General features: G+C 40.5%; 2 protein-coding genes and 1 long non-coding RNA gene across 6 annotated transcripts in view; 1 reads left to right on the top strand and 2 right to left on the bottom strand.

Annotated features, from left to right (window-relative positions):
* LOC117998894 overlaps positions 1-9,455 on the bottom strand; it is a 161,127-nt gene extending 151,672 nt beyond the window's left edge. For both annotated transcript variants that reach the window (XR_004676122.1, XR_004676121.1), the window contains exon 1: positions 9,177-9,455. This is a non-coding gene — a long non-coding RNA (uncharacterized LOC117998894). The remainder of the gene's footprint in view (positions 1-9,176) is intronic.
* A 156-nt stretch (positions 9,456-9,611) lies between these two features.
* On the top strand, positions 9,612-26,814 carry NUDT4 (nudix hydrolase 4). 3 transcript variants are annotated; one of them, XM_034987849.1, is made up of 6 exons: positions 9,612-9,849; positions 9,963-10,121; positions 20,153-20,263; positions 21,487-21,531; positions 23,635-23,722; positions 24,014-26,814. In XM_034987849.1, the coding sequence occupies exons 2-6, from the start codon at positions 10,023-10,025 to the stop codon at positions 24,214-24,216; spliced, it is 546 nt and encodes a 181-aa protein (XP_034843740.1). In that variant the 5' UTR covers positions 9,612-9,849; positions 9,963-10,022; the 3' UTR covers positions 24,217-26,814. The 3 variants fall into 3 exon arrangements, with proteins under 3 accessions (XP_034843740.1, XP_034843738.1, XP_034843739.1); XM_034987847.1 differs by having other exon boundaries at positions 9,612-10,121; positions 23,638-23,722; XM_034987848.1 differs by lacking the exons at positions 9,612-9,849; positions 9,963-10,121 and adding an exon at positions 18,337-18,943.
* A 6,473-nt stretch (positions 26,815-33,287) lies between these two features.
* Positions 33,288-71,442, bottom strand: UBE2N (ubiquitin conjugating enzyme E2 N). The gene is made up of 4 exons (XM_034987846.1): positions 71,299-71,442; positions 35,205-35,451; positions 34,875-35,015; positions 33,288-34,020 (listed from the first exon to the last, which is right to left on the bottom strand). The coding sequence occupies exons 1-4, from the start codon at positions 71,326-71,328 to the stop codon at positions 33,980-33,982; spliced, it is 459 nt and encodes a 152-aa protein (XP_034843737.1). The 5' UTR covers positions 71,329-71,442; the 3' UTR covers positions 33,288-33,979.
* Between the last annotated feature and the right edge of the window lie 647 nt (positions 71,443-72,089).

Below are 72,089 nucleotides of genomic sequence, written 5' to 3'. Positions count from 1 at the left end.
GCAGTTTCCAAGAGCCCTCAACTAGTCTGAATGTGGTTACAATTTAGCACTTGACCACATTGAGTTTAACTCTTTATTCTAGACTGGACTTGTATTGTTTCATGTTTCCTGAAAAGACTGATATCTTGAGGTTAAGAACTCTGTCTTCTATTTCTTTTGTATCCTCCACAGTGCCTGCCACAATGTTTATATTGAGTTTAAAGATGGGGTGCCTGGCTGGCTGAGATGGTGGAGCATGCCACTCAGTCTTGGGGTTATGAGTTTGGGCCCCATGTTGGGTGTGGAGATTGCTTAAAAATAAAATCTTTTAAAAAAGAAAGAAAGGAGGGGCGCCTGGGTGGCTCAGTCGTTAAGCGTCTGCCTTCGGCTCAGGTCATGATCCCAGGGTCCTGGGATCAAGCCCCGCATTGGGCTCCCTGCTCAGCGGGAAGCCTGCTTCTCCCTCTCCCACTCCCCCTGCTTGTGTTCCCTCTCTTGCTGTCTCTCTCTCTGTCAAATAAATAAAATCTTAAAAAAAAAAAAAAAGAAAGAAAGAAAGGAAGGAAGAAAGGAAGAAAGAAAGAGAAAGAAACTTCACCCAATGTTCCATGAGAACCAATCCTACTAACCATCCAATCTTTGAAATAAATTGTTCTCAATCTCTAAATGTGAAACTAAATGTTAATATTATTATTTTGTGGAACATCTTGACCCTATAATAATCTGCATTTGTATTATACGGTTGCAATTATTATTATTATTATGAAAAACAATGTTTTTATGCTTGTTCTCTGGATATTTTAAGGCTTCAGACATAATTTTATAAATGTGGTGAATAGGAGTAAGTAATAGAAAGCACAAAAGTCCAGCATCTCTGAATCTCTAGTAGATTTTTGTTTTTTAAAATATTTTTTTAATTTTATTTATTTGTCAGAGAGAGAGAACACAAGCAGGGGGAGCAGCAGAGGGAGAGGGAGAAGCAGGCTCCCCGTTGAGCAAGGAGCCCAATGTGGGACTCGATCCCAGGACCCTGGGACAATAATCTGAGCCGGAGGCAGACACTTAACTGACTGAACCACTCAGGCTTCCCCTTTTTTTTTTTTTTTAATTTTTTTTAAAGATTTTATTTATTTATTTGAGAGAGAGAGAGAATGAGAAAGAGAGAGAGCATGAGAGGGGGAGGGTCAGAGGGAGAAGCAGACTCCTTGCTGAACAGGGAGTTTGATGCGGAACTCAATCCCGGGACTCCAGGATCATGACCTGAGCTGAAGGCAGTGGCTTAACCGACTGAGCCACCCAGGCGCCCCTCTAGTAGATTTTTTTTTTTAAGATTTATTTATTTAAGAGAGAGAGCATGTGTGCGTGGGGGGGAGGGGAGCCAAGAGACTCTCAAGCCAACTCCCTGCTGAGCATGCGTGGAGGGGGCATGGGGCTCTATCTCACAACCCTGAGAACATGACCTGAGCCAAAATTAAGAGTCAGATGCTTAACCAACTGAGCCACCCAGGCACCCCTCTAGTAGATTGTTTATAAGGGTGTGGAAAGACCCCTTAGAAAGGAGAATTGGAGGCATCATAGAGCTCTCTGGGAGCTTAGACACATTAACTCATACCAGAATACAGCATTGTTACTGGGAAACTTCTTGCCTCAGCCAAGTCTAAAATTAATTCCTTTTCAAGCAACAGGTATTTACTAAAACTGCTTTTGTTGTATTCTTTCTGTTCCTCTTTCCTGGTTCCAGACAGTTTCTGCCCCTACACCTGGATTCTGATTTATAAACTATGACCAGCTCATGACTATAATATCTTATTCTTGAACCCTGCACCTGGATTGTTGACAGTGTTACCTCATTCCAACTTTGCCTCTTTCTTTCTTTCTTTTTTTTTAAGATTTTATTTGACAGAGAGAGACACAGCGAGAGAGGGAACACAAGCAGGGGGAGTGGGAGAGGGAGAAGCAGGCTCCCCGCTGATCAGGGAGCCCAACACGGGGCTGGAGCCCAACGCGGGGCTGGAGCCCAACGCGGGGCTCAATCCCAGGACCCTGGGATCATGACCTGAGCCGAAGGCAGACGTTTAACAACTGAGCCACCAGGCGCCCCTGCCTCTAACTTTCTAACAACAGATCCAGACTCCTCTTGTCCTTGTCTGGTGAGTCCATTTCATGTAGGAGTTCTTAATCCTTTTGAGGAGCCCCTTGAAAATGTATGAAAGTTATGAACTTATCCACTCCAAAAAAAGAAAAAAAAATGTACATATATACACAAACACACAAAGATTTGCATTCAATTTCAAGAGGTTCACGAACCTATAGAGGCCACTTTTAAGGGGCTTCTGCTGATAGTAACCTATAGTGTAAAAAAAAACAAAACCAAAAATAACCCACAAAACAATGCAATCTATATAATCTAGGATAAATCTTTATACCCACCAATGAATAACTTCCTTTCAACTTTTAGATAGAAGGGAGAAAGATAAACTCAGCTATCCAGAACCAAATTAATAAACTGATACGGTTCTTTCTAATCCTGATTAGCTAAGTTTCTAAACAGTCACAAAAGTTTAAAGACCTCCCCTGTTTCAGTCATTACAAACAGATGTAATTCATTCTTGGTGGAGTTTGAGAAAAGCTAGTGCTTGTCTTTATCACTTCCAAGATTTTTCTTCTAAAAAATCATCAAAGTAATATATGTACATTGAAGAAATGCTGGAAAGTGAGGAAAAGCTACATAAGAGTTTTAAATCACCTCCAATCCTAGCACTAAAGATACCCAATTGTCAATATTTTAATGGACAAATTTCCAGTCTTTTTTAATTCATATTTTTTAGATTGCCAGAATACCTTTCCTTCAAATTCTCCTTCAAGTTCAAATTCTCCTTTTATATAAGAACCTGTTGTACATTCAAAGACTTAGTTCAATCTTTAGGGGTGCAAGAAACTTCTAGATTACCTAAGACATGCCCCAGGTCTATACATTTCTGTGCTCTGACTACAAATTCACCAGCCACCTTCTTCATCTATACACAGCATGGACTGTAGCTGAAGGCAAGGTATCTATCAGATTGCTCTTGTGTCTTCTGGTTATTAGCTCTGCCATCAATGCTTGTAATTGTGATGATAATTACAGTTTTGAAATTCCGCTGCTTGAGTTGAACACTTGGCTCTACCTTCTAGTTTTGTGAACTGGACAAGTTATATAACTCATCTTGCCTCAGTATTCTCATTGTAAAATGGCATGTTGGTGGAGAATAAACGAGTTAATATCTATAAAGTATGAGGACACGGGGTGTCACCAAAGAAGCACTGAGGAGATGCTATCATTATTATTCTTTATATATTGTTGTTATCCTTTCCCATGATGTTTCCTGGTTTGTCAGCTCTGCTCTCTCCCTGTTGGTCCAGCCACCTAGTCCACTGTACCCTAGCAAATTCTCCCTATTCTTAAATGATTTTGCCTCGGAGTTTTTCAAGTACATTCCTTTATTCAGTTGCTACTTTTTGAGAATGACTATGTGCAGGCCCTACAATTGGCCTTAGATATAGCAGAGGCCTCTGCCCTCAACTGTTTGGAATCTCCTGGGAGCAACAGATAAAAAAATAAAATGAAAAGAGTATTTATAATACCGAGTAATGAGTGTGACCATGGATGAAGTACAGGGGACAGAAACAGGGACTGCAACCAGACTTTGCAGGAGAAGGGAAATTATGCCTCCTAAAGGAAGGGTCTCTAAATGGAGTCCTGAAGCAGGAGTTAGGCAAAGAGGGGTGAGAGCCAGAGAGAAAGGTTATGTTTGAAAAATAAGGGATTTGACTATGAGCTCTAAGATCCCTTCCAGCTCAAAAACTATAGGACTCTGCTGTCTACCTGATATGGAAATCCACCTGACCCTTCCCACTATGTCCATCACTGGCCTAAGTCCCTGCCAAATGTGATTTTAGTTGGAGGGAGAAAAAGGGATAGTTTTGGAAAAAGCATAAGCTCCCATTAATGCTCAGTAAAGCAGCCACACTTTTTTCACTGATATATACAATTGATGTTTCTCAATATTATGTCAAATGCTATAAAAACTGTGCTTCTAAAGTCTCCTCTCCCAACCAAATCACCAGCTCTAACTCCCACCTAAAGAGAAATTCTACAGTTCTTTGTGTAGCTACTTGCTATAGACTGAATGTTTGTGTTGCTTTAAAATTCATCTGTTGATATCCAAACCCCAATGTGATGGTATTAGAAAGTGGGCCTTTAGGAGATTATTAAGTCACAAGGGCAGAGCCCGCATGAATGGGATTAGTGCCCTTACAAGAAACTACGGGGTGCTCCCTCGCCCTTTCCACCTTGTGAGGACACAAGGAACCAGAAAGCATCTATGAATGAGGAAGTGAGTTCTCAGCACATGCTGAATCTGCCAGCATCTTGATCTTGGACTTTCCAATCTCCAAAACTGTGAGAAATAAATGTCAGGTTCTGAGGACTGAGTTGATCATATTCCTCAGTTAGGGTAAATATATATAATTTTATATATATAGCCCCAAACCAAAACAAACAAAAATCAAGGACAGATTTAAAAATCATCATAAATAGCCAGAGAGAGAGAGAGAGAGAAAGAAAGAGAGAGAGGAGACAGAGGGAAACGAAGAGAAATTGATTGTATTTGCATTTTCTATACAGGAATATGATACATGATATAGTAACTATGCCAGAAGAAGAAATCAGCAACATATATCTACGGATTGCCTCATAGCCTATAACTGAGCTAAAGTATCACTGGATCACCTGGATTTCGGCCCTCCTAGGGCTTGTAGTCTAGTTCTGAGAATGAAATTCTGTTTCACCACACAAGGATGAATGCTGATAAATCAATCACTATTAAATTTTCACACAGAAATAACCATTAAATTTTTTTCAATTCATGAAATAATATTGGTCACAACTTTTTGCACAGGTGAGTAATTTTTATGTCCTATTTCTCTATTTTATATTTTATAAAAACATTGCATAACTTGCAAACTGCACTTTTGGTTATTCTAATCATTCTAGAATCTAATACTTATATCATGAGTGTGTACAGCTTCTTTCTAACAGAGATTCATTTCCATGCCCCATGAAATATAAAACATTTCTCCTCCTTTCGGTTTCCTTCCTCTCCTCCATTTTCCTAATGGCTTACAACCTCAACAACAATCAGCTCATGGCCCCTCTAGTTTCCTCCACACTCCCAACCCATCTTCCCTGCTCCAACAACCCAGATTATTTTGAAGGAAATCGCAGACATCATATCACTTCAGCTCTGAGTATTTTAGTATATATCTCTAAGCGGTAAGGAGTTCTCTTTTCAAACATCATAGCCCCTCAAAATAACAACAGTTGCTTAATATCATAAACCAGAGTTCACATCCCCTAATTGCCCTATGTCTTTTTTCTTGTTTATTTTTCATTTGTTTTAATCTATATCAAAACAAGGTCGATACATTACAATTGAGTAACATGTCTCTTATGGGCAAACATTCTTTTTTTTTGCTTTTCTCCTCAAATGAAAATAGCAGAATTGTTATGTAGCAAAAAGAAGCAATTCTGAATGAAGCAGGAGTTTAAAATGCTGTCCTGAAGAAGGTGGTGAAAATGTCTAGTCACTGTCTTTGCTGAGGAGATAAGCACTTGGCATACCTTTCCCTGAATGATAAAGAAGGAAAGTGGGAGCTGTGCTTCCCGGTAAACATTTTTATTACCCACCTAGAACTGCACGTAAACATGATGCATGTGAAACAAAGTGCTCTGCAGTTAATAGGAATTGAGGAAATAGAAAATGAGTTGAAAATCTGAAAATCATTCTTTACTTCAATGAAAGAGAAGCTTATAAACAGGCAAACCAGTCTCTTTTAAAGTCTTGCTAATGCTGCTTGCATTAATCCTTTTTAGGATTTTTAATCCTAAGGCTTAGTTTATTGCTTATTCCATTCTAATCTGTGCCTTTTGTAAAAGAAACAAAATCACTTTAGATGACATGAAATTGGGGGCGCCTGGGTGGCTCAGTCAGTTAAGCGTCTGCCTTCGGCTCAGGTCATGATCCCAGGGTCCTGGGATCGAGCCCCACATCGGGCTCCCTGCTCAGTGGGAAGCCTGCTTCTCCCTCTCCCGCTCCCCCTGCTTGTGTTCCCTCTCTCGCTGTCTCTCTGTCAAATAAATAAATAAAATCTTTAAAAAAAAAAAAAAAGTCTAGATGACATGAAATTGTAATCAAGACTTCCACTTCCATTTTGCACTAGAAGAGCTTCTCTTACCATCTTACCTTAAACAAAGCTTCTTTTTCATTTTAAAATGGAAAGAAATCCCAGTGTCAGAACATAACACATACAAAATAATTATCATGTAATAAAAGAGGCAAGACAAGCTTACAGTGATACAGTGCAGGAGTTAAGAATATTGGCTGCAAAGAGAGAAAGGCCATCCCTGTTTCTTTGCCTGTAAAATGGGGACGATAAATAGTAGCTGTCTCATAATAACTGCTGTTGGGATTATTCAAATATGATCATGACAAACACCCAGCAGTGAGTAACATTCAGTAATGACTAGCTATTATTATCATTGGAAAGACATAGGAAGGGATGATTTGTCATGATCAGTTTTACCTTGAGAGATAGAACTTACTTCACGGTAACGTTGTGAGTCAATTACAAGGGAAGGCCGCAAGCTCCCTGCACGGCACCCCTATTGCACTGCCTCCCATAAAAAGACCCCAGGAAAAGAAGCACCCTGGAGAGAGAATGTTAGTTCTCCTCTCTGATGGCTCCAAGTATTTGAAAATAGTACAGGAAATGGCTCCGCGTGTAATAAGTTCCAGGTAAGACAACACTGTGCTTAGTGCACTAAACAGATTAACCTGAAATTGGACTCTGATCCCCAAGGAAACCGGCCGGTGTAGCCCAGTCCTTACTGGCCCTGCAGAGGAAAAACAACTCATGTCTATCTCAACTGTGATCTGGCTGGATATGATCTAAGCTTTGAACGGTGCCTAAGCGCATTTCAGATGCATAATACCTGTTAGACAATACTAAGCAGGGAGCTTTGGGCTGGGGTGTGCACCCTACTACTGAGGATCTGACATAGGAAAATGAAGATCCAGCATTGTAATTCGGCCTTTCTCTAGTCTATCATTTTTAGTCAAAAATTTCCTTTTCTCTTAGGTGTTTCTCAAATAATTGCAAAAACTAACTCAATAAATAAACTAACGAAAAAGTAGGGGGTGGTTATTTATAGAATAGCATTCTTCCGTTCAAATCATTTGTTGCAAAATTCCTTTTAAAACCCTTCCCTCACAACTCACAGCCCTTTCCAAGCACCTGGCCCTCTGCGTTATTCCTCTACTCCCTGAGGAAACATAGGAGGAGGATAGATCTCCAAAGAAAATGTCCTTATTAATAATATCCTATGTTTAAATGCTTTATAGTCTTAAAGCACCCTCAGATTCACTGTGGTCTTGTGCAAGATGGTATAAATGATATTATATCTATTTGACAGGTGAGAAAAGTTACATTTAGTGATTGGTGCAGGTGAGACCTGAACTCAAGATCTTTTCAACCATATGCAACGGTCTGGAACCTGAAGCAAGCGGCCCCATGCTCATGCTCGCCAGTTTTCTGTGCCAGTTTTTCCTCCCTTCAGTGAGTCTTTTCCAGCCATCTTCCTCTTTCCTCCTCAGTTAATTCTGATTCATGCCTCACCTCATGTAATTACTAAATGGGAAAGATTTGAGTAGATCAACATCCAATCAACTAATATTCACTGAACACAAAAGAGAAGCTAGACCTTTAAAGCAGAGGGAAACTTAATGTTCTTTATCATTTAAAAAGACCATGGTGAGATTAATCATTTTATCAATTTGAACCAATTATCTTAAAATAATATTTGCATATTAGCCAAAATGGAGCCCCTAGCTACATGTGTTCGGTTCCTGTTTATAAATCGGGAAATAAACTTCAGGCAGCTTCTGTAAGAACGCTAAGGCTTGGAAAATGTCCCTGCACGGACTTGATAAGCTTTCCAATTGTGCCATGGTAAAATCTCATTTCTTAAATCACTTATTCAACGTTAACTCATTGTACAAACTTGCATCTGCCTGGCCCTGGAGATAAGAAGATGATGAAGTTAGATGCAGCGGTCATGAACCTGGAGGTCAGAATCTAGAACAGGAAGACCAGTGCCCTACTCTGGACTCTCCAAGGGACCCCAGGCTGGGAATAGTCAGGCCTCACAGCCCTCTGGGCCAAAGGTGGAACCCAGCTACCCCCAGCCCCTCTGCAGCCACATGGGCCTTTACTCATTTCTCCTTGCTCCTTCTCCCACTGGACTCTACATATGTCCCAGTTCCCTCGGCCTTGAAAGTGCACCAGGCTCTTGGTGGCCTTAGCTCCCCCTCCTCTGGCCCTTGACCAAAACCTTGACCTCCTGCCTCAGGAAGCCTTTCCTGACTTGCAGGTCTGGTCATATCTCCCTGGGAAACCCTCCACCACCTTCAACCTTATCACATTTGTAGTTTTACATGTACTTGTGTGATTGTTTGATATCTGACTATATCTGCTCTCAGGTGCCTAAGATCCTGGAAGGGCAGGGGCTGGTTTTAGATGCCAGTGTCTGGCACACAGTAGGCCCTCTAGGAATGAAAACCGAATAGTCATACGCGCCTGGAACTAAGTAGCCTGGGCTCTGTGGAGGGGGCAGGATAGTTGGGTTGGCTTCCTTAACACCGGGGGCCTCCTGGCTCCAACCTTAAAACGTGGGTGACACTCTGAAATGGAAAGATTGTTCGTCCCAAGTCCCCAGGAGACTTGAAACTCCCAGACAGCAGAAATCCTATTCTATTTAGGGTGTGGCTCCAGTACCGAGCTGTGCCTGTTGCTTAGCATGAAATGCAAGCGCAAAACACTTCGTAAATATTAGCCATTGCCAGTATTCATGAATACATTCCGGAGCGCGGGACAAAGTGGAAGATGCTACCCATAGCTTCAAAGAAATATTCAAGCTCGAACGGACTCTTGAGAGAACAAACGACCCCCTAACCAAAGACTTAAAAAAAAAAAAAAAAAGGAAATGTGCCTTCTCTCTTTCCTCTGGAAAACAAACAAAACCCCTGAAACCCTCCAAACGAACCCTCTTAACCAACGTCTTCCCCCTTCTAGGCCTTCACCCTCTCGTCTCCCCGCACCTCACGGGCGAATTCGGGACGTCAGTCACTGCGGAGACTGCCATCGCTGCGATGCCTCCAGGCATTTCCTGACCGGGGTGCAACTTTTTGTGAGGATGTACGTAGTTGGACCTCCTCGCCTGGAGACGATATTTAAGGTCTCCACGGGGCAGGTAGCGGTGTTTATAAACAGCGAGGGAGGGGTCTTTGCCTCTTCCTACTCACGGGTATTTTGGCGGGCTACCGCCAGCCCGCGCCCGGACGCAGCCCCAGCCCCTCAGGCTCCGAGGAACCCACGCGGCCGCGCGGCCGAGACCCCGCCCCCCGCCGCCCCTCCCCCGCCGCAACGGTCCCGGCACGCAGGCGCAGGGGCGCGCGCAGGGCGGGGCGCGCGGAGGCGGGGCTGCGCGGGCCCACTTAAATATAGGGGCGGTGGGGGCGGCGCGAAGCCGCTGCGGCGCTGCTGCCTAGACGCCGCGAGTTCTCTCAACTGTCTCCTTGTGGCGCGAGCCTCGAGTCTCGCTCTTTCCCCGGCGGCGACGGCGACGGCGTTGCCGGCAGCAGCAGCAGGAGGGAGCGGAGGCGAGCGGGCGGCGGGCTCCATGGAGAGCGGCGGACGCCCGGGCAGAGGCGGTGTTTGCTCTCCGGCACCCGGGCTGCAGTGACCGGCGCTTGCGCCCTGCCCCACGTCGAAGCGGCCGCCGGCCCCGGGACTGACCGGCCTCGCTGCCACTCCCCGCGCCGCCGCCTCGCCTCCCGGCGCCTCTGTGCCCCGACTCGCCCGCGCCCCGACTCCCCGGCGGGGTGGCGGCGGCCGGGTCCCCGCGGCGGCGGCCGGAGCAGCAGCGGCAGCAAGAGCCCGCCTCTATGATGAAGTTCAAGCCCAACCAGACGCGGACCTATGACCGCGAGGGCTTCAAGAAGCGGGCGGCGTGCCTGTGCTTCCGGAGCGAGCAGGAGGACGAGGTGAGGGCCTCCAGCGCGCTCTGTGCCCTCCGCGGCGGGGGCGCCGGAGCAGGCCGGGGGAGCGGGGGGCCGGGGCCGGCCGGGGTGGGGGTCCTTGCCCTTCCCCCTCCTCGCCCGACCCTTCTTCTGGCCCCGGGCTGGGAGGGATTAGTTAGCCCCCTCCTCCTTTCCTTCCCTCCCTCCTTCCTTCCTTCCTCCTTCCTTCCTTCTTCCTTCTTTCCTCCTTCCTTCCTTCCTTCCTTTCTCTGGGTTGACAGAGGAGACAAAGGGGCTGGCCCAGCCCTATGTTCTGCTGGGCGGTCGTGAGGACCTGAGGCCGAGACGCCTCCCGGCCCGCGGGAAGGTCCTGGGCCATATAGGTCGCTTCTGGCGGGAGTCACCATCTTAACACGCGAATTGAGTGTAAAGCCAGATAAACCTCGAGTGCTAACAGAGGCGGCAGAAATGGCGTGAGTGTTGCAGCCCAAGCTCTAATGCCTCTGCCTCTGTTATATTTTCCTTCCACGTTACAGCAGTTTGCGTTTTCGCTTTAAACCTAGGGATGTTTGTGGAATAGCCAAACAGACGCCGTGCTTTAAAATAAAACCCCATTCGGTCTGGTTTTTTAAAATCCCACTTTTAAGTGGACCCTTTAACTCGCAAGCACTTGGCATGATTATATTTGATATATATATTTTTTAAATGGCCGCCTCTTTTAAAGTTTTCTGACAGCAGAAAGATGGCTAGTGAAAAATGTGGAATAACGCCAGAGGGAGAAGATGGTTAGAGGTCGGCAAAGTTGCCATTTTCAGACCGTAATCTCTAGCTCTCAGCATATTTATCAAGGCTTCTTTACTTTGCTGTGTTTGGTTTGACATCTGGAGAGGAGCAGCCTTTCTTGTTCTAAGAGTAAGCAGTCCATCTTCTGTAATTCACCCTCCTGCGTTGGGTTGATATGAGGCCCTTGAGGTTTTCCTGGAGAGCAGTTTTTCCTTATTTGTTACATTTATTTAATTTAAAACTGGTTCACTGTTTTAAATTTGCTTAAGGCAATAATAGTTGATTGGTAACCATGAAAATCTTTCATAAAGCATTGCCACTCCTAAAATCATTAGACAGGGAAAAAATTAACAGAGTTCTTCCATAACCAACTGTGTCCAATAAAATACCAGGCTAAAGCTGGAGACGGGAAATGTAATGGCTTCCTTATTGCTAATCTGTGTAGTTAGGATGAGTATGACATAGTGTACACTCGGTAGCATAGTTCTTATTATGCTAACAAAAATCAAAGTGCTTCAAAATGGTGCTCTTCAAACTCTGGTTTTGCCTTTATTTTTTGAAAAGAAACCAAGCCTTTTATGTTGATCAGTCCTCAGTTGGGGGCCTTTAAGTGTTAAAACCTAAATTTTCTTGAGTTTTCCGAAGAAACAGGTCTGCGTCTATGACTGGGCTCACTTTGGAGAGCTAGGAAGTGGAAGGGGAAAGATGTTGTAACATTCACAGAGTAAACAGTCAACCAGCCTTAAGTATATTCTATTTTTAAAAAGATTAGAAAATCGTTGAGGGAAGGGCCATTTTAGGAAAAAACAAGCTTTCAATACAAAAGAATAGCCCAAAGTGATCAAGCTAGGTCAGGGATCTTGTCTGATTGGCTCACTATTGTGTAATCACATTCTTAGTTGAGTGCTTTCCTGAAAACCTGAGTTTGTTACATTTCATCCTCTTAGTGCTGGTTTATAGGTGAGGAGACAGTTGCAGATCATAAGTACTTTTCCCCAAATGACATAATTAGGAAGCGGTAGATTGAGAATTCAGGATCCAGTCCCTGCTCCTGATGCTGGGCTCTTGGCACAGGGCTCCTTAGCAATTGGGTGCACGCTATTTGCTGAATGAGAGATTTTGTGAGGCTGAGCTTGGAAGCCTTTCTGGAAGTGATGACTTTGAAGTCTTGCCATAACCTGAACTTGGAATTCAGGCTTTGTTAAAAAAAAAAAAAAAACGTTCCCAGGAGAAAATACAGGAAATGGGAAGAAATTGAAATGATCTGTATTGTGTGAATGGTAAAGCGAAGCCTGAAGAGAGCTTCAGAAATCACCGTAGTAGATCAATGAATTAACGTTTGTGCTTGGGAGTTGTTCCTACTGTAATAAATGCTAAATTCCTAGCCTCTAGTTGAGTCAAGAGACTACTGCCATTAGATAAAATGAAGTAAGGAGCAAGCTCTGGAGTATTAGAGAAATCTGTTACGTAAAACTGGGTAAATCTGGTACAGTGCAGACTGAGAAACCAAGTCAGAATATGTTCTAAGGGAAGGCTCTAGAATTCTCTAAGTAAAATGCACAGCCAACCTTAATGTGTGGTTAATTCATTTCTGTAGTTGTGTATATTTGGGGCTCTTTCTATTATATGATAGTTACAAAGTAAACCCTATTAGCTTTCCTGGACATCTTGCTGTTTTGCTATGAATTTATTCCCACTCTGTTTAAATTATATTGGTAGCCTTCCAAGGATAGGATACAAAACAGCCTGAATCCACCTCTTTAGCTAAAAGGTGAGAATTTTCACCCCTACTGGGTTAACAATACCTAGGTCCTGGTTGGGAGATTTAAATGTATGCCTTATTTTAGGGTGAAATGTTTATAGAGTGTCAATTGAAATAAAATAGTAATTGCTGTTTGACCACAAAAAGTTACGCAGTGTTCCAGTATGGTTCTCCTCGTACTGAAGGAGTTAGTAGCCCATAGTTGAGAACAGGTTATTTTAGGAAAGAAGGTTGTCCTAACAGCACAGTCTTTTTTGGGGGGTGTTTTTATATTTGCCTGTTTTATCGTCCCTGTGAGGTAAATAATAAGAATTAGCATTTGTACAGGAAGAAATTAGGCAGCAGACATAATTTGTCCCAAGGTCAAAGAAGCTGGCAAATAATTTTGACCCCAGGTGCTTTATTTCTAAATCTCCTGTTCATTTGATCCTCTCTAGCTAGTTTTTTCTGTAGGGAACCACCCTTAGTTTTGGCAGTTGGGCTTCCTCACAAGCCCACAAATAAGCATCCCATAGAGTAGCTGGGATATTGTGCTTGTACAGAGGAGGAGGATAATACATTCACAGAAGGTAACCAAAAATAGGTTCTTTTGAACATATTGCATATATGATAGTTTGAACAGGACTGTAGAGATGAAAAGTGTCAACTCCTAAGAAACATACTCTGTAGCGGGAAGATAGACAAATGACTGATATAAAGGGAAATAAAAATAAGGGAAAAGTACCATCACGTGCTCCAGGGTTAAGATCCACTGGAGCTGGATTTCAGTCAGAGAGAGAGGAAGGACCAAGTATCACAAACAGCAAAACTTGGGGCTGTGGTTTAGTTGAGCCGCAGCTTAGGATAGCATAGGACAGATAATGGTTGAAAAAGAGCACCTTAACTATTAGGCTAAGGAGTTGCTAGGCAAGAAAGGAACACTTAGTTTTGAAATGGGAACATTTACATTTTAAATGTATTCAAGCTTGAGGATGATCTGGCAGCAAAATAGGATAGAGTGCTAAAAAGAGAAATAGAAATGACTTGATTCTGGGTGGAATCCAGGCACAGTTGTGAGAAACACTAACAAAACAGTCTTAAAGACTGCCCCCCTACTCTTCCATTTGGATTTACTGCCCTACTTAACTTTTTATTATTATTATTATTATTTATTTGACAGAAAGACACAGTGAGAGAGGGAACACAAGCAGGGGGAGTGGGAGAGGGAGAGGCAGGCTTCCCGCTGAGCAGGGAGCCCGATGCGGGGCTCGATCCCAGGACCTGGGATCATGACCTGAGCCGAAGGCAGACGCTTAACGACTGAGCCACCCAGGCACCCTAACCGCCCTACTTAACTTTTAAGCTCCTTGAGCCAGGGACTGCATTCTACAGTCTGCTAAATGCCCAAAGTGTATTAACTAAATGTCTGAATTTTACAAAATCATGCACTAAAAGTAAGCCTTGGGAGGGAAAGCAGAGTCCTAAAAAGACTTGGTAGGGAAAGCAGAACTCTAAAACCAGAGCCCTAATAAAAACAATCTTAATAAGAAATATTAGTACAGGTAAATCTCTCCTAACATTTGTACGCTTGGGATCAATAGGCAGTCTGCCTTTTCAGATGTATACTCTGGGGCTTATACTTCTGTAGAAGTCCTTTTAGATTTAAGTCCTTGAAGATACTTGCTTCAAATGGAGACCACTTTTATGAAAGTTAACTATCCAAAGGCAGCCTTTTCTAAACATAGGGAAATGTCCTCTATGCCTGCAGCTCTCCCAGACCTAAAGTGATTCTTTGGCCACTCAGCCACTTCCTTCAAGGGAAGGCATTTTTGTACAGTTTGCATCTGTTTCAGGCTCTTGGTATATATCACTAAGGCTTTCTGTAATGTGTGAAAGTAAGCTTACCCATAGCTTCAAAACACTGACATGCTAGAAGAAAATGTCATCAGCCCAACTTAGCATTCATCTATCTATCAGTCCCATACAGATGGTCCCTGACTTCAGTGGTTCAACTTGTGGTTTTTCGACTTTATGATGGTGCAAAAGTGATACACACTCAGTAGAACCTGTACCTCAGATTTTGAATTTTGATCTTTTTCCAAGCTAGCAATAATCTAATATGGGTTAAGCACATTTTCCCAAAATGAGCTGTTATTTCTGATGCTCCTATAGCACTGTGCCTCTGTAGTCCAAAAAGTAGTACTAATTTGTTTAGTAATAACAGTAGGTAGCTGGTTAATGGATACAATAATCATTGTTACAACTTAAATCTTTTAAAATGTGTGCACACTGGGTGTTCCTAATATGCTGCTTGCTGGCCTAATTTTGGCTAAATGCCTATAATACAGTTACTATGGTAGAGGTAGTTTAACCATTCACGCATCCTAGTTCATGATAATGTGGGAAGAAAGAACAAAAACTCCAGTACAGCTTCTAATAGCTATAATTCACAAAATAAAACTCTTCATTCTTCAATTTAGGAATCACTTGAGAGGTTCTCTAGATAGCTCCCCCCCCCCCCCCCCCGCCAAAGTAGTCATTTGTAGTGACTAGTTGTTGCCAGAAGCAGGCTGTGACCAAGAACAGTTATAAGGGTAAAAGCTGAAACACGAAGGACATTTGGGGGCCACTTGGTGTATATAGGACTAAGAATTTCAAGTACCTCCATCTTCTGAAGGCATCACTGCATCACGTAAACCTTGAACAGCATTTTTTTGTTGTTGTTTACAAGCTCTTACACACCCCCAGTGAGGACGACTTACTTAGGTGATATAGAGTATAGAATCTATACTGTAGATTACTCCGATTCATAGACAAACCTTTGTCCAGGAAGACTCAGGGCTGGTTCCAAGTAGACCATTATCACTATACTGTTGCTACTTAAAGTGAGAAGTACTTATATTCCAAATGCTTAAAACATTAAGTGTCTAAGAAAAAGACAAGTGTGAGAAATGGCTTAACAGTGATAAGTGAATGGTGTTGTATTCTGATGATTATTCAGTACATGGAAGGAGGGGTTGGGGTTTGATAGTGTAGTAGCAGGAATGCTTATATGAAGGTGGGCAGGTTGAATCAAGGAAATGTCTTCACTTTTCACTACTCTTAACAGCACTGGCTTTGAGGTTGAGTTTGATTCAAGTCTCATTCTGCAGCCTGGTGGGTTGGCTAACCTCCTTTTTATAAATCTTCCTTTGGTCTCAGCTCTGGCTTACCTGGAAGGTTGAATGTCTCCTTTCATCTCTGTCACCTTGTCACTAATGTGGCAGACTGTCACCTTGTTGGATACACAAAATGTAATATGCCTAGAAAGGTATTTGAAAAGGAGGAATTTAAAACGTATGAACAACCAGGTATGGATTTGTCAGCTACTGGTATATCCTCTTACTGAGATTTTATAACTTCTGTTACTTCAGTAATAATATTTTTAGAGCATTAGGAAGCAGGCTAAAGCTATATTACAGATCTAGTAGATTGGGGATGTTGTAGAAATGTGAGATGGCTTTTTTTTTTTTTTTTGAGGATATTAAATAATTTGTGATGGGGTTCTATATGCTTAGATTCTTCTAGCATGTAGGAGGGATTTTAATTCATCTTTGTCTCTACTTAATGCTATTCAGATTCATTTCTTCTACCCTGGTAGATAATCACCACCACCACTCTCCCCTACATAACACAACAAACATACAAATGTGGCCTTGACTTCATTTGAACTCTGAATGAAGTACTCTAGATGAGTAGGCAAATATTTAATGAAACATACTGGTTTCCAAATCTGTTTCATCAGTGAAGACTCATTATCAAATCTTTTAAAGCTAGTAGTTTAGATGCTGGTCATCTCTATACTGCAGATACTAATTACTTGTTTATTAAATGTATCATATTTTAGAAAGATACATTTGAAGTTGATGGTTTGATCAATAAAATTTAATCATTTTGGAATGTCAAGGGACTCTTGCGTGTTAAGTTTTCAGATTCTACCTAAATCATTTGTCCAAAACTATACACTTGTTTTCATATGTTTCTAAAAAATAATTTATGAAGCATACAGGGATTCCATGTCACTGACTTTTGGAAGATAAATTTACTCATATGTGAATGATGTCCTTAGATTGCAGATTAAAGATTTGGATTTAATTGGAAGCATAAGTGTTAGTTCAGAAAAGCAGACAGACTCTACTAATGGGTTTTCAACATTATTAACCTTATGTAATTTATCTCTTAAAGACTATCTTGGGACAAATGGGAATTATCATTGACCTAGATACATGACACTGAGTTTCATTTTTTTCCAGGACTCAAACATTAAGAATATCAGTGGCTTTGAAACTCCCTGTTTACTAAATAAGGATGTACTTTTCCAGTAGCTACTGTACTTTTCCCTGCAGTGTCCTGTCCCATTAGGAAGGTAATCAAGGAAGTTGCTTAAGGAGCACAGAATTGGGTAGTAAGAATTTCAACCAGGCAATAAAAACTAGATTATCTGTAACCCACACCTAGTAATCAGGAAAAGAGGCCTCCAGCTCTGCAGTCAGAAACAGAAGTTGTGGTTTACTTTTCCCTTGATGCAAGATGTGTATGCTTTTATACCTGAAGCATTTTTGTTTTAACTTAAAAACATGTATTTGCCAGTCTCGATATAGCCCAAAGCCTTGGAATACCATAGATCCTCCGAAAGCCTCCTTTTTGAATAAAATAAAAAGTGAAATCTGATTTGCAGTTTCACTTTGTTTAAAGAATTTGAACCTTGAAGACTCTTGAAGGCTCTTTCTGAATTTTTAAATTTCCTTTTTCCAGTCTTTTATAGTAGTCTCATCCGTATTTAATTTGATAGAGGTTTTTAATAACCCACCTTTAATTAATTTTTGCAGTCTTTTTGATAATTCCTTTCTGCTCTCATTTCATCATTAACTCTCAGTAATTATAAAACAAATACAAGTGGCAAAATTTGGGGGGAAAGCCTAATTCTTGGTAAGCTGATTCAACTCCCCTAGTGGGAAAGCCGAATAGCTAGTAAGGGCCAACAGCGAGTGCCTAGGCCAGGACTTAAGGTATTTAATTCTCAGTAACACTCAACACCCCTAACAAGGATGGGCGCTTGCTTTTACAGAGGACGACACTGGTGCACTGAAAGGTAGATGAGCAGCCTTCATTGTGTGCATCCAGTAGTGAAACACACCTTGGTTGTGATCTGTACAGTTGCAAAACATCTTCAGGTTCAAACCAGTGTTTTCTAATTCTTACTAGATTTGCTGATTCTGGCTCTTTAGTTTCTAATTTTGATATGTAAGCCCTGTTTGCTAATATTTAATAAAGCTTAAATGTAAACCTGTCTTACATTTCATTTTACCAAAATGGCTATATTTTGACGTAGTGATACCTTCAATGTCAGCCATTAAAATATTTTTTATTTTTTATTTTTTTTTAAGGTTTTATTTATTTATTTATGAGAGACAGAGAGAGAGAGAGAGAGAGAAGCAGGCTCCCAAGGAGCAGGGAGCCCGATGCGGGACTCGATCCCAGGACCCTGGGATCATGACCTGAGCCGAAGGCAGACGCTTAACCATCTGAGCCACCCAGGCGCCCAGCCATTAAAATATTTTTTAAAGGATTTTATTTATTTATTTGACAGAGAGAGCATAAGCAGGGGGAGAAGCAGGCTCCCCGCTGACCTGGGGCTCTGTCCCAGGACGCCGGGATCATGATCTGAGCCGAAGACAGCCGCTTAACTGACTGAGCCACCCAGGCGCCCCAGCCATTAAATATTTTAACTAATATTGTATCAGCTATTAATTTACAGTGCTTCCTCTGGATTTGCACTGTTTTGCCGGTTATTCATTTGAAGGAATAAAGCCAGTAGAAGCAATAGAGTCCTATCCAGATCAAGAATGAGAGAAATAATGCTCAGACCCCTTGAACATTGATGGATCACCACTTTGCAATGATGGTGTGTCCATAGACCACAGTTTGCTGCTTAGTTTTCAAATTGAGGGGATATGTGCCTGGATAGGTGTTCCTTATCTTCCAGCTCAATATTTTAGAGGTTTTGAGGGAAGGTGGGAGTTGCTGAACTATTTTACTTTCAGCCTGGAACTTTCCAGTTGGGGAAGGTTGAGTTCTGGCGGCCTCCTCCGTGGGAGGCGAATCCTGTGCTGGCTGTGAACTCTCAAGGCCAGCGGCTGCTTTGGCAGGAGGGAGGGGGCTGGGCAGCTCGAACTACGGGCACGCCGGGCAGAAAAGCAGTGCACATGTCCGGGATTAAACTTCGCTCTGAATTGATTGATCTGGTGAGAATGGCTTACGTTGGTGAAGGCAGTATACTAAGGTAATTTTGTAAACACTTTTGTTCACGTTGGTTAAGGCACCTGTTACTTCACAAACATCGTTTGGTTATTTATCACAGCCTTTGTTGTTTTAGCTTGGGTGAATTTTAACCTACTCTAGCCCACAAATTTTCATTTATAAGATATATAATTCTTGCTTCAGGCACTTAAAATAATGAACCTCTGGGATACTCTGATGATGTAGTTCTTTTTTTTTTTTTTTTTTAAGTGTTTGCATATTTCAAGGTTAATGCTAATCTTGATTGAGGTCTGCAGACTTCCTGTAAAGAGCCAGATAATATTTTAGGCTTTGTGGGCCACACCATCTCTGTCGCAGCTACCCAACTCTGCTGTCGTAGCATGAAAGCAGCCATAAACAACATGTAAAAAATGAATGAGTGTGGCTAGGTTCTCAGAAAATTTTATTTATGAACACTGGAATTTGAATTTCATATAATTAAAAATATAAAAACCATTTTTAGCTCACAGACGGTACAAAAAACAAGTAGTGCGCTCACTGTAGCTTGCCAACCCTCTTCTAGATCATAAGTTATAGCTGCCTGTTAATCAAAAGAAGTGACTTTTGTTCACTTATAATTGGTTTGGAATATGAAGGTACTTCTTTCCACCCAATCGTAAGTGTAAAAGTAACGGGAACTCTCCCTGCCGTGCATTGGCTTTACATGAATTTCCCTATTCCTTTCTCACAGTCTCGGTTACCTTTTAAGTATTCATACATTTGATAGGTGAGGGAACAGGGTGATGTGCCTGGGGTCACATACCCTTAAATTTGGGAGAATATTAAGATTCTATAACTGAAAAAACAGACATTACAACCACAAACCTAAGTGCATATAGCTCTGAGACTAGTAAACCGAGTCTCGGCCTCTGTCTTTTGTGAGTCTCCAAGAATTGGAGTTTCACGAAGTGAATCTGGTAGTTGAAGTGACTTCATTAGGTTCAGAATGGTGTAGTGATGTGAGCACAATATTGCTGAATTCTGAATTCCGAAAAGACGGTGTGTACAGAAGCTGTCGGCTGCTTGTTTGTCGTAGGATGTGCACCCCTCCTAATCTGAATGACCCTGAAAGGCGGGTTAACCTGGAAGGGCTTATGTTCCCAGGCCGGCGGGCGCGGGTTGAGGGTGTTGTCCGTCCGGGGCGCGGCACTCCGCGGGCAGCGGCCGTGCACGGTGGTGCTCCTTCTTGCAGGTGCTGCTCGTGAGCAGCAGCCGGTACCCGGACCAGTGGATTGTCCCTGGAGGAGGCATGGAGCCGGAGGAGGAACCCGGCGGCGCAGCCGTGAGGGAGGTTTATGAAGAGGTGAGATGAACCGTTGTGGCTTGTTTGCTCTCCTCTCAAACTCACTGTGCCTGTGCACTTGGAGGTTTTACAGTGTCGGGGGCTGGGGGGCGCTCAGGCTACGTGCACTCAGAAGACGGACAGGCAGGTCATGTGGGTGCTCGCTCTCTTGTCTGGTTCAACATTTTTAAGCAGGCAACTACAGCTAGCATTTTGCTAAGCAGATATTTTTTCTACCTGGTAAAATAGAGCTAAAAGCAATGTAGACATCCCCCAGAATTGTGTAACAGACAATAAGCCTGATCAGTGATGAGTACATAATATGGCGGCCTCGTGTCAGAGCGGTTAGTGATACACCTGGAATGCCCTGCAGGAATGCACAGAGACATCACTCATGCCCTGTAATTCTTTCTCAGATGAATAAGCAAATTGCCTTTATTTGTTTTGTCTTAAAGTTGAGGAAAACGGCACACACACACCCATGCACGAAAGCATAATGGCCTGCTTATCTTCTAACAGTTGCTTATAGATAGAACTTGCTTTTACTCAGAGGCAAAATAGCATAGATTTAAGTGCTATAAATTGAGCAGCAACTTAGGGTATAAATGGGAAGCAAATGCTAATGTTCTCACTGGGTCTTGGTGTGTAGTTACAAAGGTTTCATAGAGATGGGTCTTGAAGGATGAGCAGCTTCCTGATGGAGGAACACAAGTCGTAGATAGAGGAGACAGCGGGTACCAATGTGTTAGTTGTGGTGTGGATTTGAAGTTCCAGTCAGTCTGTTACAGTACTGGGTAAAAGTAATGAGGATTCTGCAGTCGAAGGGTAACATAGAGGAAAAAATTGTACCTCCTGAGCCATGTGGGGGAAAAAAGGGCAGAAAGACAGTCCTTTAAGAAGGGTAAACCCTTTATCAGTTCATATGGAAAAGTTCTGTTTTCATTCACGAAGTTTGTCCCAAATTGGTAGAAAGTCTAATTTTTGGTCAATCCCTGTCAGTTCTAATAAAATAAATGACAATCTGATCAGTCTGAACTTGCATATGGAATAAATTAAGCCATGTTTTATAGCAAACCACAGGTTGTGAATCTTGGCATAGCCAAAAAAAAAACTTTACAGGAGCAGGCTTGGTATAGGAGGGCCTATTGTGCTTAGATCCAAGGGTTGAAATAGCCAGAAAATAACTTCAATGTAAATTTTCTTAAGCAAAGGTAACAGTTTTACATTTCATCCTTTTTTAATAGGCTGGAGTCAAAGGAAAATTAGGCAGACTCCTGGGCATATTTGAGGTGAGTAACAAAAGTAATCCTTTCAAATAATAGAATTAACGATTCTTTCCTGACCAGCCAAATAATCTGGCAGCAACCTGAGCTAGACATTTCCTCTTAAAACTATCAGTAAGCAAGTAAGTTTATAAGGATTAGGAGGGAGGGAAGTAAAAGTTACTTTCATATGCCATCAGTTTTATACGTTATTACAGTAGTAATTATTTTTATATGACAATACAGTAGAGCTGATACAGAAAGACCTATCTCTTGGTTTACTGATACTGTTTAGTTGTAGACTTTTTAGGAGGTACAGTGTCCTCAGTATCACCTAAGGGTTTAGGACTCTTGTGGATACTGTCTGGAAATGGACCCTTTGCCTTTAGCACATAATGTTAGATGATACACAATAATGACTTTATTATCCCTACAGGACGGTATGAAGGTTAAAAAAAAACCCTGATACAAAGAATAGATGCTAAAAGCATAGAATTCTCTTTACATAATCTGTTATTACTGAAGGCAAAATGGAATTTGTGGAGAGGGAATTTGGAATTGGCAGGTATTCTATGGAAGGTAAGGATCATGAGACACAAGCTCTTCTCATCTTTTCATCCAGGAGTCAAAGATACTTAGATACATGGTGTATACCTGACACATTGTGGCTTTTTTTTCCCTTCAAGATACTACTAAAGGGTTAGTTTAGTTCTTCTCGTAGAACCATAAACATGTTATTTTTAAGGGGGTGCCTGGGTGACTCAGTTAAGCGGCCCACTCTTTGATTACGGCTCAGGTCATGATCTCAGGGACGTTAGGTGCTCGGCAGGGAGGTCTGCTTGGGGTTTTTCTCCTGCCCCTGCCCCCGCTCACGCAGCCCTCCCTCTCCCCCCGCAATAAGTTTTTTTTAAAAAGAAAGAAAAAAGGCTTTCTACAGAATTCAGAAATTGTGCAACACTTGGTAGAATTGAGGACTCCTAGAATACTCTGTTAACAGTAAAGTTCTCAAGTTAATATTCAAACTTTCCAGAATTCAGCACTTGTTTTACCCAATTGAAGAGCACCATCTCCTGGTTAAACTGAAAAATATATCGAGGGTTTTCTGTAATTCAGAGTAGCCATGGTACAAATAGCACATTGTCGATACACTGACAAGATTTTTGAAGAAAACGTCTCACATTATAAATAAAGCTTTTATAACACAGGTAGGTAATAGTATTAACTGCATTACAAATGCTATTTAAATTTATTCATAGACTCTGAACAGAAAATAGTAACCAATGTATCTTTCCCCTTAGAAAATACAAGGGAAAGTTAGTATTATCCTGCCTATTCACTCTGGTGATTTCAGTGAATTTGTGAACATAGCATAATAAATGTATTGATTTTGCAGGCATAGAAATAAGACAGTAAGTTCTTGACAATAATGAACAGTAATGTTTTATGTGAGAGATGCCTCTCATTTTTTTTTTGTTCCCGTTCCTTCCCAAAGACATAATACACTATTTGAGTGTATTACTCAGGTAGTTTGTGGTGGAAAAAATTCTGGCAACGTAGAGCAAGCAGCTCTTGATCTCAGGGTTTTGAGTTGAAGCCCCAGGTCAGGCATAGAATTTATTAAAAATAAATAAAAATTTTTTAAATCAGGCAGTTATCTGAAGTCCTAGACTATATAGTAAGCAAGGCTAACTTTTAATTGAGAGGATGACCCCTTCATTTTAAAACCCACTTGTGTTTAATTTTGAATCTAGAAACAAGGTGGCAGTTTTTATATGGGTAAAAACTGAGTTTGAGCACAAAGGACTAAAAGATAGTATTCCAGAAATAGACTAACCCATTCTCAACCTTGGCTGTGCATAGTTGACCTGAAAGCTTTTAAACTATCAATACATAATGTCTCTTAAACACATGCATTGAAATCGAAGTGCCACGTTTACTATGGGGAGCTAATTTCATCATTTTACATTTACATTTTGTATTACATAAAATTCACTTCTGTGCTGGGTTATACAACTGGATTATACTTGTCTATGTGCTAACCAGTAGTATGCCACAACTGAATTTTTTCCCCTCAAAAATGTGTAATGGCTAGCTCCTGGAGAGTAAAATGCTTTTCTTTTTATATTCAAGCAGAATCAAGACCGAAAGCATAGAACATATGTTTATGTTCTTACTGTCACTGAAATACTAGAAGATTGGGAAGATTCTGTTAATATAGGTAAGTTCCCTTTCCCTTTGCCACCTGGATTCTCTTAATTCAAGTACTTTGTACTTGTATACCATTTTCATCTTAAATTACTTTTGGTTACCTTTTTAAAAGAGGATCAGTATGTATGTCCACATTTGAATTATCTTAAAATTCTTCCCCCAACATATTGTCTAAGCCATTCTAGAAAAAACAATAAAGTTATTATTTGTGGGGGAGGGGGTGAAGGGCTTGTTAAAGCATATGGCCTACTTTTTAAAATTGACTTTATTGTAATATAGTGACCAGTGTCCTATTTTCTAGGAAGGAAGAGAGAGTGGTTCAAAGTAGAAGATGCCATCAAAGTTCTCCAGTGCCATAAGCCTGTACATGCAGAGTATCTGGAAAAACTAAAGCTGGGTTGTTCTCCAACCAATGGAAATTCCACGGTCCCTTCCCTTCCAGATAACAACACCTTGTTTGTGACTGCTGCACAGACCTCTGGGTTGCCATCCAGTGTAAGATAGAGAGAACTGGGAGGACCTCCCATGTGCAGTCTTGTGGGGAGAGGTCTCTTTTATTTTCCTTGGCAAACATCTGAATGACTCTTGCAAACTGTCTGAATTTGCGATGCAGGATTTTCAAACAATTTGCGTGTTCTTCAGATGTTTTCAAATCTTCTTAAAAAAAAAAAATGTAAAATATTTTAATAAGCCAAAGCCATGTGGAATTTTTTTTAGATGCCTTAACTCTGCCCCCAACCCACCCCATCCCCATTTTAGTTCATTTTTTTCACAGCATTTTGTTTTTTGTCCATTTGACATCAGTCTGTGGTTTTTGTCAGATCAGCTTACTTATGGGTATATCTTCTAAATTATTTTCTCATCACAGCATTAACATAGTCAACAAATTCTGTTGTAGAAATTTACAAAAATAATTCTTGATAAATTAAATCTGTTCGATCTGAAAGCTTGTTTCATAGGATCATAGTTTTAATTCCTAAATTCCAGATTTGGACTATTTCTGAATGGTCCAATAACTATTTTGACAAAGGACTTTTTGCTATTTTCAGGAATTTGTCAACTCATTTGTCTTAAATTTTCACAACTGGTATGTCACTAGCTACCTGATAAGGCCAGTTACCCCCATAACTCACTAGTCCTTTAACACACAGTTTAACTATATACCGTTGGTGATTTTTAGAGGTATTGTAAGAAAGATGCATATAGTAAATACATCATCATGAAAAACTGTATTCATGGGATTTGAGTTAGCATGCTAAATCGCCAATTCCCTTTATCCATAATCTCTTTACACAGAATACTTGAGAACCATAATTCCCTCAAGGTAAATTCCTTTTAAAAGATATATTTCCAGTTTTTTAATTTACTGACCCTTCTTTAGTTAAACTTAACTGGTTACCAGTAGTGACCACAGGATTAGAGTCTAACCTCAAATGATAGTCCGTGGTGACTGCAGTGGCCTTCTTGCTGTCAGCTGTTCCAGACTTAGATTATTAGGACACCTGAGAATGTCTCATCATCTTTTATACATTGCCAATAAGTACTATTTATCCTATAACTAACTATTGGGGCACTGGAACATACCTGAACTAATAATTATTTTGTCTTGTCTTTATACTCACTCGGAATCAAGAATCCCATTGACACACAGGTACCTTGTCTGAAACCCCTGTACTTTCCCAAACAACCCAGACAAAAACCTTTGAATAAGACATGGGGCGGTGGGGAGAGTGAAAGATCATTCTGTATGTAGGCATTAGCCTTGTAAATATTGTACTGGTGAGTACAGAGTAGAAAGTAAGTATAGTTGTACATTCTACAAATTGTTAACCTTTAAAAATATAATTGCTGCTAAGTAGAGTGCTGTTACACTTAAGGAAAATCGGTGCCGCTGTTTTGAAAAAGATCTTGTGCCATAAATGCAGCTGACTAAATATAAATATTAGTTCACAAATTAATGCTGTCAGAGGAAGGAGTAAAGTAGAAAAACTTAACCAGTGACATTTCATTCTAAATTATGTAGTATGATCAAACATGATCATCCAGAATTTTTATATTATTCTTTGTACAGAGGTTATGCATCCTGCGTGTTTTTTAAAAAGGAAACATTTTAAATCCACAGATTGACACTTTCAGTCTTCAGTGGACTTAAGATTTTGTTGTTTCTCAGTAATCTCTTAAGTTTCTTTATATACCTTAACACAGCAGAGAAACTGGATTTTGTATATAAAAATGTCCATCTGAAATGCTATCACAAGTACTGGGGGAGGGGGATATCTTGTATATGATATTCTTAGAGGTAATAATGCATGAACTTATTTTATAAACTCTTGGACTATGTATTTGACATGTAAAATATGTACAGTATTGTCAGCCATCTCTTAAAAGTGAGCCTATAAATATTGTTGTATAATTATTTTTGGTCAAGAACATTTGGACTAAGTAGTGCCACTCGGGTCAGGATTTTCTTCAGTGCCATTTAGCAAACCAACTGTCTTTAGTCTATGCAACTAGCAAAAATTTGTATGATGCAACAGAATACAGTTGTCACACTTTGAACTTCACACAAGGGATTCTTCACTATTCTTCTGGAACCCAGTCTAGCAAAATGAGAGGAAAGGCCATAAGGAGATTTCTGTTAAGGAGAAAAAGCCTTCATTTTCAGGCTCAACAGTTGAATCTACTATAGATAATAGTGTCTACTATCTCAACCCTCCAAAGTTTACAGAGTGTTGGGACTCATTTCTGCTTTCTGTGGGGTAGATGGATAAAATTGGGCAGCTAAATTTTTCAGTCCCATGTGCCTCCTAAATATATAGGTTATAAGTTGACTTGTAGACACAAAGTAGCAAACTATCCTGAATATTTGTTGTTGGGGGGGTTGTGTGTGTGTGTGCGTGTGTGTGTATTTTTTAATAAACAAGGTGAAATTGTCACATGCCATTCAATTTTCTGTCAAACAGTTGTATAAAGCAGCAAAACTGAAAGCAGGGGGATGATTGTTGTATACACTCTAAATTGCTTTGCATGGTCTCATTTGAGATAATTGGTGTAAGAATCTTGACTTTTTATATTTGGAAACCAAATAAAAATGGAAATAAATTCTTTTTTTTTTTTTTTTTTTTACCATAAGTGAACATCATCCAAGTGGAAACCTTGTCTGGCATTCCACAGTAAAAATTTACTCATCTCCCATAGATGGTCATATACATAATCTCATATTTATATGAGTGTATATTTATATATTTTTTATATATTCATACTTTCCACTTATGATCCTTACTAGTGGAATTAACCAGTTGTCCACCAGTAAAGTGTTGCCATTACTCTCCCAAATGGATATTTCTATTAAATACCAACCAGTCTCATGGTGTCCCACTATGGCTATATCTTTATAGCTTTCTGCTCCCTCAAATGGGTTTTATTTTTAATGATTTTCAAGAGCTCTTCTAGACTATTCTGTAATTACGTACTTAGCTGATAATTACTATCATTTTATTACAGCTGTATTTAAAAGGCTAGTTACCTTGCCCACCAAAATATTTCCCCAAAATAGTGCTTACTGAAGACCAACTTAAGAATCCTCACAAAAGTTCCATTCAACCTCATTTGGCTTAAATTGGAGGAAAACAAAAAGCATGGCATTTCCCAATGCTGTCTTCACACTGGAATACAAGAATTCTCTGCAGGTCCCTTTAAGCTGAACTTTGTAGACGAAGTGACAGGACTAAACACTACTTTTTAGTGAACTGGGTTATAACAGGAATGCTGTCATGTAGTTGATTCTGTCTCAAATGAAGTTTCCAGCTAACCCTTTGTTTCATAAATTTCTAATGTATACCAGAAGCTGCACAATAATCTGCTTTATGCCCAGCATTGTTGCTCATAGCACAGAGTGAGTTTCTGCCCACAAGACTGTTAAAAGTCTAAGGGCACCTGTATGGCTCAGTGGGTTAAGCATGACTTCAGCTCAGGTTGTGATCTCAGGGCCGTGGGATTCCAAGGTGTTACAACTTTTTTTTAACAGACTTACATGTACCATCTTCAAAAGCAACATTTTAAATTGTGCCCCTCCCCCCAAATATTTAGCAACATTTTATATGGAGCTGTAGAACAAAAATCAGGTTGAAAAGTCATCTCCTCTCTGGTGCTACTTTCCTCCCTGTTTTTGTATCTTCCTGATTAGTGCCATTGGCTGAATTCTAGCAGTAAGGTGAGAAGGCCCTAAAGGCCTCTCTTGGCATTGCATTATAGCAAAGACCCAAATTTAACAAAGGCTCAACTGTCTTTTTGCTAGAAACCAGTCTTAAATTCCTCTACTTTGCTGTGATTGCAACTAATTATCCCCAGTTATTCTTGCCAGTATGTGGAATACTGACTACCCTCTGGACATCACATTTCCTGGGTCAACGCCAGTATTGTAACTCCATTTTTCTCAATTTTTAATCAAATGCATTCCTTAAATGAAATTAAAAGAATACTTTGACCATTAATGTGTATCCAGAACCTTAAAAACATACCTTTTGATCAAAGTATTACACTAGGAATCCCAAACCCTCTCCAGGAATGTGGACCGAGATTTATATACCAAAATTAGGCAACTAAAGTGAGACAGGGAAATAATATGCACACACCTAAAGGGGTAATGGTGGTCAAATACATCCATGTAAAGATTACAGACACAAGTAACATTCAAGTCAGGTAAGGATCTGCACGTGCACCAGTATATAGCCTTTTGGACAACGACCAAGTACTACTCAGCAAAATTTTACAGCTGCACCTCTGGGAATCGGTCAACTGAAACACTTAGACAAGTTGTACAAGCAAAATATGGTTAAAGATGGGTATTGCAGGCTTGGTAAAACTGGCATCAACTTAAATGTTACAACTGGGACTAAATTATGATCAACAGGTATGATATGGATACCAAATGTGATGCCACCAAGTGTAAACTTTATATAACACATTTTATAGTTTTTTTTAAAGATTTTATTTATTCATCAGAGAGAGAGAGAGACAGAGCACAAGCAAGGAGAGAGTCAGAGGGAGAGGGAGAAGCAGACTCCCCACCCAGCTGGGAGCCCGATGTGGGGCTCGATCCCAGGACCCTGGGATCATGACCTGAGCCGAAGGCAGACGCTTAACCATCTGAGCCACCCAGGCGCCCCTGAATAACACATTTTAAAAAGAACTACAGAGTATTACCTACTAAAGGTCACTTTTTAAAAAGGAACCTGGATTTATTTTCTTTAAAAGCCTGTATAACTTTAAAATTAATATTCCAAGAAATTTTCAGTGTGACAATGTTTAATAATCTCACATGAAAAAACTGGGCTTGAAAAATGCTCAATCTGTGCATACTATCAAAATATGTATATTAACCGCAAAGGGAGAAAAGGAAACCTACACCATCTTTGTTATTGGAATAACAGTAATGTATCACTTTTTAAAGGAGGGGGAAGGAGAGACATTTGGTTCTAATACAAGAGCAGTGAATAATCAATCACAGCCAAGGGGGTGGGTAACAGCCTACAGGACAAACCTTAGACCCCACCTCTTTGTACAGCTCACAAACTTAGAACATTTTTTTTTTAATATATTTTCAGTGGTTGAAAATATTTTGTGACCCGTTAAAATTAAACTTTTATCATAGCACTGCATGTCCAACCATTTAAAATTGTCTATGGATGCTTTCTCACCAACAATGGCAGAGGCGAGTAACGTGGACAGACCCATGAACCACAGAGCCCCAAATATTTAGTGTTTTAGAAGGAAAAAAAAAAAAAGATTGTAAGACTTTGGCCCTATTCATTCCCTTGGTTACTCAGTCCTAATGCTTCCTCCCAAAACAAAGAAACAGCACCAAGTTCAAATCTAGTGCAACCAACCTACCTTACCTAAACTGCTTTTGACGAGTCTCTAGTCTACTCATGAATTTCAGCCAGAATACTTTGTAAACTTGCTAGATTATAATGAGATTTAATTGGGATTTACTAATCTAGATCATGGAACTATTTCAAAAGAGTCATATGGTGGGTGAGAATGGATCAGAGTATGTAAAAAAGGAAACCTGCTAGGTACTCTACAAATGAGGTGAGGTTATCAATCTTTCTAACTTCTAAGACCTGTTTCGTCCCCTAGATACAAATGATTAGCAGAGGAAAAATGTAAAAAGCTCCTTAATGAGCACCACAAAACGTATTTTAAATGATGAGATTTCAGTTGTTACTCTGCTAGGAGACAATAAGCAAGGTCGATTTAAGGCAATTATTCTGCTTCTACAACCAAATCAGAAACTGAAACAATTTTATCTAGTCAGTAGGGGCTTGGCTGTGTAGCACTCTACATCCACATAACTGAAATGCCACACCAACAGGCACAGATGAAATGAGACCAACTGAAGTACGGCAAAGATGTTAACTGGGCAGAGGAAGAACGGGCACTCTTCATGTGAAGTTCTACACCTAAAAGGAAAAACCCGTAGCCCAACTCCTAGTTTTGCTGCCAATAAGAACTCACCCAATTTGTAAAAAAGCTGTACCAAAGCTAACCCTTGGAACAAATCCTCCCAATTTCCAACATCAAGGAGAACTGGAAATTAACACAGGGGCATATAGTTAACGAAACAAGTATCACCAGGCTGGGTGGAAGATTACAGATTTTTATTCTTTGTATTTTTCAAGTTATTACATTCAACATGTTTTGCTTTTGTGATTATCATTTAAAAAATAAACCCCTGATATTCCTTAAACCTAAGCAGCATGCTAAATAGCTAAATGAAATGTTACCCCAGCCCAAAAATAATTATTCCAATGAGATATTACATTTTTCTTAAATCGACTGATGAATTAGCTGCCCTATAATCATGGCATTTAATTATTTGTTTTTTGGCCAGCTTTTCCAGGTAAGGCTAACTTTTTAAAACCTTTGCTACTGCAACTAACAAGAAGTGATATGGCTAGAATAGCGCCCCCTCCAAAGATTCCTGAACCATCAAATAGAAAATAAAGACAATTTCTATCATTCCTAGGACACCAACAGTTCCATTTCGCTAATGTGTTTATGGTGTCTTGCAGGATACTAGATTTCCTCCAGTACTCTCCACAGCTCCTGTGGCTTGTTTAAATATCAGTTTGTATTTAAGCTTATTTTTTCAATGCTTTTTAAATTTTGTATTAAAGTATCTTCTTGGTCTAGAGCAGGGTTTAAGTTCTACACACACTGCGGACCTAAGATCTTATGAGGCAGGACCAAGAATAACTAGTGTGGAAACAAAGTATACTACAACAAAACAGAAAACCAAATAAACATAAAGCTCCTGTCAATGCCTCAGGATTTCAGAGAAGCTCCTAATGGGCAGAAGAGTTTCTCAAGAAGACACTTACATATTCAGATTCTTTTCCTCTCCCCCAGGGCTTTGCACATGGTGTTCCTCCAGCTTAGAGGTGTTCATCTGGCTGGAATCCAGAAGAGCGGCCCTTCCCAAGTACTTCCTTCCCTGCTCCAGGACAGAGTTGCAACTGCAGTTTGTCTGTGCCCCCCCCCCCCGCATTGGAAGGGCCACAGGAAAAGCCACATGCCAATCTCATTCACTTAATCATCCCCAAGCGGTAGTGTTGGGTACATAGAATACTTTTGTCAAATTCACTGTTCCCTTAAGCTTAGGAGTTAAAAAATCAAAGGCTTATAAAGGAAGAGAACTACATAAAGGAGAAAGCGGGCCTGGAAGGGGACTCGAGGCAAGCAGAGTCCCTGAACGAGGAGAGATGCGCTCTTATCTGGAGGCTGCTTCCTCCCGGAAGGTGAAGGGTGCTATGCACAAACGCTGGGCATGGCCGCAGTTGCCAGATCTTCACATCATTAAGTTACCAGAATTTGGGATTTTTTGTCACGTGAATCTCCTGATTTTTAAAAATGCTGGCACTGAATTCAGAATGTTTTAACCAATCACATTTTGTGGGCCAAGGAAAAGGCCCAAAAGTCAGAAGTAGCTGCCAGTTTTGGGAATCTATCCTGGCCTCTCCCAGAGCTCCTTTAATCCTAAACACGTTCAACCAACAAACTGGCTCATTTCATCCCACTGGTTGAGAAAGAGTCTTATCAAAACAATGGGGGCTCTTAACAAAATTACAAAGGAAAAAACAGGATGCCATAAAATCAGGAAACAAAACATTTGAAACAAAAACAGTGAATTATTCCACTTTAGGACTTTTAGAACTCAAATAAGTAGACATAAGAGTCCTATTCTAGACATATTTTGTGGTACAATGAATTTAAATCTGGAATTTTAGGACTTACAAATCACTATGTGATACTAGCTATCATCACAAGTAGTGCCACCTGCACTAAATAAAGCTCATCTCTACGCAACTGTTTGTGTTCATTTTGGCCCCAGAATGCGATTCTGTTTCCTTAATTGCAAACACCCTCTACAGCACAAGAACTGTTATAAATGTCAACTGCTCTTAAGAGCTTTAACTTTACAACGTTAAGGTTACGAACAATTTTATTCTGAATTAAACTAACATTTGTTTCCAATCAATGCATTTATTTGGAAGGATACCAGTTACCACTCATCAAAAACTTTCGTATGTTGAAAATGTAATTTTAATAGATAATTCTTCATCTTACATAGGAGCACAATAAAATACACCACATTCTGAAGAAACTCCAGAAGTTAAGAGAATCAAGAGTGGGGGAAATTCAGACGGGCTACAATATCCATTACCTTAAATTGCGAGAGACAAAGGTTCCCACCTGCGGGTTAACATTTACATACTTAGGACTGGCTACACTGATGACTTACAAAGAACAAGGATAGGGAATTCGATACGGAGAAGGGTGGGAAAGAACAGTTTTTTGAGGGGAGGAACTCTGTCAATGCAGAAAAAAATTACTGAGTATCAAACAAAGGAGCTCCCATAGCAAATACTGAAGGATGAAAGAATCATTAACTGAGGATCTGATACTCTCAAAGGAAGAAACCTTTCAGATGACACTTACGCAAGCTGGCTGCTTGAGATCTGCTCATCAGGTCTTACAAGGAAGACTCATAAGTGCCTCAGCAACCCCAAATGATTATCAGATTGGTGTTTCCTAGTAGCACATACCAGTGGTTACATGTGAAGTTTCCAGACAAGAACTAAGCAAAAGGTCATATCCCAAATGCCACACAAATGTGGCACAACATGTGAGTCCTACATAAAGTCAGTCACAACTGCTGCTTTGCTGTGACTCTCCTGTACAGTAAGTTTCAAACATCATGGCAAGACACCTATGATCATCTAATCAGACAACACAAACACATTTATTCAAATTTCTAGGAGGTAAAAAAAAATACCAAATACCGACGCTTTATGCATGCTCAGGGCCAGCTTATAAATACTCCATTCAGTGACATCTTAACACAAGTTTGCATCAGTGAAAAGACACTGGCAAAATCCACCTCTTGCCGGATCAATTTGTCAGATGGTGAAGACCAAAAGAGAATGTTCCATCAGTTTTAATTTTTAAATACGATTGTCACATTGGGAAAATGAAATAAACACAGTAAAATAAACTGTACAAAGGCAAAGTAGAATAACAAAAAATATTTTACTAAAACATAAGATTTACAGAAGTTTCCAGACAAGCCATACAAAATGGTCACAAGCTTTTTCTTGAAGGAAGGATTCTACACTTGACAGCAAAGTCACAATGTTATTAGTGAGGGCTGTGATGTTTGTTTAATGTTCCCATTTTGGTTCAAACAATCAAGCTTGTCCATCTACAGCGTCTAAATAAAGTTAGACTTGGCTAGAGAGCATATTCTAAAGAACTGGTTAGCTGCTTTTAACCAATGCAATTAGATCACCATAAAAAGGGGGAAAGGAGCCCATAAAATTAAAATAAAACTACCTCTCCCCCTCAAAAAAAGCAATAAAGAAAAACACCCACACCCCTGCAGCTAACCCTGACAACTACCTTCATTCACAGTGCTTTATACTCAAACCATGATGGGGGAAATGAATAAAAGCAGAGAAGGGCCACTGCTTTTAAACGTTTCACAACAATCCAGATGGTACTTCTAGCCTCTGCTCATGCTTTACAACAATGAATCAGGACAAGACATAGATTTGCTAATGTGCATTTAATCACCAAAGGACTGAAGATGTCTGGGCTTTTATTCTGTAATGTTTCTAAGACTGTGTCCATTAAATGCAAACAAAAAAGGAAGAAGTCTTGGCAGAACAGGAGAAGTGATGCACACTTGATGATCAGATCGATTTTATATATTATTCATGGCATATAGCCTAGTCCATGCTCTAGCTGTAGACAAAAACAAACGTGCAATTATTATTTTACTTAGTTCAGTATGTTACTTTCCAAACTCTGTAAAAATAAAGCAGTATTCTGTTAAATTCATGCCATTTTCTGTCATCTGGATCAGACAGACTGTGTGTGTATCTAATTACCAAAACACTACAACGGAATCCAGAAGTTCTACAAAATTCAGCAGGATGAAAAGAGGTGTCTCCTTTTGTCTCCATTTCTAGACATGCTCTCCACTAATTTTGTTAAAATCTGTAACAAGAAGAATCCTACTCATTTCAAACTCCCTAGCTATAAACTGACATAGTTTTATTGATCAGATGAATTACAAAAGCAGCTCAATGGTACACACCAAATATTTGATAAACCAGGTAGTACAGGTTATACAAGTTAAGAGCTCCCAATTATAGGCTGTCTTTACATCTGGGGGTCATGAAGCAGGCCCTAACTTGGAACTTAAACATCTGTTGTTAAGAGGTGTTTACATATTAGAAACAGGATCTGACTTATTCCTCTTAATATATTTTTTCTTTTTGTTAAGACTCGAAAAGAAGTTTTTAAAAAGGTAGTATAGGGCACCTGAGTGGCTCAGATGGCTAAGCGTCTGCCTTCTGCTAGGGTCATGATCCCAGGGTCCTGGGATTGAGACCCACATTGGGCTCCTGGCTCAGCGGGGAGCCTGCTTCTCCCTCTCCCTCTGCCTCTCCCCTTGCTCATGCTCTCTCTCTCTCTGTATCTCAAAGGAATAAATAAAATCTTTAAAAATAAAATAAATAAATAAATATTAAAAAGGTAGTATATATTTGTTTTAAAAAGTGGAAGTGGTGTGAAGGAGAATGGATATTAAATACCTGTTTCTATGGCTTGGGCTTCGTTGGTCTTCCACTGCTCCGCTACATCATTTGCTAATGGATCATCTGGATTGGGAGCACTTAACAAAGCCTGGATCGATAGCAGAACTGTGCGGATCTGCAGTGCTGGGGACCACTTATCTATGAAGGCAACAGGCCCAGAATGATCAGCATGAAACAACAGCCCCAGAACTCCTGCATTGCATTCCCACAGACCTTTGTGGTCTTTATATAATAAGGCAAGATTACAATGTTCAGATTCTCAATACAGAATGCTTAAGAGAAAAAGGAGAAATCTTAATAGCATATATTAATAAAGGTAACACTTACCTTTCAAAATATCTAAACATATTCTTCCCAACTTGTCTACATTAGGATGATAAATTTTGGTCATGAAACGTACTTTAGGGGCTGCCATCGGGTATTCTTCTGGTAGGAATAGTTCAAGCTTAAAAGTCCCTCCCTCAAAGGGGGAATCCTGGGGGCCAGCAATGACCACATGAAAATAACGGGCGTTGCTCTCATCTGGTTCTGCTTTAATGCCAGGCACTGGTTCTGCCAGCAAACGCTGGGTTTCCTACAACAGAAAAACATGATACATTTATGAAACAAATGTCACTTTGCTAAACACCAAGTTAAAAGACTATTTACATAATCCCAATCACCTGAATGCAACTGCAAGTGAATACTGATGACATACACTGCAACTACAAATGTCTGAAAATATGTTGATAATAAAAATTAGGCTAATGAAACTGATTTTATACTAAGGAGAGAAGTGAGGAGAGGGGAGTGGAGGAGAGAGGAGGGGAGAGAGAAGAGAAAAAAGAAAACACTGGGATTATCACACAGGTAAATAAAGGCAACTTACTCTGTTTTAAACTCTACCAAAACCTTTAAAAAGTAAAATTAGAGGCGCCTGGCTGACTCAGTCAGCAGAGCATGCAACTCTTGGTCTTAGTGTTGTGAGTTCCAGCTGCATGTTGGGTGTGGAGATTACTTAAAAATAAAATCTTCTAATTAATTAATTTTTTAAAAAGTAAAATTAGTTCTAAAAGTCACTGAAAATCTGAATGTAGGAGGGAGGGCCAAGTGCCTAGGAACCTGAACAGAGCTAGCTAGAACTATATACAACCTTGACACCAAACACTTTAATGCTGCTCTCCAACAATCATTAGGTCTCTTTTCCATCTTTCTCCCTCTCTCCTAAATAACTATAACACTCTTCCCTCTCTCTTCAAACCTCCAGTACCTCTATCCTCACCCTCACTTTTGGCTGATGACTCTGCTTTCTATTTCACAAGAAAACAGACATGCTTCCCACTGTAGCATTTGTACACCCACCTTCAACTGTGTACCCATGTGCTTTGCCTGTCCTCCTGTCACTGTGAAGGAAATGGCCATCACTGTTGGCTAAGACTGACCTCTCCTCTAAAGCACTACATCTCATCTCCTTCTCACCTATCCACGGACATTGCCCTAGCATCTCTTTCGAAACTCTCCTGAATCATCAGTTCCCCCTCTTCACTGGGTCTTTCCCCAAACTGTACAAATTTGCTGTAATTTCTCCCAGTAAGAGGAGAAAATAACCTTGACCTCACTCTCCCCCCACCCCCACCAGCTAATGCCCCACTGCTTTGCTGCTCTTTCAAAGTAATCTATACTTGATTGTCTCCAATTTTCCTCCTCCCTCCTATCTTGAACACAACTCTCCAATCAGGGTCTATCCACTAACCTGTCTGTTGAGGTCACCAGTGATTCCCACACAGTTAAATCAAATGGCCAATGCTTAATCTTCATCTTATTTGACCTAAATGTAACGTCTTACCCAGCTGGTCCACCCTCCTTGCCAAACACCACCCAGCTTCCTATAGCCAACCTCTCCTGATTCTCTTCTACTTGTCTGGCTGCAACCTCCTTGCTGGTTCCCTCCCTGACTCCCCAACACAGAAGTGCGCCAAGGCTCTGTCCTAGGGCTTCTTTATCTACACTCTTCCATAGTGAGCCCATATTGTCCAATGAATCTAAATACTAAATACGCCCTGTATATGATGTCTCCCCAAATTCATATCCAGCACAGATCTCTCCCCTAGATCACGCCTCTTTTATCCATAACTACCTGTTCAACAGCTCCTCTTGAGTATCTTAATAAGCATCCCAAACTTTGCATGACTTTCCCCACCTTCAACCTGCTCTTCCCTCAAAGCCTTCTTCACCATCAAGCCATCCTTCCAATTGATCAAATCTTTTCCTTCATACCCCACCATATCTAACCTGATTGGCATATTTTGTTCACTTGAATTTCCAAATCTACTGGACTGCTTCTTACCACCCTGCGGCTACACTTCTAATCCAAGCCACCATCAGCTCTCGGCTGGCATACTGCAATAGCCTAACTTTGTTCTTCTTGCTGCTGACCTTGTTCCCCACTCCCTCCTGGGTCTGTGTTTCATGGATCTTTCAAAGTCCTTATAATGGCCCCCCAAGAAGAGGCTTTATATGATCCCCTCACTCTGGCTATTCTTAACTCATCTTCAGCTATGTTTCCCCCAATACTCCCACCCTGGCACTTTGCTCCAGCCAGATTAGCAGCTTGGTAATTTTCCAACCTGCCAGGCATACTCCTCCCTCAAAAGCTTTGCCCTCGCTTTTTTCCCCCTGAAATTTCTATCTGGTTTGCTCCCTCAGAGCTCCTAAGATCTTCATTCAAATGTGTTTTCTTAGTAGGGCCTCCATAATTGAAACTGAAAAAGCCCATTTCCACCCTATCCCACACCCTTCCTATCCCTGTTCCCCTAATTTTATCTCTACAGCACTACTAATATATTACACATCTCACTTATTTTGCTCAGAATGGAAGTGCCTGTTCCATAAAAGGAGATTTGTGCCTGTTTTATTTACTGCTATATCCTCAGCGTTTGGAACAGTGCCTGGCACCACAGATGTTCAATAAATACTTGCTGAATTATGAATCTATTTGATGTTACAAAGAACAAGGAATAAACTATCAGAATTGCATCTTTAACATTAAAGCAGTGTTATTCAGAGCAGGATGTGCACATCACAGGAGGAAAACAAAAGGATCCATTCAGGCATGGGAAGAAATAATCTAACTTCTATTTATAAACTTACTGTCAGCCAAAAATAGTTAACACTCAATAAAAGAAACTGACAATACCATGTGTAATTTTATATATTAGTAACATATTTTCAACATTTTGAATAGGCATGTGCAGTCGAAGTTTTAGAACACTGCTATACCTAAAGTTTTAGATATGAAGAACAATAAGAATATTGTATTTACACTGCCTTCACTTAAGAAAAATCCTACACCGGGGCACCTGGGTGGCTCAGATGGTTAAGCATCTGCCTTCGGCTCAGGTCATGATACCAGGGTCCTGGGATCGAGCCCCACATCGGGCTCCTGGCTCAGCAGGGAGCCTGCTTCTCCTTCTCTCTCTGCCTCTCTCCCTGCTCATGCTCGCTCTCTCTCTGTATCTCTGTGTCTCAAATGAATAAATAAAATCTTTAAAAAGAAAAAAAAAAAGAAAATTCCTACACCTTACACCATTTCATTCTACAGCCTACAGGGCACATACTAAAAGAGATTTCCCTGTCATATACTGATTTAATCATAAGATGCAGATAAAAAATTAAACCCTTTTCCAAACTGTGTTAAACCCATAGCCATTTGAAGTAATGCCTTTAGTACTTTAATTAGAGACTAGTTTTTTTGCTTTGTTTTAATCGTGGCAATGCAAGGGCAAATGAGAAACTGAAATGCTATAAACTACTTTCAGCAAAACGTTCTTTAGGTTCAAAGTAAAACATTTTTAGAGCATTAAAAATCCTCAAGAAGAGTGGCACCTGGGTGGCTCAGTTGATTAAGTGTCTGTCTTCAGCTTGGGTCATGATCCCAGGATTCTGGGATCGAGCCCCCGCATTGGGCTCCCTGTCTGCTTCTCCCTCTCTGCCCCTCCCCGCCCCCAGTGTGTGTGTGCTCTCTTGCTCTCAAGCTCTCTCTTCCTCTCTCAAGTAAATAAAATCTAAAAAAAAAAAAAAAAAATCTCAAGAAGCAATAATGAAGCCCCCCACTGTGGGAAGTCCTCCAACATGGAATTAGAACAAAAGAGGCCAGGCTTCATTTTTAGCATCAATCAATCAAGATATTAAGGATCAACAGTAAGAGTAAAGGAATGAGAAAAAACCTAGATGGTAAAATTCCTTGAATTGTGACCTCTCCTCACCTCCATCCTCCTTTTGTTTTGCCCCAGGTCTTCCTATTTTTAGAAATCCATAAGGAGGGAGATTGGAAGGCTGGGGTCTAAGAGCCCCAAAATCTCACTCCCTGGTTACACAAAGTAGTAGCAGCTCTATTCAAGGCTATAAAAAGCTGCCAGAAGGGCCTCCAAGATCATATCCCGAAATAGTCTCAAAATTACTCTTAGAACACATTGTCAGAGATTCAGCATTCCTTCCTCATCTTCAGTTCCTCCTCAAAATAAGAGTCTTTAAGAATGTACATATTAAACATATCACATGGCCTGATCAATTTTAAGATTTAATCAGGACACATTCTAGCATAAGCTTTTAAGTGTGGAAAACCTTTTGAAACAATTTTTATATGCTCTCAAGTTCTCATGGATTTTGATATAATGAACAGATGCATAATTATTTGACTACATGGCACTGATTTCCCAAACAAACCCATAACATAAATTATGGGAGGAAAAAAGAATAAAATCCAAACCAAATGGAACAAGTCTCACCCACAGAACTTGGGAGTCAATTTTTTTCCCGAAAAAGGCAAAAGTGGGTAGGAAATAAAATCCTTCCTGCTACTACTCACACATGGTTAACTATGAAACACCTAGTTTTATATTATTCTTTGGTAGAAAGACAGTGAAGTACAGTGTGATTTCTTCAAGTCTAGAAGTAACGGGTTCAAATTCCTACTGCACTGCTTACTTAACTATTACTTTTGAGCAAATAATTTACACTGCTCTGAGTCTCAGCAGACTTATCTACATCATAATTAAGACCGCCTCTCATGCAGAGTTGCTATGAAGATCAAGAGATAATACTGCAGAAAGACTTAACAAATGAGATCACATAGGAAGGCCATAGCCATATACAACCAACTCAAAAAGAATTAAGAACAAAGCACAATAACAAATCTTAAAAATTTATTAAATAACAGTATTTGTTTTTAAAGAAAACAGAATAACCATTAGTTTCATTATGATCCTACTTGTTTAAAAGCAATCCTCCGACCCAGTCCCAGGTAGAACTGAGTTTAGGCCATACAGAACAAAAAGCACTGTAGACTATTTAGGGAACTAGTTACTAAAAAGCAGAAAAGGAAGTACATAAAAATAGAGTATGAATTTAAGTGGCAATAAGATTAAGTCTCAAGAAAACTATCTCATCTTACAGAGTGAGGGTAATAGTTCATGTTATAAATACCTTAAAATGGAAGTAAGTAACATCAAATTGATCTGGTCATCGATACATCTACTGGGACTTGAAAAGCAAATTCCAGGATTATATACCACAGTAAACTGCAGCACTTGAGTTTGTCAACTAAATTCCATTAACTAGGTCTTGTCCCACTTTAAAGTTCAATAACAACTTGTGCTCACTATGAAGCAATGTAAGGTCTTACTATACATTTTTTAAGGCAATGAATGAATTATGTACAGTAAAATTTTAGATAATAAACAGTATTCTTAGACAAAGAGTAGCAGGGGCGCCTGGTGGCTCAGTCAGTTAAGCGTCTTGATTTTGGTTCATGATCTCAGGGTCCTGAGATCTAGCCTCAGGTCGGACTCCATGCCCAGCAGGGAGTCTGCTTGAGATTCTCTCTCCCTCTGCTCCTCCCCCCCAAAGAAAAAAAGGGAGGGAGGGAGAAAAAGAGTGGCAATTTGCATATGAGAAAAGTTGATACATAATAACTTTCTATATACACCTCCAACTTATGTCTACAGCACTTAGGTTTTTCCCTATTTAGAATATTCTCTGGTGACACCTGGGTGGCGCAGTCAGCTAAGCGCCTGACTTTTGGTTTCAGCTCAGGTCGTGATCTCAGGGTCATGATATCCCTGCTCCATCAGCACTCAGCACAGTCTGCTTAAGACTCTCTTTCCCTCTCCCTCTGCCCATCACCACACCCTCTCTCACTCTCTAAAATTAAAAAAAAAGGGCGCCTGGGTGGCTCAGTTGGTTAAGCGACTGCCTTCGGCTCAGGTCATGATCCCGGAGTCCCGGGATCGAGTCCCGCATCGGGCTCCCTGCTCAGCGGGGGGTCTGCTTCTCCCTCTGACCCTCCCCCCTCTCATGTGCTCTCTGTCTCTCTCATTCTGTCTCAAATAAAAAAAAAAAAAGAATATTCTCCGAAACACAAAAATGCAATGTATTACTAATAATGTCAATTGTCGATCTTTTAGATCATCTCACCCAAGAGCCATCTGACTATACTTGGTAACACTATTAATTTTTTTGTCACAATTAGTCTTACCAAACTGAGAGATGCCTCAATGATGTCTACTCTGTCTACTCCAACCTCTGTTAACTACATCTATAAGCAATTTTAAAATATTAACAAACAGGGGCTCCTTTTTTGGGATTACTGATAAAGCAAAAGCCTATTTTTCAATTGTAAGCTACTTTACGGGCATCTACAACTTCACCATCTACAATAAGTGGGCACTAAAAAAAATGTTAACCAATATTTTTGAGTGTCATGCCCCCAACATTTTATCCATGAGCCATGTCATTTTTACTGCACAATTTTGGTCAACACAATGAATTTTAGGAACGCATAGATCTCATTATAGTAGAACGGACTATATTTATTCTGGCTGGGATTAGAAACAGAGTCAAAATTGTGCTCAATTTCCCCACTACACCACTTCCTTACAAATCATAAGGCCAGCTAGAGGTGCGTACAGCATGATAAAAATGGCTGATGAATATTTTCTCTACAGCAGTGCTGCCCAACAAGAATACAAGCTGCAAATATTAAATTTTCCGCTAGCCACATTAAAAAGTAAAAACAATTAATATTTAACAATATATTCAAATAGCATCATTTCAACATGTAATCAATATAAAAATTAATATTTATAATCTTTTCTCATACAAAGTCTTCAAAATCCAGTAATTTATACTTACAACACGTATCAATTCAAACTAGCCACACTGCAACTGCTCAATAGCCACATGGGGCTAGGAGCTACCATACAGGACAGTGAAACACAACACTGTTACAATCTTACTTACAGGTTGTGAAAATAATTTATTCATATAGTGAGTAAAATCTGGTAGAGAAACTTAAAAGTATCACTTTTTTCCCTTCAAAAAATTTTATTCAAACAGTAATGTCAGAATATTTGAATCACTAATAATAGGAATGTGGGTGTTATTGTTTGTTACAGTCACAAGATTGTGTTAGAAAATAATGATTTGTAGCCATTTCAAAAAAGCATAGCATGGACAAAAATTAACTGAAACAAGGCGACTGCATTAAGAAATAAGAGTCAATCCCCTCAGGAATAAATTTAATTTTTACAGTCCACACTACCCCCTAGTGGACGAAAGACATCACTTACTTATTTCAACCCCTTTTCTTCCCAAACGGCTCATAAATTATTTTACCCTAATTCACTAAGTTTTTAAAAAATGTTTACCCTAGGGGCGCCTGGGTGGCTCAGTTGGTTAAGTAACTGCCTTCAGCTCAGGTCATGGTCCTGGAGTCCCTGGATCGAGTCCCGCGTCGGGCTCCCTGCTCGGCAAGGAGTCGGCTTCGCCCTCTGACACTACCCCCTCTCATGTGCTCTCTCTCTCTCAAATACATAAAAATCTTTAAAAATAAAAATAAATAAAATAAAAATGTTTACCCTAAAGTCAGATGAGAATAATGATTCTCAAGGCACACCCTCCACTTTCCTCTTTTTCTCCCTCTACTCCCACACACATAAACCTCACAATTTCCTTCTCTGAAAAGAAGGGAAAATGGAAGGAGCCCTTTCAAAGGCTCTAGGTACCAAGGACTAAATCTTAAGATTTTAGACCAAGTATCCCTTTAATGAAAAGCTTTATTTCCAGCTGGACTGATAAGTAGCAAGAAAGTAAAGCTGACCCATGAACAACACAGGAGTTAGGGGCACCAACCCCCGGCACAGTTGAAAATCCACATATAACTTTTAACCCCCCAAAAACTTAACTACTTACTAATAGCCTACTGTTGACCAGAAGCCTTACCTGTAAGTCAATTAATACATATTTCATGTATGTACTATATACTGTATTCTTACAATAAAGTAAGCTAGAGAAAAGAACATGTTAAGAAAACGAGGGGCACCTGGGTGGCTCAGTCAGTTAAGCATCTGCCTTTGGCTCAGGTCATGATCTCCGGGTCTTAGGATGGAGCCTCAAGTCTGGCTCCCTACTCAGCAGGAAGTCTGCTTCTCCCTCTCTCTCTGCCCCCGCTTGTGCGTGCTCTCTCTCTAATAAATAAAAATCTTAAAAAAAAAATCATAAGGAAGAGAAAATACATTTAATATCCATAATGCATTTATCAAAACAAAAAAATCCATGTACAAGTGGACTCATGTATAAGCGGACAAGCGAGCACAGTTCAAACCCGTGTTCTTTAAGGGTCAATTGTACTCTGTATTCCACTTGAAGTAATACCCAAGAGATGGAATGGAATGACCTGGGCTACAAATCTCTAGTTTTTTTCTCAAGCCAAGACCAAATCAGTACTTCTGTTAAGTTCAGTGAAAAGGAGAAGAGACTTGGAAGCCAGGGAAGGACTTTTGAAAAGCTAAATCCAATCAACTTGTTTCTCAGGTCTGAATTAGTCTGGAAGCATTTCCCCTGTAGTTCCAGTTTCCTGGACATTAACACCACTCCTCTTACTACAGCTAGGACAGTAACGATTTGAAGATAAGAACTCCAGCGCAAATGGTGGTGATGATGTGCTAAATAAACACATGCTTGTTCAATGAATAAATGCATGCGTGCTTAGGCACCAGACAGAGCTGATAAGAAGAATTACTATACTTACTGTGTTAGTTAGTAGTGGGTAACTTCCACCCCAGGAACGGCATTTAAAATTATTCCGATCACTGACAACAGACAAAAATCTGAAAATCCTACTAACAAAGTGTGCCTCCAACAGGGAAAACTTATTAAGCTGAATTCCTTGCCTACCACCCCCAAATTCTTTTGTGTCACTAAACACATCAGGTTATACTGCAGTCTCTGTTTCTTTTCCTGCCCCCCACTAGTCTGTAAATTAAATAAGGGCAGGGACTCTATGCAATTATTAAAGCACTGTGCCCAGATACACAGAGAATCGATAAAAAATCAAGTAACAATAACTGTGCCAAATAGTGACTTAAGTGCTCTACATGTATTATTAACTCAATCTTCATACCCATTTTACAAATGAGGGAAATGAGAAACTAAGACTAACCACTTACATTATAACCAAAGCTAGCAAGTGGCAGAGCCAAGATTGAAATCCAGGTAATTGGCCTCTACTCAGCTGGCTTCAGAGCCTGATTTCTTAATCTCAACGACCTATAGAAAGACAATTAACAATATGAACAGTAAATCTCAAATGTTTGGCAGGATAGTAAATAGCACAGAAGTTAAGGAAGGGCTATTTTCAGTCCTTCATAATCATGAAAAAGTGCTTCATCAAAGGGGTAAATTACTTTAAGCCATAATGTCACTTCTTTTCTTTTTTTCCTTTGGGACTGGCAACTGAAGAAGTATACAGTCTTAGTAACATAAATGAAGTAGAAAAAACTCTGCTTTATTTGATGGAAAAATTGGTATATGTCATTTTGACCTGGAATTATCCATTATATGGTAAGCCACTTTGCCTATCTCTGTTATTACATGAAACCACTATGCTCTGAAATGTTGTGACTCTGAAATATGAATTTACTAACAAATGTTTATTTATTTTGTACATGACACTGTGGTAGCAACTAATTCAAAGGAAGAATAAAAAAAAAGTCCCTTTGTCCCCCAAGAATTTATTCCACTGAGTATAAAGTACATATAAAAGTCAGTTTTTGGGGGCACCTGGGTGGCTCAGATGGTTAAGCGTCTGCCTTAGGCTCAGGTCATGATCTCCAGGTCTTGGAATCGAGCCCCATGTCAGGCACCCAGCTCAGCAGGGAGTCTGCCTCTCCCCCTGCTTGTGTTCTCTCTGTATCTCTCTCGAATTAAAAAAAAAAAAAAAAAAGAATTATCTTCAAGATAGTTTTAAAAAAGTCACTTTTTGAAAGATGCATTTTCAAATGGGGTATGTCAAGGTCTTAGAGAAGGTACAGGTGTGATTAGGGATACTAATCTACAGGAACAACAGGACTCGACTGGGAGCACATTATGTTCTTGCTTATTTCTAAAGACATTTCAAAAGTTTTCTGGAAAGATAACTTTACATCTCCATCTTTTTTCTACTTTTTAAAAGATTTCTAAATATTGGCATCACAGCTGAAGACAATGCCAATTACTCCTTCATAAAACACTCATGAAATTCTTTTTTTTTTTTTAAAGATTTTATTTATTTATTAGACAAACAGAGACACAGTGAGAGAGGGAACACAAGCAGGGGGAGGGAGTGGGAGAGGGAGAAGCAGGCTTCCCACGGAGCAGGGAGCCCGATGCGGGGCTCGATCCCAGGTCCCTGGGATCATGACCTGAGCCGAAGGCAGACGCTTAACGACTGAGCCACCCAGGCGCCCCCACTCATGAAATTCTTGATGGTAAAAATGTCCTCTGAGGGGCGCCTGGGTGGCTCAGTCATTAAGTGTCTGCCTTCAGTTCAGGTCATGATGATCCCAGGGTCCTGGGATGGAGCCCCATGTTGGGCTCCCTGCTCAGCAGGAAGCCTGCTTCTCCCTCTCCCAGTCCCCCTGCTTGTGTTTCCTCTCTTGCTGTGTCTCTGTCAAATAAATAAAATCTTAAAAAAAAAAAAAAAATGTCCTTTGAATGCCCAGCACTATACTAGTAGACTCATGGAAGTTAACATCTCCATTTTTTTTCTTGGTTTCTGATTTGATGGATAATATAAACACTTCATTGCCTGGACTTTCTTTAGCACCAGCTCAAAAGTTTAATATATGCCTTTACTGATCTGAGTAATGTAACTGTCCTTCGGTCTTAATGAATTCTGTGTCTTAGGAATGAGGTCTTGGAACTCTGAATGAAGAGACTATCTAGCTTAGTAACACTTCATTGAGATTGCCGCTATTTATAATAAGGTCCTTAAGGCACCGTTAGCAAACCCATCAAAAAGCATTTTTAAAAAACTTGCATACTTTAGATTCTGGGAAGAAGTGTATCATTTAGTAGGTGGGGGAGGGAAGGTCTTCTGTATTTATCCTGAATGAAAAGGCAATTTTTTAATTTCCTGTTTCTGTACAATGAAAACAAAATTATGAGTGATGCCTTAGCAAAAACCAGTGAACTTGTACTTTAAAAAAAAAATTCAGCATTTAAGTTAGAAATGATCTAGATTGTGGGTTTCTTTCTTAAAATTTCAACTGGTTGAAGTTGATAATTCATTTTAAGGCCTTTATGTGTAATTTCAGCCATTTATCTACACATTTGTCTATAATTAAACAACAGTAAAATTCCCCCATTCATTCATACCTTCCCTCCCCTTCCTTAGTATAATATTGGAATTAGGAGCTTAAGAATGTGAAAGTTTGAAGTAACTCTTGTTTGAAAATAGAAAAAAGTTATCCATAGTCACACAGGATTATGTCTGGCAGCATAAGACAAATGAGGTTCATAGTGGATGTTCGTCATTCCTTTAGACCACCTGACAGGCAGAACAGCCTTGTTGGGGAATACCCCCCAACCTTTATGGATCCCCACCTCCCTCAGTAGAAGCTTTAGTCTCAGAAAATTTCCTAACTCTCTACTAAGCATGTGAGACCTAGGCTCACACAAAACCTGTGCATCAAAGCTAAAATACAAAAGAAGGATCCATTCTGGAGATAATAGCAGTAGTTACCTCTAGACAGCAACGGAAGAGGTTCTAGAGTAGCAGTCTGTACTTGGTATCAGCAATCAAACCGCAGAGTACGAGGCACACAACAGTGGCAGTGAAGACTCCACCATGATGTGACTGTGAGCCTTGTTTGAATGCCTCTTTCTTTGGCACCCCTGAAGATTATGTGAGATACCTAATAACTCAGTAAATACTATTTCTACTTAAACTAGCCAAAGTTGACCTCCATCGCTTGCTAAAAATACAAAGCCTAAATAGATAGAAAAGAAAGTGAAGAAAAGTTAAGAGTTAATGGACCAGGGGCTGGGTAGATGAAGAGGTTAAGAAGCTAAGTATCTCTTTGGGATTAAACGAGGTCAAAGGAGAGCACCAAAGTCAGCTAACCTCTCTATCAAAGAACTTCTATCTAGTTTAACAGCCTTTGTTAAAGAAGGAGCTAATTTCACATTAAAAGAGTTAACTTCCAACTTGTTGCTAATGGTACCTGCTTTTTTCCCCAATTCTTTCCCACCTGGTATATACCCTCCTAGGCAAAAACCTGGAGCTAAGACATCTCTATTTAATCCCAATCCTGACTGTACCAATTTGTTATACAATCATACAAACTCACTTAACCTCCCCAACCATCTAAAATTTAGTCCCTCCAACATTTCAAAGGTTCTCTAGCACTAAAATTGACTGACTATTTTAACACTGGAATGGATGAAATCTTACTGTTATATGCTCCCTTCTACTACAAGGTCCCCTTTTATAGTACTCTTATTGTTTTTTGTTTTGTTTTGTTTTGTTTTTTTAAAAGATTTTATTTATTTATTCATGAGAGACAGAGAGAGAGAGAGAGGCAGAGGGAGAAGCAGGCTCCCAAGGAGCAGGGAGCCCAATGCGGGACTCGATCCCAGGACCCTGGGATCATGACCTGAGCCGAAGGCAGACGCTTAACCATCTGAGCCCCCCAGGCGCCCAGTACTCTTATTGTTTTAAAGATTTATTTGAGAGGTAGCAGGGGGGAAGGGAAGAGGGAGAGAGAGTCCCAAGCAGACTCCATGCTGAGCGCAGAGCTCTACGCAGGGCTCAATCTCAATATGCTGAGATCACGACCTGAGCTGAAACCAAAAGCAGGGTGCTTAACCAGCTGCACCACCTAGGCACCCCATAATATTCTTTAACACTGTAATTAGCTGTTCACTATTTCGCCCTCCCTGCTGAGGGAAGAGATATTATGGACTGTATCCCTAGCATCTATGCCAATGCTCAATATCTAAAGAAGAAATTTGTTGCTAACGGTACCTGCTTTTTTCCCCAATTCTTTCCCACCTGCTCATTAAAGAAAAATACAATATAGACTTAAATAGCTATACTCCTAATAACCAAAATCTGGTTAACATTTTAGTATGTTTGTATTTATTCTGATAAAGACAAAAGCCCTTTTAAAACAGTTTAATATTTTTACATTTTTTTCATTTACTGTGTCAGTGCATCCCATTTTCCTGGTTGCTTTACAGGTAAAGTAATCAATACTCCTTGCACAACTATGTGGCATAAACAGACACTTTTACTGGCCTGCAAGCTAGTGGCTACACTGGTACAACTACCATGTATTACTTATTCAATCCTTGATCACTAGTTACTTCAGGTTTCAAATGTGGTAATCACAACAAAATTTAAGTGCTAAATGCCTGAGGTCTCCACTAATAGGAAAGGCCTATGCTTATATTAACAGAAAAGACAGAAGCAGAGCAGCTGAAATTTTCAGTGAGGCAAACAAAAATAAGTTACAGTTGGTCCAGATTTAAATTCTCAATCCAATTGTGCCACTGACAAAATTTTGTCCAAAATCCAAACCACAAGAAAAAATACTGCATACTAACTCTGAGATAAATCAGGAAGCAATAAGATATTAGGGATTCTGGCTCCCCCAAAATAAGCACCCTTTAAGAAGGCTGCCATACTGCACCGCTCCAAGAGAAGCCCATTCAACATCAGTCTGTATGAATGGCACCCCCTGAAGTTGTACGGTGCAAGATCCCAAATACTATGGATTAAAGAATAAAACTTCAGTTTAGCAGCAATACAAATCAACTTTATTATTGTCTAACTCATGGAAAATTGATTATATGGTAATTCTAATAGAATCAAAATGATAATTCCAGTAAAATCAGATTATTTACCTCAAACATCCCATTTTCCTACCCACCGCTGATAAACGGGCATCCACTGTGCTTTGAAAGAAAAATCTATGCCCTATTTCAGATGGTTATGTTTAAGGTTATCCATTTTGTGGAACTAATACATAAATGATGAAAACAAGTATACCCACACTGAGAAGGAATTCATTCTTTCCAGATTTACAGTGAAGCAGCATCTTTGCAAAATCAGAAAACAGTAATAACATTATAAGGCTCACTGTATTATGGTAAGCTCTCTTCTCTGCACTCTAACCCTCCCAACCACCTTAGAGCTAGATTAGTGTATTAAACAGATAAAGAAGTAGAGGTCAAGTGGGCTGCACAAGCTAGTACTTGGCACAGCTACAAGTCAAGCCCAGAAAGCCTACCTCCACATTCTGTGCTCCTGCCACACATAACCCACACAGCTCCACATACCCAAAATCTTTTTGCTCTTCAGAATTAGGAAGGAGATCTAAGACATTTAACACACTAAACGTTATTTTGCCCACAAAGCAGCATTTCTACCATTTTGAAAAGTCGACTGTCACTTAAGAGGTAAGCAGCTGAGTAAATGCTACTGACTAAAAAAGCAAGAGTATTAAAAAAAAAAAAAAAAAAAGCAAGAGTATTATTGGGCGGTATGGGTGCACCTTCTGCACAAAGCTATCCCTTACATACTTTCCTCCCTACTGACTCCCCAGCTACACTAGTCCCTATAAGTCAAGGCCCAGGTGTAGTGTTTGCAGCCCCAACACTGAGCACCACAAAGTGTCTCACATTCCATAAGGGCTGAATGAACAGACCTAACTACTACTGAAAGAAAAATACAGAGAGGGTAAAGGGGGATTCAAGAACTTCCAAAAATGGTAAGCCCAAGGTTTTAAGGTTCCAGAAAGTGGCCATAAATGGCAGGAATATGGAGGAAAAAAAGGGGGGAGGGGATTTTTTTTTTTTTTTAAGTTTTAAACCCAATCTTCATGAACTATTTCATACTTCTGCTCAAAAGCTTTGCCCTTGCCATTCTCCTTACAAGTTGTGCACTTAAAGGACCAAACACTAAGCACCAGAGTATCAGGCTTAAGTTTCTTTGCCCCTTTAGTAGCTTTGATAATCTAATCATCTTTCTCAAGTTTAATAATGATCATTTGCTAATAAGAACTGGTTGACATATTAAAGATTCAGTCTTCTACCTCAAGGTTTTTGGAAGAATTTGAAATTAATCTCATTTTCTTGAGTACTTTCGAGATTTTAATATTTCACATATTATCAGTCTGGTTTGAAAGTTAAATAATTCTTTTTTAAGATTTTATTTATTTGAGAGAGAGAGTAAACAAGAGAGAGAGCACTGGCTGGGGGAGAGGCAGAGGGAGAGGGAGATGAAGGCTCCCCACTGAGCAGGGAGCCTGATGCGGGGCTTGATCCCAGGACCCCAGGATCATGACCTGGGCCGAAGGCAGACACCTAACCGGCTAAGCCATTCAGGCGTCCCAAAAGTTAAATAATCTTAAGAGATCCAGCTGGAGTATATAACTCAGTAGATATTCTATTTTTCTGTGATTTTAGATGATTATTTTGTCCTGTGCCACTAAGCCAGAGAAAGAAATGACCCAGACAACTCAGATTTTAATATAACTGAAATAAGCACAAATTTACATACTGAGGCAGACATATTATATGATAGAGCATCTGTGTACAATAGTACTGGGTCAAATTCACCCATTTCATGTGGGACAGCCAGAGTCTCTGCAACAACATAATATGAATGCTGGACATAGGGCTTGCTAGAAATGTGAACTAATATGGTATGTTGTAAAAATGCACCTAAGCAAAAATAACAAAATTTCAAACAAAGATTACAAAAGCTTACAAAATTATAAAATAACAGATGTAAATGGTCCAACTGAGTGGTTTCCTTGAGGAAAGTAATTAGATGGCTGAGAGGTGGGCGATACTTCAAGCTAGCATCCTTTTGCTGAATTCTGTAACATGTCCAAGTACTACTTACCAAAAAAAGCAAGAAAAAATGTTTTTAAATAAAATCACCCAAGGAAATTGGATAAGCATTGTTAAGTAACCCTATTTTGAAAGTGACAATGTTTTATTATCAAGACAACCCTTAAAACTCAGAACAGACAAAAATTTTTAAAAATGCTATTTACTGTTATGGAAAAAACTGGCTCTCATATACATGGCTGGTGGGATTACAAGCTAACCCAACCTTTAAAATTTCATGTCTTGGAATTTATCCCAAGGAAAAACTGTGAATGTGTTCAAAAGTACAGCTCCAGAAATAATGGTCACACCAAAGCCTATGAGAATGTGTAAGACCACAGAAAAATATCCTTCTATGTAAGTGAAAACACACACTTCAAAACAGTATAATCTTTTGATTAAGTGTTGTGCTGGGATGGAATGTTCTAAATCTTAAGATGGTGGTTTCATAGCTGTTATCAAAACTTAAATGGTACACTTAAAATGGATGCATTACTTGTATGTAAATTATACCTTAACAGAGTTTATTTAAAAGGGGGAAAAAAGCGTAGTGTATGTCTTGGGCTTGCTGAGGGCAGGGAGTGGGTCTTAATTTGGGTAGACAGGGCCCCTATTCACCTGAGTATTTATTGGGATTGAGAGGCAGGAGCTACACTGACCAGGGACTCCGCACTAAACTCTGCAGATGAGAGGTGCTGCAGTGGAGCAATGCAGGAGGGAAGAACCTAGAGGAAAAACACCAAGAGCCAATGAGATGGCTTATGACCATTGGCTGCTAAACTCCTAACTCTCCAATAAACACCCTTTAAGAAGGCTGCCATACTGCACCGCTCCAAGAGAAGCCCATTCAACATCACATCCGTAACTTGCAAAATGCTTGTAACTACGTAGTGGATTCTTTTATGGAAACTGCTTAAAGGGCTGAACTGTGTGTTTGGGTTAAATGCATATACCATCCCAGAACCAGAGACAAAAGAAAATCTCAAAATACTGCTAAATGGCCAAACCCTCAGCAGGATATGGGATTTTCAGATGCTAATGAATTAGAAAGCTAGATAAATTTAGTTAGAACTGGAATACATCCAAGGTGTAGTGATGACAAAAGAATTAATCCTTAAAACTGACCTGAATGTTCACATTGTTGTTTCATTTAAGCCTCAGAACCACCTCCAGAAATGTACACAAGTGGCAGAACATGGATTAGAAGCGCACTGCAGGCCAGGGCTCTTTTACACTTAACACCTGGTACTTGGAATCCTTAGCCTCCAGCAGCGCTTCCCATCTATACATTCATGTTAGGTGAATGACAGAGTTGTAACTGTAAGGTGCATCTGAGCTAAAAACAGAAAATGTTTCTTAATTTGTTCTAATAGTGTATGAAGGAGTGTCCTCAGAACTGAGGCAGTCACCAAGGATAGGGGCAAGGGTAAACTCCTGACGTACAATTTGCCTGTATCCTCTGGTACTTTCTCTAAGCCTACTTTCTTCTCTAACATCCTAGCTTGAATGCACACAGTTCTGGTCTAAGATTTGAGGGTTGGTCCAAAAAAGAGGGGGAAAAAATTCAACTGATTTGGAACAAAGGCATTTATCTATGGTATATGTTGCTTACTTTAAAAAAAATCCTGACAAATGGCCTGTATGGGGGGGGGGGGTTGTGGCAGCGGTCCCCTTACCCTAAGCTTAGTCAAAACAAAAACATTTTTTTTTTAAGATTTTATTTATTTATTTGACAGAGAGAGACACAATGAGAGAGGGAACACAAGCAGGGGGACTGGGAGAGGGAGAAACAGGCCTCCCGCCGAGCAGGGAGCCCGATGCCGGGCTCGATCCCAGGTCCCTGGGATCATGACCTGAGCCGAAGGCAGATGCTTAATGACTGAGCCACCCAGGTGCCCCAGAACAAAAACATTTTTTAAAAATCTCAAAATCCCTAATTCTGCAGGACTGAAGTCAAGCCAAATACTACCACATCTTTTCCCTATCTATCGTGGGCTGGGCCAGAAGGTCAGGCAGCTTTCTATCTCTAAAACCTCTACACTGGGAAATTTTATCTGTGTCAGATGTAAAGTAATGGTCTCTCACTTATCCTTCTATACTTTGTGATTCTGGAGGCGGGACTCTGCAAACCACACTTCTGCTTTGCCAGGGACTCGGCACTAAACCCTGCAGATGAGAGGTGCTGAAGGGGGACTACGAGGGGGAAGGTGCTTCTCCCGGGGTTTCTTGTCTGTCTGAGGTGCCTGTGAGCATCATCCAACATCCCTGCAGCACATTCATTCAATCTGCAGTTTACCCCACACTGAGAGCACCAGCTTAATGGTCATGTGTCCCTGTAGAGGGCAGGACTCTCTTCGGAGTTCTGCATCCCAGATGGGGCTCTGCATCCCAAGTTCCTCAATTTTAATAATTTCAATCTTTTTTCTGTTTTCTTCCCAGACTTGGAAGTGGTAGCTGCTTCCTATTCTACCTCCACAATACTTTAAAGCTCTCTTTTCACCCTTTCAGTCACCCAAGTAACAACTTTATATATGAGACAGCTCCCACATGTTCACAGAATCGCCACAGTAAGGATAAGCCTAGCTGCCTGCACACCTCCTAGTACTACCCCTAGTATACACCTCCAAGTGGCTCCTTGCCCTCCACTCTGCAAAAGATAAAAGGATAGCTGGAAGTAGAAGGGCAGTTATGCCAGTTAAGGAAATGCCAACCCCAGAGGGTGCCCATGCAAGCACCTCAGGTCCCTAGATGTCTGGGAACCCTTCCACTTGAAAAGGTAGAAAACACAATGCCCGTATCTGGCAACTAAAATCAAATTCAGGATTCAAAGGGTGGTTTACTCAAAAACACTAATTCGAAAAGATATATGCATCCCTATCCCTATGTTTACTGTAGCATTAAATAAAATAGCCAAGATATGAAAGCAACCCAAGTATCCATCAATAGATGAATGGAAAAAGAAGATATGGTGTGTGTCTGTGTTTGTGTATATAGTGGAATATTACTCAGCTACAAAGGATGTGATCTTGCCATTTAGACAACATGGATGGACCTAGAGGGCATAATGTTAAGTGAAGTCAGACTGACAAAGATAAATACAATATAATTTCACTCATGTGGAATTTAGGAAACAAAACAAAAAGAAACAGACCCATAAATACAGAGAATAAACTGATGGTTGCCAGAGGGGATGAGCAAAATGGGTGAAGAGGAATGGGAGATACAGGCTTCCAGTTATGGAATGAATAAGTCACGGAAATAAAAGGAACATAGGGAATATAGTCAACAGTACTATAATAAATAGCACTGTATGGTTACAGATGCTAGCTACACTTGTGAGCATAGCATAAGGTATAAACTTGTCCAATTCACTGCACTGTAACACCTGAAACCAATGTTACACTGTGTCAAATATACTTCAATTTTTTTAAAAAGTGGTTTTACTGGTATCAATATGTAAGTTTCACAGACATCAGGACCAACACTATACCAACTAAGATCCACCCTTCCTCACTTTTCAAAGCAAGAGACTACAGCTAGATGCTCTTCAGAGAAATATCGGATAATATGCTCAAAGACAAACAGACCCAAGTGTGAATGACCCAAATCTTGCCCATAATGTGGCAAGATTTTTAAGACTCCCAATCACCATACAACCAACTTCTCCCAAACCACACTTCTCCAGTACCCCTGACAAAAAGATATAGGGTCCAGCAATTTTGCACACAGCTTAGCATCGTAATACTTTGAGGCAACACTTTCACATATATGGGAGTCAAATGAATCTAAAGAAAAAGGTAACCTACAGAAAACAAGATTAAGGAAGGGGACAATACCTGGGATCTCCCTGCCAGAGGATACAAATATCCCTTCTCAATCTTTCTCACTCCCATCACAAAGCTTTTTCAGTAAAGATAAGAATAAGACTCTTAAGAGTGAGGGAAATGGGTAACATTTCTGTACTTTGCAATTAATCACATTTTCTCAAGATATGTGTCTGTTTCCTAACAGAAGCTATATGACAGACTTTATTTTTTTTTTTTTATTCATGAGAGACAGAGCGAGAGAGAAAGGCAGAGGGAGAAGCAGGCTTCCCGCTGAGCAGGGAGCCCGATGCGGGGCTCGATCCCAGGACCCTGAGATCATGACCTGAGCCGAAGGCAGACGCTTAACCATCTGAGCCACCCAGGCGCCCTATATGACAGACTTTATGATATAAAAGTGGCTGATATATACCAACCAGAAAGAATTAAATTTTTTTCAGTCTGCCATAAACAGAGGGAACTGTCTATAATCAGTATAAAGAACAAAGCAGATACTCAACATACAAATACTTGTAATGTTTAAGAAATTAACACACATAATTCATAACCATAATTGGCCTGATGATTCAACTCAAGAAATAAAGAAGCACTTTGGAGTAAAGACGTGTATGTGTGCACTCGAAGAATATTAAAACTGCTGTAACTTGATTACTCCTAAGAGGGAACATATGCTAATTTTACTTTCTTTTTTCATTGACAGTAGACCTAAATAGCTGCATTTTTTAATACACACCTGTGGGGCACAGGGAACGGAAAGCCTGCTCACCAACTAGGACTGGGTTCTTGGTTGTCAGGGTCCTGCTGCATCCTATCACAAGAAAATCTGCTACAGTAATCCCTACAATGAAGGGAGCCAGCATTGGAATTCTCCACCTTTGTTTATGGCCCTGTTATGGTTAATCCACTATTATCAATTAAGCAGTAGAAAACAGAAAGGCTAATACGTATGTGTGTGAACCATCTATAGGCTTTTTAAGAAGTATATATGGTGCTCAAAACTTTGACCCAGGCAGTGCCAAATATTTTATTTTTCCAATGGTTATGAAAAGCATATTAAAATATTTCTTCATCAGGGCGCCTGGGTGGCTCAGTTGGTTGAGCGACTGCCTTCGGCTCAGGTCATGATCCTGGAGTCCCTGGATCGAGTCCCGCATCGGGGTCCCTGCTTGGCGAGGAGCCTGCTTCTCCCTCTAACCCTCCCCCCTCTCATGTACTCTCTCTCTTTCATTCTCTCATTCTCGCTCTCTCAAATAAATAAATAAATCTTTAAAAAAAATAAAATAAAATATTTCTTCATCAGCTTTAAAAATTAAGGAAATCCTGCCATTTGCAACAAGGAAATTATGCTAAGTCAGTCAAACACAGAAAGACAAATATGCATGATCTCACGTATGTGTGGAATCTTTAAAAACAAACAAACAGTAGAACAGTGATTACCACAGAGGCTGGAAGGTAGAGGAAAAGGAAAGATATTGATCAGAGAGTAAAATCTTTCAGTTATGAGTAAGTTCTATATACCTAATGTATCATATGTGACAGTTAATAATAATGCATTGCATACTTAAAACTTGCTGAGTAGATCTCAAGTGTCCTTACAGCAACAAAAAAGGTAACAATGGAAAGTAACAGATATAAGTTTTTGGTAATCATTTCAAAAGGTATACACATATCAAAACATCATGTTGTACACCTTAAATATACAGTTTGTATTTGTCTAAAAAAAATTTAAACATATTTTTCACTATAATTAATGACTAACAATAGAACCAACATCTGTTTCCGAAGGTGCCTTAAAAGGATCCCAGAAAATAAAGCAAATTACTTAGGGGCACTTGGGTGGCTCAGTTGGTTAAGCGTCCGCCTCTGGTTCAGGTCATGATCCCAGGGTCCTGGGATCAAGCCCCACATCAGGCTCCCTGCTCAGCTGGGAGTCTGCTTCTCCCTCTCCTCCATGCCCCTCCCCACCTCGAGAGCTCCCCGTGCTCTCTCTCTCAAATAAAAAAAAATTTTTTTAAAGCAAACTACTTATATTTTATCCCTGATTTTCTTTTCATGAAACCTGTAGAAGTAACAGAAAATAGTATTTCTAATTCTAAACCACCACCTACTTGTTATTAAGAACATAAGATGACTACTGTCAAGGTTTTCCCAAGAGAGTAGAGGAAACAAACCCAAAACACAGAATGCTGGACAGTCACATGTGATGAAGGATGCTTCCCGGCAAACACAGCATAATTCAGAAGTTGGAAAATACATCATGTTGGCTGGTAAGCAGTATCACTATCAGAAGTTATATAAGAAAGGGGAGAGAGGAAAGAGATGCCAATGAAGTAATCAAGACAAAAAGGCCAGCTTATATGCCAAGTTAAAAAGTTTGAACTTTACCCTATATACAGTGGAGAGCCACATGATCACATCAATGTTTTTAGAATAATGTGATGGAAGGGAAGGGAGGGAGATGGGTGGGCAATAAGTGAAGACAGAGAGATGAGTTCTGAGATTATTGCAAAAACAATCAAGGGAGGATGAATAAGGGCCCACATAAAAAGACAACTGGAAGAAGACAGGAATGGGTTAGGAGAAGCCAGAAACATTTCTGAGGCTGGATCCATCGGGGGCTTACTAGCAAACTGAATGTGGAAACGAAGCAAGGGGAGGGAAGAGAAGGAATAAATCTCAGGCAACTAGGTTAATGTTCACATAATAAAGAAGAAACGCTAAGTGTTTCATGAGGAGAGACAGCAAAATGAATACATTCTGTAAAAAAAAAAAAAAGGGCTGATTTAAAAATGTCTGCAGGAGACAAGAGACTACGGACTCTGAGAAACAAACTGAGAGTTCCAGAGGGGACGGTGGCGGGGGGGGGATGGGTTAGCCTGGTGATGGGTATTAAAGAAGGCACGTCCTGAATGGAGCACTGGGTGTTATATGCAAACAATGAATCACGGAACACTACATCAAAAACTGATGATGTAATGTATGGTGATTAACAATAAAATAGAATTTTTTTAAAAAAGTCTGCAAGACATCTAAGCGGAGATAAAAAGTAGGCATTTGGAGACCTGAAATTCAGCACTAGATTTTAGAATCACTGATCAATGTGGACTGAAGCCAGATAAAAGTAAATAAAGGTGTTCAGAAGAATATATAATGAGGAAAGGTTCAAGGTCTGAACCCCAGGAGAACATAAACATTTAAAGGCTTTAAAACTATCAAAGCTGATAGGATACAGGCCTGCATACTAGTTATACTGGAAAAGTATACATTTATTTCAGAATAATGCTAACACTTGGCATTTATGTTTTGTTTTGTTTTTTAATTGCCTAAGAGCCAGTTTAAAAGCCAAAAGGGAAAATCAGTTCCAGGATTATGCGAACATGGCTTTTTCTAACTGTTTCAAATTCTGCCCAAAGGAATCATATAATCATCAAATTTTAAAACAGGAATCAGAAATAACTGAGGCCTGGGGAAAATGACTTGGCCAAGGTCACAAAGTTCCTTAAACCCGGAGATAAGAATAAAAGTCAGTGCTGATCCTTAACCATTATTCACCAGCATTAGCTTAATTTTCTGTGTCCAGCAATCAAGTCCAATCTTCAAAGATAAAGATTTACGACCACTAAAAAAAAAAAAAAAAAAAGATTTACTACCACTGACCATTTTTTTTAAAAATAATGGTGCACAAGGCTGAAGAATATTTCTTAAATGTTCTAAAGGAATGTAGGTTTCAAATATGACTAGTTTTAGGGAACCAATACAGACTATTTACCTTATAAAACTACTGCTTTGCTTCATTCAGCATTGTCATTTCTTAAAAGTTATTTACTCAGAAAACTTGAGCTAAAAACTTTAAAAGGGAATGAAGTACTGATACATGCTATAATGTGAACCTTGAAAACATGCTAAGTGAAAGAAGCCAGACACAAAAAGTCATGTATTATATGATTCCATTTATATGAAAAGTCCAAAACAGACGAAACGAGAGAGACAGAAAAATAAGCAGTTCTCAAGGGTTGAGGAACTAGGGGGGTGGACAGTGACTGCTAACGAGTCTAGGGTTTCTTTTCGGGGTGATGAAAATGTTCTGGAATTAGTGGTGATAGTTGCAAAACTTTCTGAATTATTAAAACCCACTGAACTGTACATTTTAAATGGATGAATCTTATGGTATGTGAGTTATATTTCAAAAAAATAAATGAAGCATTTAGGTTTTCCTTCCATATTCAGTAAGATGTTAGCCATTTCATCTATAAACTGAAGACTGAAATAGCAAAAGAAAATGAAGGGGGAAAATATCCATATTAATTATTTTGGTATATAACATACTTAGTATATTAACTGAATTTCCAAAATGACACATTCATAAACACTTCTGAAGAAAAAAACTTTTTCAAATTAAGACTGCATTTAAAGTGTCTGTGTACCAAGCAAAGAAGTGCTGACTCATGTTACAGCTTCAGCACTGCTCAAATATCTTCCTGGAGTTTGATATGTCTAACCTGGAATGACATTCTACTCCCCCCGCCACACCTCACTTTTCTACTTACCCTTCAAAATTTAGCTCAAATGTCACCCCACTAAAAATATCCCTCCCTAAACCAATCTTGATGGTTTCCCCACCCTGGACTGTCATGTCTTTGGTGTTCCCATTGACACCTTTGCTTTCTATGTATGAGAAGGTACTGGCTATGTGATTTTACTTGTATCTTGTATCCCCCACATTCTAACCATCTTTGCATTGAAGCCAAGCATACCCAAGGCCTTCGTTTCTGCAAGGTGCACATAAAAATCATGTGGAGATCTTAAAACATAACAAAAAACATGCTGGGCTGCTATATGTTAAATTTACAAATGCCACAGATAATTCTGATGCACAACCATGAATTAAGTACTCAGATTATAAACAAGTGTTCACAGAAAATGTCTTCTAGTTCCTACCACCCAAAACAGCGGTCCCAATTAAACTGGGAGAAGATTCTGGTAGGAAATAGGCAAGGTTTGGCCAAGAATTCACCGATCTTTAATCACATCAGTGGCAGGAACCTGAATGGAGCCTGCAGCACTTTCAGTTTAACCCTTTCCTGACGGGCACCAATAAAGACAGGGTGGACAGAGTGCTTTATTTGAAAAAATGTTACTTAATGGGAATAGCTCTTTTACAGCTAAGGGTAAGAAATTTCAAGCTTTATAGCTATAAATCACTGTGCCTCCAACTGTGAAAAATATCTTTTCTAAAAAGCCAAAGCAAGAATTATAGCATGTGCAGGCGTGTAGGGGACTTATACTGGAACAGCACTTGTCCTTCTCTCCAAATGGGAGGAAATTAACTCAGGTACAAACACCCTCCCTGGGTTGAAAACCAAAATTCCATTTAATATATAAAGGAGTGTAAGATAACTCTAATCTATTTTTAGGCTTACTGAATGAAAAAATTCTTGTTTAAAATTAACATTAGAGGGGCGCCTGAGTGGCTCAGTTGTTAAGCGTCTGCCTTCAGCTCAGGTCATGATCCCACAAGCCCTGCATCCGGCTCCCTGCTCAGCATCGGCTCCCTGCTCAGCGGGAAGCCCGCTTCTCCCTCTCCCACTCCCCCTGCTTGTGTTTCCTCTCCCACTGTCTCTCTCTTCCAAATAAATAATATCTTAAAAAAAAAAAAAAGGAAAAAAATTAACATTAGAGAGGTTATGCTCTGACGCAGTGATACCTCAAATGTATTTTGCTGGTAAGAAACAGCAGGAAAGAGAGGAATAGCTGCTCTTTAGTTCCTTGTCACCCGAACCACAGACTTCCCCAAATCAAAGAATCCAGGAGGGCAAGAGAGGAATACACCACCCCAGACCAAAGTCATTCCATCTTAAGTGAAACTATTCTAAACAGGGACTCACTTGTGCAAAAGCCTCTAATTAAACTACAATAAGGAGACTTCTGATGAAAAACAAGAAAGCTAAACACTTAGATTCTGCAATGAAATACTTTTCCACTTCATTTGTCCAAATGATCATACAAACACTGCCAGTTATTATCTAGGGGCAGATAAGCTCTGGTGCATTTCCTCTACAGCACCTGCTGTCCATAGATTTAGATTGCCTAAGTTCATATCACAGCTCCACCAACCACTTAACCCCTCTGTGCAGGTTTCCACATCTGTAACGCAGGGCTAAAATTAATATTCATATCATAGGTTTGCTGTCAGAATTAAATAAATTAATGCATGTAACATGCTTAGAACAGTGCCTAGCACATAGTAAGTGTTCAATAAAAGATATCTTACATAATAAAAACTGTATGACCAATCTCACTTCAGGAACAGTTGTCACACCACACTCTGGTGAATGATTCATACACTGTCTGAACAATTAACAATTCAAAATTCTTTGCCCAACAGTTTTTGATTCCAACTCTCTAAACTTAGTAATTAGACAGTAATACTTCTTGATAGGACCCTAATAATTACATAAGACACTATCCATCACACATACTAGATTCCTGGAATATGGTATACTTTTGTGTACTCTTTCTCTTCCTCTTTTTCTCCCTCCAGCTTTCCTACCTGCTATTCCATCTACCCAAAACTCATTCTCCCTCCTTCAACTTTGTTTTTTTTTTTAAGATTTTATTTATTTGACAGAGAGAGAGAGAGCACAAGCAGGGGGAGGGGGAGAAGGAGAAGCAGGCTCCCCGTGGAGCAGGGAGCCCAATGCGGGACTCGATCCCAGGACCCTGGAATTGTGACCTGAGCCGAAGGCAGCGGCTTAACTGACTAGCCACTCAGGCGCCCCTCCCTCCTTCAACTTTAAAAACATTCCCACAACCTTACTATCCTTCATCCTCAGACTATGGTAAATCCCATGTGTATCTTTTCTCATAACACACCTCACTTTAATTTCTTGTTTCATGACTGAGTTTTCCCTTAGATAGTGATGCACTTCTTGTTCACCAGGCTTAGTGCTAAAGACATATTATGTATCCAGTAAATGTCCATTTATTTGAACTGAAAATGTCTTAAGAATGGACCAAAAAAAGGGATAATAAAAAAGCAGAGAAATCGCAATTTCATAGAAGAATGAAATTTGGCCTTGGGCTCTTATTAGCTTAGTAAAGTCACTTTTGTCCCTGCCCTATAGTAAGAGGAGAAGGGGATGGTAATCCCAATTGTCCTTAAGGGTCATAAATACACAGAGACTTTATGGGAATAACATTTTCCTTAGTATGAATTATTTTTAAAAATCTTAAAAAGTTGTAAATAAAGGCACCCATAGTCTCAAGACACAAAGGTAACATCTGTAATGCTTCTTTCTAGTATTTTCCTGACTACAATGCCTTTAATCACTAGACTGTAAAGACTTTGAAAATAAAAACAGATTTGCTCAAAACAGACCAAATTACTGATCAAGACATACTGAAAACTAAAGAAGTTTGAAAATCTGAACAGATTAGCCAAAAAGCAAAATACGTCAACATCAGATTCTGAAAACAATGTCTAAAAGCACTTAAGGGCCCTTGGCTGGCTCAGTCAGCAGGGCATGTGACTCTTGACATCAAGATCGTGAGTTTGAGCCCCACGTTGGGCACAGAGATTACTTATTTATCAATAAATAAAATAAAATAACTTTAAATTATAGCTGAACCCTAATCATTTAGAAACATCTCAGTTGCAGGCCATATCAGAATAATAAAAATTTTTATTTCTAAGTATCCTTAAGGGATTTTCGAATAGCTACAACCAGGATTTTAAAAACATAAAATACCGGGGCACCTGGGTGGCTCAGTCGTTAAGCATCTGCCTTCGGCTCAGGTCATGATCCCAGGGTCCTGGGATCGAGCCCCACATCGGGCTCCTTGCTCAGCGGGAAGCCTGCTTCTCCCTCTCTCACTCCCCCTGCTTGTGTTCCCTCTCTCGCTGTCTCTCTCTCTGTCAAAAAATAAATAAAATCTTTTTAAAAAATAAATAAATAAAAATAAAAATAAAAAAATAAAAAAAATAAAAACATAAAATACCATGAATAGTGTGGTATAGCTCTTGAAAGAATAGCTAATAAAGAAGTCTTTCTGTTGATCCTCTGAGGGCTTTTTACCAGTTATCCAGTTCTTCCAATCACACAATAATTGTTTCTGCCACCAGAGATGTTAGCGCCACAGTTCTCAGACTATGGTGATCCTACATCCTATCTAATCCACAAATTAAAGATAACTATTTAACATTTCAAAAACAAACAAAAAATACTTAAGCACTTTTAGAAGTTGCTAAGATTTCAAGGGACGTTAACTGATTCCCTATTATTCCATCTCCTAATTTATATATCCATGCTGATGTCTTTCATATACATTTGCAAAGAAAATTTCAACTGTATAATAAAATAACAGTCTAACACATGTTTCATACAAAAAAGGAATATTTCTTGATATAAAATTACTACATATGCCTTTCAGATCTACTTTGTTTTTAGAAAGTAAAATTATATAATAATTAGGCACCTACATCAAAACTGATGACTACAATTGTAATGCCCAAAGCCCCCAGTGAATGCTGTCCTCATTCCCTTGTTTCTGGTATTTATTTCTCTAGTGCATAAACATCTATTACTCACAGTAACAGATTTAAATGTATGTTCACAATCCATACTACCTCAATCTGTAGTACAACTTATTTGCTTCTTAAAATCATTTTCACACAAGTAAACCATCCTACAGGGTATAGGGAAAAAAGCAAAGTTACCAACTTGCAGCAGAATCCTAATCATCCAAATTCTTTGGCCTACAGACTCATCAGAGAAGGAAAAAGATGGGCATCCTCTAATGTATAAAATTCTATAGCTATAAGTGGTCACAGTGTGGAAAAAATTTAGAACTTCTGCAAAGCGAATGCATTTTTTTTTTAATTTTTTTTTTTTTTAAGATTTTATTTATTTGCGAGAGAGACAATGAGAGACAGAGAGCATGAGAGGGAGGAGGGTCAGAGGGAGAAGCAGACTCCCTGCTGAGCAGGGAGCCCGATGTGGGACTCGATCCAGGGACTCCAGGATCATGACCTGAGCTGAAGGCAGTCGCTTAACCAACTGAGCCACCCAGGCGCCCCCAAAGCGAATGCATATTATCTCTGATGCCATAGTTACATAGAATGGTAGATAGTCAGAAGTGTTTGATATTTTGACAAAACTCAATTCTAATGTGAGAGTTGATCAACCTGGACTAAAGAAAGTGCTTGACACAGAGAAGCTTAAAAAAAAACATTCAACTGCTTTTTTTAATTTACTTTCAATTATGCCCACATTTCATAATCAAAACATTAGGCAGTAAATTAAACAGTATCCTTATAACCTGAAAAAAAATTTTTTTTAAAGACTTCATTTGACAGAGAGAGAAAGACAGCGAGAGAGGGAACACAAGCAGGGGGAGTGGGAGTGGGAGAAGCAGGCTTCCTGCCGAGCAGGGAGCCCGATGTGGGACTCGATCCCAGGACCCTGGGATCATGACCCCAGCCAAAGGCAGATGCTTAACAACTCAGCCACCCACGCGCCCTATAACCTGAAAATGTAATCACTACCAAAAGTAGTCCAGGGATTCTTTTTTTTTTTTTAAAGATTTTATTTATTTATTTGACAGAGAGAAACACAGCGAGAGAGGGAACACAAGCAGGGGGAGTGGGAGAGGGAGAAGCAGGCATCCCGTGGAGCAGGGAGCCCCATGTGGGGCTCGATCCCAGGACCCTGGGACCATGACCTGAGCCGAAGGCAGACGCTCAACAACTGAGCCACCCAGGTGCCCCAGTCCAGGGATTCTTAACTTGGAATCCATGGAGACAAAGAGGATTCACAAATAAGCCTGTCAAGAACCTGAATCCCCAGAAGTCATATACAAAAAATATGGTTTATTATTCTAGAATGGTCAAAAAAAAGTTTTGTGTTTTTTTAAGATTTATTTGAAGAGAGAGAGAGTCCATGAAGGGAGGGAGGGGGAGAGTGAAGGACAGAATCTCAAGCAGATGCCCCACTGAGCATGGAGCTGGAAGCAGGGCTTGATCTCAAAACTCTGAGATCATGACCTGAGGTGAGATCAAGAGTCAGACGCTTAACCAACTGAGCCACCCAGGTGACCCAAAAAAATTCTTAACAGAAAATTCTTAAACTGGGACAACAACCAAAAGAGACAAGAACCATAATGTTTCTGGTCAAGTTTTTACTATAAGAGTTTATCAGTTTCCTAAGGATGTTTTAACTACATATAACAAGTCCATCCTCAACATGTTAGATTTTCATGCCTTTTTTTAAATGGGAAAAAATTGGGGCGCCTGGGTGGCTCAGATGGTTGGGCATCTGCCTTCGGCTCAAGTCATGATGCCAGGGTGCTGGGATTGAGCCCCGCATCGGGCTTTCTGCTCGGCGGGGAGCCTGCTTCTCCCTCTCCCTCTGTCTCCCCCCTGCTCATGCTCTCTCTCTCCGTATCTCTCTCAAACGAATAAATAAAATCTTAAAATAAATAAAAAATAAATGGGAAAAAATTATTGGTCAGACTTTCAAGGCTCAAAAATAGAGCCAGTTATCTGAATCACTTTTCTCACTAAAAACTACCTTATGTACTAGAACAGATATCAAATGAATGGCTTTTAAATAGTGATAGGAAAAAAGTGATATTGTATTTTTAAAAATTACAATTATTAAAGTAAAAAGTATATAGAACTCAAGTTCAATGCTGAGTCAGACCATTATGAGTTTTTACCAAACAGAAAAATAAATTCTAGGAAAGACTGGTGAAAATCTATTCTGAGCAGGTTGGTTTGCCAGGTTTTAATCAAATAAGTCAACTCCTTGAGTAGGTTAACTATTGTTTTCAAAGCTGTATTTTACTGTCTTCACGATTAACTTTGAGAAGACAAAAGAACATCATTCTGTTAAAGTAACATGTAAACTGTAAATCTTTTTTTTTTTTTTTAAGATTTTATTTATGTATTTGACAGAGAGAGACATAGCGAGAGAGGGAACACAAGCAGGGGGAGTGGGAGTGGGAGAGGGAGAGGGAGAAGCAGGCTTCCTGACAAGCAGGGATCCTGATGTGGGGCTCGATCCCAGGACTCTGGGATCATGACCCGAGCCAAAGGCAGACGCTTAACAACTGAGCCACCCAGGCGCCCCTAAACTGTAAATCTTAAATAAATTATTGACCAAGGCCACAACTACAGATCTCATTTATCTTCTCCCAAAGTAACTCTAATTCTTTATGAGGAACCGATTAGGAAGAACTTCTTATTTTAGTTTCTTTTAACCTACGTGATTTTAAGCTTTAATTGCTCAGTCACTTTTAGAGACTAAAAGAGTTCTGGCCGAGGAGAAGAGAGAAAAAAGCAAATTCTAAAATTCTAGCAAAACAAAGAACTGCCAAGATTCAGTGTAACTCACACTTGTGCAAAATACCACTAACTATAAAACCATTCATCACAGCATTTTGTATAGCAAATTTTAGAGACAATCTAAATCAGCAATAAACAGGGGCGCCTGTGTGGCTCAGTCAGTTAAGCGACCGCCTTCAGCTCAGGTCATGATCCTGGAGTCCAGGGATCGAGTCCCGCATCGGGCTCCCTGCTCAGCGGGGAGTCTGCTTCTCCCTCTGACCCTCCTCCCTCTCGTGCTCTCTCTCTCTCATTCTCTCTCTTGCAAATAAATAAATAAAATCTTAAAAATAAATAAATAAATAAATCAGCAATAAACAATTGGTTAAATTAAGGTCTAACTACATGGTTCCACAAAGAACCCCTTTAAAAATGAGTCGCCTCATGGGGCGCCTGGGTGGCTCAGTTGGTTAAGCAACTGCCTTCGGCTCAGGTCATGATCCTGGAGTCCCGGGATCGAGTCCCGCATCGGGCTCTCTGCTCGGCAGGGAGTCTGCTTCTCCCTCTGACCCTCCTCCCTCTCATGCTCTCTGTCTCTCATTCTCTCTGTCTCAAATAAATAAATAAAATCTTTAAAAAAAAAAAAAAAATGAGTCGCCTCAAAGATATATTGGTGGGGGCAGGGCGCCTGGGTGGCTCAGTTGGTTAAGCGACTGCCTTCGGCTCAGGTCATGATCCTGGTGTCCCAGGATCGAATCCCACATGGGGCTCCCTGCTTAGCAGGGAGTCAGCTTCTCCCTCTGATCCTCCTTGCTCTCATGCTGTCTCTCATTCTCTCGCTCTCAAATAAATAAAATCTTTAAAAAAAAATTTTTAAAAAGATAGATTGGTGGGGGGCGAGGAGATTAAAGTATTTGCATCAGGAGGAGGGGAATAGGCCTAAATATACATACTAAATCTCTTTGGTCTTTCTGGAAGAATACACAGTAAAAATTATGGTTGTCTGGGCAGGCAAGTGGAATGCTGAAGGGCAGATGAGAGAGTCTTTAACTTTCTCCATGTACCTGTTAGAACCTTTCAAATGCTGCACTCCATGTATTTCCTATTAGACAAAATAAAAAATTGATTTTTTAATGAATTAGAGATTAACTTTTGGCTCAGAGATTAACTTTTAGCTCAGACATTGATTTAGATAGAAATCTACTAAGCAATAACGTCAAATTATGATATAGAATAACTCTCCTAAAACTTCCTTCCAAAGATTGAAGCACATTCATTCATTCATTCAATATTTCAGTGCCTATTACACTACATCCTCTAGGGATTAGAGCAATGCCCAAGTCATCTAAGAATCCCTGCCTTCGTGGAGCTTTAGTATGCGCAGAGATAAAGAATAAATAATATAACTTCAAATAGTGATAAGTGCTATAGAGAGGAGAGGAGGAAATATGGGGATAATGAGGAACTCTAAGGGAGGGGGAGAGGAAAACTGTGTTTTGGGATTATTAAGGTAGACCTCTCTGAGGATGACATGTGAGCCAAGAACTGAACGATACGCCAAAACAGGTAATGTAGTAAACAGAAGGAAAGCCCTGTGACTGGAACAAACTTAGCCTCTTATTGTTCAGACTGAGCAAAGCAACATTGTGGTTACAGTAGAGTGACCCAAGGACAGACATGCAGGAGATGACCTCAGAGGTAGGCAGATGCAAGGAAGGCCTTGTAACTACGGGGGAAAAAGTCAAGATTTTATTCTAAGTGTGATGGAGAACCTTTGTAGAGTTGAGAAGGGGAGTGATATGATCTATATTTTTAGAAAGTAACACTAGCTGCTGCTTAGGAGACTAATACAGTAGGCTAGGCAACAAATGATGGAATTGAACAGTGGTTTCAGAGAGATGGGTAAATGTAGCTGATTAAGAATATATTTTGGGGCGCCTGGGTGGCTCAGTTGGTTAAGCGACTGCCTTCGGCTCAGGTCATGATCCTGGAGTCCCTGGATCGAGTCCCGCGTCGGGCTCCCTGCTCGGCAGGGAGTCTGCTTCTCCCTCTGACCCTCCCCCCTCTCATGCTCTCTCTCTCTCATTCTCGCTCTCTCAAATAAATAAATAAATCTTTAAAAAAAAAAAAAAAGAATATATTTTGAAAGTGGATGCCCTAGGGAATTTGCTAGTGGACTGTATATGGGAATCTGAGTAGGACAGGAAATGAGTGAATAGTAATTCAAAAAAATCATCTTATATCTGTATAGTTAATTAAAGTTATCAAAGTATATTTACATACATTGTCATCTCATAATAACAAGAGGCAGGGGAAGGTCACACTGGGTCAAGATCCAAGTTCTGTCCCTTGCCAGTTTTAAGGCCCTAAGAAAGTCATTTGAATGGGTTTCTAGACTATAAAGGTAGTCTACTTCACAAGATCAAGATCTACAAGTATTAAATGGTATAAGACTTTTGTAAATGCAGGAGCCCCTGGCTGGCTCAGTTAGTGGAGCATGCGACTCTTGTTGTCAGGGTTGTGGATTCAAGCTCCACGTTGGGTGTAGAGATTACTTAAAAATAAAATCTTAAAAAAAAAAAAAAAAGAATTTTGCAAATGTAAATAATGACCAGTTGGAGGTAAACAGCATCCTATTAACAGCTGTCCAATGAAAGACGGTGTGTTCCTACAGTTCAGGACAGTACAGCTACCTACCCTGCACCACCACCACCAGCATATTCCACATAGAATCCTGTATTGCGGATGACAAAAAAGAGGCAAACTTTTTAAAAATTCTGATTAAAAAACAAACATTTTCCGATACCGTGTTGCTCAGTAGGTTGAGCATCCAACTCTTGGTTTCGGCTCAGGTCATGATCTTACGGGTCTTGGGATCGAGCCCAGTCTGGGACTCCATGCTCAGCAGGGAAACTGCTTGAGAGTCTCTCCCTCTGCCCCTCCCCCCACTCATTCCGCACACATTCTCTCAAATAAACAAATCTTAAAAAAAATTTTTTTCACTGATAATGGGAAAATATACATAATACAATGGTAAGCACTAGAAAACACATTATAGTCTTGTAATCTTTCCTAGGGATTGGAGAAAACAGTTCTTTTAAGCTAAGCTATAAATGACCATTAAAGTAAAACCACCTAACTTTTCTAAGATAAAACCCAAATGAAGTCACCTTTTATTAAAGAGGTGCTATCAACAAGATACTGTAAAATTAAGACCATATTTATGAATTATCACTGTATTGGTTAAAAATAGTAAAATGAAAATACCTAGTGTAAACTAAATTGTGTGCCAAAAAAACTGAATTATGAGGACTTCAATTCACTGCCATAAATCATTTCTGTAACTTTATTAAAGAAGGTTTCACAGAATTTATTTTTCCATCCAAGGCTTTCATATTACCGCAGAGTGTGTCCAGAATCAAGCAAAACTGGAAAAAATGTTAAATCTTCAGTTCATTACGTATTCAGGGTCATGTGAGGAAAACCACATTGTAAGGACCATCCAACGCATACAGCAATTTAACTGCCTTGGACAGAGTCTGAGACAAATCCATAATACAATTTTGCACCATGAAAGTTCACATTAGACTGCAGCACACAATGACAATCTATGCTACTTCTCTAATTTCTAAGAATTTCTACCTTATAAAAAGTCTTATTTCGGGGCGCCTGGGTGGCTCAATCGTTAAGCGTCTGCCTTTGGCTCGGGTCATGATCCCAGGGTCATGAGATCGAGACCCGTATCGGGCTCCCTGCTCAGCGGGAAGCCTGCTTCTCCCTCTCCCACTCCCCCTGCTTGTGTTCCCTCTCTTGCTGTCTCTCTCAAATAAATAAAATCTTTAAAAAAAAAAAAAAGTCTTATTTCTCCAAATCAAGCAACTCTAGGTCAGAGACATCCCCCCATCTCAGATATATTTAAGTTGCACGAAACACTGCACAATACGTCACCCATTAAAAGATCTTGAATTTAGTATGCATCTCCCCTCAAACTTCAGAACAAGTTAAATACACGTTCACCAGGTTATATAAAGGAAATGATGCTGCAATTTAGTCACTTTAACTCGCATATTAAGGAACACAGAAGTTCAACTAAAATTTTCATTAAAAATGACAAGAAATTTCAACGTTTTGCTTTTATGTACTGCAAGAAATACCGTACATCTGAGGACCTGATATTATGTAAAGGATTTACAAAACCAATATGTCCATTTTTCATAGTTCCATATGTATTGGAACAGTTCAAACATTAAAGTGCATAAAATCGAGAGGCAAAGGATTTCACCAAGTCCCCCATACCTGCTCTGCCCCTCCCCCCCATGTTGTGTTAAACTATTTCCTCTGAGCAGAAACCGCTCTCAAAGAGTTTGCCAACCAGAGTAAAATCACTTCACAGAGATAACGAGCGGAAACGTATTTAAAAGAGGAGATAACGAAAGCGAGGGCAGAGGGGCGCGCAGCCTCGTGTCCCTCGACTCCCGCAGCCTGCGGCGAGCATGTGCCTACGGCTGCAGGACGCGCGGCCCTCCCGGAGCCGCCTCCTGGGGCACAGGGCCCCGCCCGGCATCACGCTCCTGGTTCATTCATTCTGAACCCGGGGCTTCCGCTCCCCCGCGCTCCCGCCCGGCCCGAAAGAAGGCTCCAGGGCCGAGGGGCTGTGTCGGGCCACAACTCCCGCCCTGAGTCCGGGCCCCGGCACGATTCGCGCGCGCCCGCGGCCTCCTCCCGGGTGGTCTGAGAGGCCGCGGGGGCCCGCGCCGGCCCGCGCCCAAGACTAGAACCCCGCAACCCCGCGGCCCCACCCTCCGCCAGGGTGCAGGCCAGGCCTTCCCCGCCCGCAGGGCGGCCACAGGGAAGCCCCCGGTCCCCGCCGCCTGGCTGCCCCACCGCGGCCGGAAGTCTCTCTCGAGCCCCCTCCCCAGCGCCTGACTTCCCTCGCCGCCACAGCCAGACCCTCTCCGCGCTGGCCTGGGGCCTCCCAGCGCGGGCCGGGGGCCCGAGGAAGGGAGGAGCCGCGCCGCGCGGTCTGCCAAGCCGCCAAGAGCAAAGCGCAGAGCCGGGGGTTGGCCTGGGCGGTTACCTTGATAATCCTGCGGGGCAGCCCAGCCATCTTGTCAGATCCCGAGTTCGGCCTCTGGTCTCGACTCCGGCTCCGCTCGCCTCACGCACGAGTGGAAGTCCAGGGCTCCACTTCCGGGGGACGTTGCCGCGCCCGCCGCCGCCGCCGCTGCCGGCGCCGCCGCCGCCGAGGCCCCTCGGGAAATGTAGTCCCTGCCCGTGCGCGGGCGGGCTTCCCTAGGACCTGGCCCCCTCCCCCGCGTTCTCCGCCCCAGCCCCGGCCTGGGGGTGGCGGAAGTGACGAGCCCCGGCGGGGCAGGGACTTGGGGGAGGAGACGCGAGGCGGCGCGGAGCCCTGGCGCTCGTGGCCGAGCCCGCCGCGCGACGGTGGGATTACGCGGCCGACGCCCCGCAGGCCTCTTACCGCGGCCCCGCCTGCGCCAGTGGGCGACGTAAGAGAGGCCCAGCCGCGGGCGCAGCCCATTCATTCATCCGTTCGTCTGTTTGTTCATTCAACGTTTTTGCGCGCGGCGGCCGCGGGGAACGACTCGGGTTAAGTGGAGCCGCGGGCTCCTTCCTCAAAGGGAGGTGGAACACTGCAACTCAGTAGCCATGCTCCTAAATGCGGGTCTCGGAAGTTATCCAGGGAAACCCTAGTCATAGAGTTTTGATATTTAAATTTTGGTTTTTAAATTTCACGTAAATCGGGCCCCCTGAGCTCAGGGAAGGCTGAAAGAAAGGGTCTGGAGAGAGTTGGGGTGCAGGGAATTGGCTTCTGAACGCAGAGTTGCTAGCTGGAGGAATGACCGAGGA

This window comes from Mirounga leonina, unplaced genomic scaffold (assembly GCF_011800145.1).
Source record: "Mirounga leonina isolate KUSES-001 unplaced genomic scaffold, KU_Mleo_1.0 Mir_418, whole genome shotgun sequence".
In the NCBI taxonomy this organism is placed as follows: Eukaryota; Metazoa; Chordata; class Mammalia; order Carnivora; family Phocidae; genus Mirounga; species Mirounga leonina.
The sequence above is the reverse complement of the archived record's forward strand: the minus strand, read 5'-3'. Positions and strand labels throughout refer to the sequence as shown.

Excerpts from the sequence above, each read along its gene's own strand:
- NUDT4 (XM_034987849.1), top strand. The coding sequence starts at position 10,023 with ATGATGAAGTTCAAGCCCAACCAGACGCGGACCTATGACCGCGAGGGC. Across the intron at positions 21,532-23,634 it reads GACTCCTGGGCATATTTGAG|CAGAATCAAGACCGAAAGCA; the intron begins GTGAGTAACAAA and ends TTTATATTCAAG. Across the intron at positions 23,723-24,013 it reads GGAAGATTCTGTTAATATAG|GAAGGAAGAGAGAGTGGTTC; the intron begins GTAAGTTCCCTT and ends CCTATTTTCTAG.
- UBE2N (XM_034987846.1), bottom strand. The coding sequence starts at position 71,328 with ATGGCTGGGCTGCCCCGCAGGATTATCAAG. Across the intron at positions 35,452-71,298 it reads TGCCCCGCAGGATTATCAAG|GAAACCCAGCGTTTGCTGGC; the intron begins GTAACCGCCCAG and ends TTTCTGTTGTAG. Across the intron at positions 34,021-34,874 it reads AGCCCAAGCCATAGAAACAG|CTAGAGCATGGACTAGGCTA; the intron begins GTATTTAATATC and ends TTTTGTCTACAG.